Below are 72,089 nucleotides of genomic sequence, written 5' to 3'. Positions count from 1 at the left end.
CTTGAACTATTGAAGGATGCCAGCCTAGTGACGCATGTTTAACGAGGTTTAGTTAAGGGTCGCCTGCGTACATAAGTGATCGTACCTGAGTGATTTGCCACATCGTCCTTTTTAAGTCATTTTATGCATGGTCAGTATCACTATTGGTCTCGGTGTACTTTATTTTGCCTGAGAGGACGTTCCTCCCACTTGGATGGTATGTATTACAGGTTAGTTCTAGTCCTACTCGATTTGAATTATCCCAATTCGTAATGAGGCTTTTTTATTCATCTTTTGAGCATAGTCTCATCCTGGGTGGGAGATTAAAAAAAAATGAAGAGATTCTCACTTTGATTGATCGAGATCATACTTATCCAACTAGAGTTACCTTTAGTTCAGTTGCAACTCCCTTTTAAGGAAATTTGTTATCTTATTTATTAGGAGATCTTTGCCCTGATTGCAGGTCGGTAGCCTTGAGGCTGTATCTTTGATTCTATAATAGAAACTAAAGACACATATTTTTGCATCAATAGTAAGACACATATTTTTTCATCAATAGTTTATTTTTACTTATTTGCCTATTCATTAGTTGTGGAAGCGGTCACACTGTCTCCCTCGTTATTTGAAACGTTACCTTTGGAAATGACAAAAAGGCACTTGATACTTTGGCAACTACATCTTATCATATCTTCTACAGACAGTCGTCCATGTATTGTCATCTTGGACCCCTTTTCAGGAATTACTAGCCTGTATTCCATGTTCTCCTGACTCTTTTTTTATGCCTTTTCAAACTATCTTAAATTAGAAAAATGATAAGTTATCCCGAGTGCAAGGCATTTACACTTAGTTCTTTTATCTTTCCTGTCTTTGACCTTGGTGAACCATTTGTAGGGCCCTTTTTTGGGCTTACAACGAGAGTGAGATAAGGACTATGAAAAAAAACTCAGATTAAGGTGGTAGGTAATTCTCCAACCACCTTTTTCTCCACTGTCATGGCTTTTTCATTTGATGTCAAGGCACATGAGTTGAATCAAAGGTACCTAATCAGTGAGGGGAATCTATGCTCTGAGGGGCTCTCACTAGCCTTTGAGAAGAGAATCTGAGGCTAGGAGAAAACTGGTCCCCCACATTGGCGAGGATACTTTGTTACAAGGGGCCTGCCTTGGGTGTCCACTTTCTTCAGTGGCTCTATTTTTTTTTTGAGGGTGTGTCAGGATCCAATTGATCTTGAGTGGTACCCATCCTAACTCTTACAGTAGAAAAAACAAGCTAACCTAGCCCTTAACCAACTACTAATGGACCCACACAAGTCACCTTCATCAATTAACTACTGCATAACTCATTAGACACAATCTTAACTAAATAAGTTCATTACTAACTTATTAAATATTTCAAAAAAAAATGAGAGTGTAGAACTATCTATATTTATTACAACCTCCAAGAACCAAAACACACCATACAAGTATATCTAAGAATATCTTAAACAAAGTTTAAAATTTTATCCAAAAATAATAAATAAAATATGTTTCAATGTCCAAAATAAAGGACAAGAACACGTTAGGATGATCTAATGACTGTCTGGATATGGTGCTCACCCTTGATTCAATGCTAGAGACGTGAGCTAGAGTTGACGTCTCATCTAAAATATCAAAACACTCTCTACATCCAATTAAAAGAAGAGAATAAGTAGCATTAGTACAATAACTAAGAACCAAGTAGGCATCATCAACCAACTCAAATCAACAACCCAAATATAAGCAAGTGAAATTTAGGTAAAAGACATCAAGAAACAACTCGCATTTAGCTGACAAGCAAATGTACATACATAACACTTTATCTCATAAGATATATAGGTATAGAAGTACATCAATTACACTTACGCAAATTCTTTCAACTATGGTCAGCACAATATATATTCAAATGTAATGGTGATTGTATTAATGCTATGACCTATAGGGGACGTTCTTAGTTCATATACCAATATTGGTGTGGTATCCAATTGAATAATTATGATGGCATAACACCTAATAGAAATAACAATTTCAACATGACAACTGATCGGACCACATCTTAATATTTTCCCAAATTCAAATGCTTAATGCATGGTATAATCAATAGTCACAAGTAATGCACGAAAGCAAATCACAAATATCAAACGCACATATAAGCATCGAGTCAATCAAGTCTATACTACTTTTAAATAATAGCCTACCTTAATTTTTTTCTTGAAAATAATATTACACCATAATCTTTCCCTTTCTTTTGATTTTTACCCATTATTTACCAATAAACAACAACAATACATAAGTTTCAACATAATAATTCACCCTTCTTTGTATTATAACTCATATCCATCAAATTCAACCTATGACTTTGACCTAGTTCATAATTCTAGGATTTTCTACCCTTTAATCTCTTTGAACTCTTCATATTTTATGATTACAAGAAGAATTCTCCCTAGGAAGTGTTTCCTAACACCCTAGGACCAATAACAACTAAAAACAAGTCATTTCCTAGCAATTTCCACATGTTCATAAACTTAGGGCTGATTCTTAATTCAACTAAGAATCTAGCGGAGTAAATTTAAGTTTGAAGAGTAAATTAGCCTTACCTCAAAGACGAAACCCCCTAAATTGGTTACAAATCACCTTAGCTTAGAACTTGAACTAGTTTTAGAAAAATGAGAATGAAAAATGATGTTTTTGACTTAAAATGGAATTTTTTGTTTTTTCATTGCGGCAGTGGAAATTTTGTTGCTACACTATCATTGCTGTAATGGAGGATCTGCTGTTGTAGCGACACCTGGGCAAAAAGATCTATTGTTACGCGATACTTCTACCATTGTAGTGACACTTTTATCACTACTACAACATTAAACCAGCAGATCATCTATATTCTCAGCTCTGGACTTTTTATAACACACTTCATGATTTTTGACATTATGGAGCAACCTTTTCACGCTAGTTGTTATAACCGGAGTTCTACTCATCAGAAGTTTTTATAATTTTTTAAACTTTTCTTCTAAGACAAAAACCATTCAAAATAACCAACCAATACTATAATACCACCAGTCACTCAAAATATGCCAAAAAACTAAGCCAGCTTACATTTGAAAATTTTATTTGATGGGAAAACTAGGCAAAGGTTTTACTATCTTTTCCATTATAAAAATATTTTGCATTGTTACATTAAATTTCAATATACCCTTCGTTCATCCCTAATTAGTAACTACTCAAAATAATGTAAAAGATAAGGAAAGAATTACGTGAATAATGAAAAAGTGTGGATAGCAACTATACATATCCGCCTCCATATCCCATGTGGCTTCCTCCACCAAATGGTTTCTCCACTATACTTTAATGGATAGTATGAATTTAGCCCTTAGATTTCTCATATATCCATATAATATAACAATTGGCTCCTATTCATAAGTGATTTCCCTATCTAAAAATTTTAAATCCCAATGAATGATGTAATCTCTATCTCTGTGGTACTTTTTTGAGCATTGACACATGGAATACTAGATGAACTCCTGAAAAGTTAGGAGGTAAAGCCAACATATATGCTACTAAACTTACTTCTTTCAAAACCTTAAAGGGTCCTATGTACCTCAGGCTCAGCTTTTTTTTATTTATGAACCGTATTACACCCTTCATGGGTGACACTTTTTACAACACTTTCTCAAATTACATATCCCTTACCTTATTGGATGCATACTCTTTATGTTGACTCTAAGCCATTAGTAATTTCTCTTAGATGAACATCACTTTATCTATCAAATCCTTTAGCATATCTGTGCCCCAAGGTCTCACTTTAAAGGCATGAAACCACCTAATTGGCAATCTGCATCTTTCCCATATAAAGTTTCAAAAGGAGCTTTGTCAATGATAGAGTGGTGGCTCTTGTTGTATGAAAATTCACACAAAGTTAGGTATTGGCCACTGACCACCAAAGTTCATCACATAAGCACAAAGCATATCCTCAAGTACCTAGATCATTCATTCTAATTGTCCGTTAATTTGTGGATGAAAGATATACTTAGGTCCAATTTAGTTCCCAATTTCGATTGGGATTTCTCCTAAAAGTTAAAGATAAATTGCTTACCTCTATTTGAGACTAATAAAAAATCCACCTTATGAAGTATCACAATCTGTTTTACATATATATTACCAACTTGGCTACATTATAGTCCCCCCTTACCAAAATAAAGAAGGTGTACTTGGTCAATTGATTGATGATCACCCTAATGGAGTCTTGTTTCCTTAGAATCTTGGGAAGACCTACGACAAAATCCAATGGTTATTCTCTCCCACTTTTATTTTTAATGGGTATCCTCTGATAAGTGTCACTAGGTTTCCAATGATAATACTTAACTTGTTGACAGTTTTGCGCATGATCACAAAATACACAATGTTCCTTTTTATTCAACACCACCAATAGTGCTTCTTTAGTTTCTATACATTTAGTTACACCGAATGTATAAAGTATTTAGAATTATGAGCCACTACAAGGATGATGGAATCAAGTTTTTGACATGAGGCACACATATATGCCCCTAAATACTCAACACTCCATCTTCACGAAGAATAGTCTCCTTAGCCTCACCTTGTAACTCTCTTTTCCTAAGGTTGTTCAACTTCTTGCGTTCAAACTCTCTATCATTAATCTTCTCAAAGAAGGTAGATTTAGCCTCTACATACTCTAACACCCCTTCCTTAATAGTCACATACAACCTTATAAAACCATTAGTTAAAGTTTGCACCTCTCTAGCCAATGGGCATCTTGGTACCTCTAACCATGCCAAACTTTCCATGTGTGCCAACTTTCAGCTCAATGCATATAGCCTTGCCCGAATAATACACAATTAAGGTGTCATAATTTTTGATCACCTCCTTCTATGCCTCAAATTCAAATCTCGCTGGGTAAATACATGCTGCAAACTTTTATAGTCTGTAAATACCTCACACTTTACCCTATAGAGGTGTTGCTTCCAAGCGCTCACGCAAGTGTACGTGGTTTCACCAAGTAGTAAAGTGTCCCTTTAAAAGCCAGGTATCGTTCCCACAGGGACTAGTTTTAACAACTATATAATTTTAATTCATAATTAATATTAAATTGATGTAGAAGTAACCAAAAGAGTTTGTCAGTTGTAAACTGAAATTAAAGTAAACAATGAAATAATGTAAATTTCTTGACAATCAATGAGGAGAAGCCCTGGTTTAAGTCTTTGCGAACAATCATACTAAGCTATTGAAATTCATTTGTTACATTACTTATCTTGGTTTTTGATTCACGAGGTTGATATTATGATTATGGTCTATCGAGCCTCTAATCACTGATCTAACTTAGCCTCACAATTTCATCGTTGAATGAGGATGTGATAACAAAGCTAAACACATTATATTTCATCCCATAGTGAACCAAATAGGTCACATAGGTATATATCTATCCTACATGCAAAATACAATCTTCATTCTATAGAAACTTATAATCCTACTCTATTTACCCCCACGTTCTATCCTCTTATTCCCGCTCTCGAGTTCACAAAGATGATAATAAATGTATTCTAAGGGTTGCAAATCCTTAAAATAGTTATAACAAGGGTAAATAGACAACCAAATATGATCATCAACCAAGACCTAATCAATTCAAAGCAATAGTAATCATGTTCTTGGCCTTAACCCCGGAAAGGGGGCGTTTAGCCACTCATGGACATAGTCACAATCACCATAGATGAATACAAGATAAAATCCATAAATAAACTAAATTAAGAGAAGAAAAACCCTATTTGAAGTGTTTTCCAGACCCTCTCCAATTTTCAAATCCGTCCAAGGTCCTTAGCATTATGTTTAAGTATTGTATTTATAGGAGGACAAAACTGCTAAAATTAATCTAGGGTCCGCGTCGCGGAGCTCATAGAGGGAAATAGGGTGTGTGGCATGCCATAATCATGGATAAACATGTAACGCCCCATATTTTGGGCTAAAATATAGACCATGATTCCGATGTGTTGATAAATCCCGAAGCCATAAAATCCTATGCCAATACGGCATGTTAATTATTTGTGTAGAATGTGAATCCATTCAAGCTTGAACTTAGACCATAGAGGTCCTTCAAATCAAGGACGAGTTAAAACTATTTTGATCGACTAAGTTTTAGTGAATGTTGTAAACTATGTCAGCTTCCATTGATCATAAATCTTTGTATGTATCGAATTAGGGATTCTACTATATGTCAAAGGATGGTATTAGAGTTAGCTTTCCAACAATAACAATTTTGCTAAAATCCGACACCTGAGCAAGAAGTTATGGCCTTTCAAAGTGATATGCGTTGCCTAACCAATCGCCCATGGCCACTGGAAAGCATAGGCGATAGCCTAGGTGGCGCCTATGTGAACATAGGTGATGGAATGGGCGGTGCCTAAGTAAAGAATTCAAGTGACTTAAACACTCTATTTTTGGGGCAAAGTGGTCTTTTTCCACCTTTACTTAGCCCTAAAACACGAAATTCAGTTCCAAGGACCCCAAAATACACCTTCATTCATCAAAAGTGCGCAAAGATTCTCCTTAGGGTTTCAAAATAAAAACCTAAGCAACTCGAGATTCAATCGGGATTTTTAGGAACAAATTGCATATTTGGAATCCTCTCAATGTAGGCTTCGAAAAGCATCTAATATTCGTAGTGATCTACGTACGTGGGGTTATCCAAAAATCTCATGGGTGTAGTTTTTTATGAACATGCATGCTTTTAAATGGGGGTTTTCAATAAAATGCTAGTAACTTGCTTTCAATATGATTCCTAAGTCATTTTTCTTTATGTCATGGGAATTGTTTTCCTATATAGTTCAATAGTTGAAACCATACATATGTGATTTGAGATTTTTCATGGAAGTTTGATAAATATGAATGATAAATTGCTTTCAAATTCCCATGATAATGTATTGATTACCCATATCATATTGTGACCAATAAAAGAGAGCATGAATTTTGAAATAATTATTGTTTACCACTTGTAAATGATGAAGCACCTTGGTTTTTACATGATTATGCATATGTGGAAGTGATATTGATGACTTGCAAGTTGGGTATGACGATGCCCTATAGAATATGATATGTTATTGAATCATATGAAATTTGAATGCATTGATTTTACATAAGATAGATGGATGCCCGAAGAAGACATTTGAGTGTAAGGGCTCATCGCTGGAAACCGTGTTTGCTGACATGGAAATTTGGTACCAGGCTAAGTGATCTTGTGTACTTGACTTTATGTCATTCCCAAATTGGGACTATAGGTAGGAGCCCGGGCTAAGTGATCTTAGACACTACCATTGGTTCGAGACACCATGCTTCGTGGTCTTATGTGTCTCTCCCTCACTTATACTCTAATCTCGGCGGCAACCGAGGTTTGACAGTTGGTGTAAATTATGTAGGGTATTCCACTTAGCTCAGTTGCATTTCATTGTTGATTGAGAAACTATTGCATTACACCCATGTGTTTTCAAATGATTTGATATGAAATTGCTTTATAATGGCTCTCTACTATATTTTGTAAAAAAAATATTATGTTTTGTTTTGATATCTCTGTGTGCCAGTACTTTTGTGCTAACACCCTCCCCTCTCCAACCTCTCAGGTTCAGAGGCCCAGTCTAGGGGTCAAGAGAATCAGTAGATCATTCAAATAGAGTTGCAGAGACAAGTGATGAGCCTTTTATGTTTCGGAAGGTCTTATGTCCTGCAGTCCTTTAACCTTATATTTAGTTTTGAGGTCTACTGGGGGCCTTATCCCAGTTTATATACAGTTACTTGACTCAGTCATTTGTTAGAAATTTTTGTAGACAGTTGTTTAGAGGTTGAATGATGTTGGGGGAAACTTATTTCCCCATTATTGTTTCTTTTCATATTTATGACCATGTTTCTGAGTTATTGTGTTTCTTCCGCATTACTTTGATCATATGAATTAGGTGCATGATTACCAGACAGATAGGGGTATTTCGGGCCTCCATGGTTCGAAATGCTTGTCACGGCCAGGCCTTGGTTCAGGTCATGACAAAACACTATTTTGGGTCCCTTAGGAATCTTTCTATGTGAAAAAAGTACCCCATAGAGGTGTCTAAGACCTGCGACGAGCCATGGACTTCCTAGAGGTCTATTTTACATTAAATCTTGTCTCGTGCTTTTGTCCATCCATTTCAAGCCTTGTGGTGTTATTTCCACTTGATTTACACCTTGTGTATCATCCATATATAATCATAATAAAATCACCAAGCATCATATAGAATCAAAAACCATGAATTATAGCTCAAAACAATACAATCATCCAAGATGACGAACTAGAAACTTAAGCTAAGAATACTATTTTTGCCCTTTTGATCTTAAACTTGGTTTTGACTCTTGGCTTATTTCAATTGAACCTCAAACACTATAAACAAGTTTTACTCACATAATTACACAATAAAACCACCAAGAACTCATCCACACTCTATGATTCATCGAGATCAAGTAGAATAACACCTAACTAAAGCTAGTAACACTAGTTTTCTCGTTTTCACGCTGAGTGACCAATTTAAGTACAAAGTTGTTTGGAAAAAACCTTAAACATTGTAATCAAGTAATTAAACACATATATGCTCAATTATATCATTATTAACACTTAAAGCACATGAAGAGTCCTCAAAGCAAGGCTAAATAATCCCGGATAACAACACTGAGGTGCATAAATCCACCTTAGATCATTACCCCACACTTAAATCCTTGTTCATACTTGAACATATCTTTAATATAAGCATCATAATCCGAGGTGACTCCATATTTATACTACAAGAAATACTCAAGCTAGTACTACAATGAATACACAAAACGCAAGTCCTTACACTAAGCATGCTACATACACAATTGAAAGTTCAAGAATACTACTTCAAAACATCCTAGACTCCATAATTGAGTTACCAAGTTGGAAAACTCATGCATATTGCTTAATCAAATACATCATATAAATCACCCAACTATTATCAAATATGTTCCCTTACAACAAGAAAGTTACCTAAAATTACTCACATACATAGAGGTAGTTTATCACAGAATGGGTACAAGAATCAAGTTACACTCACTCTCACAAGGAATTCACAAGTTACACAAGATGAACCATTGGCTTGCCCTTACTGTAGTAATCCACTAATATCAAAATGTTAAGGCTTAAGATCAGATAGGTCTTTATGGGTTGTAATGTGGCTAACGAACGGTTAGAAACTATTCTATCCAATAATAATGACTAACTTCCCTAAGCACTTTAAAACATCAAACTATTCATTCAATTCACCTCTAACAATCCATTTACACCACTTCTATCTACCTGTATGTTTTGTTTTGCCCCATCTTATTAAGCTCATCTATATATGCTATGGTGGGAGTATTTTCTATTCACATCTTATTCAATTTGAAATTTTTTTATTCTTTTCATTACACAACTTCCAACCACAACACAACATTATTACACATCAATAACTATTACTTTGGGGCTTCAATTTCACCCTTTTCCTACTTGAATTTCAAACTCCTTACTCAATTAAATTTCAACTAAAGTACTTAAGAGATTTGGATCAAATTATGTACAATAAAAGAAGGGATATGGGCTATATATAAGGCTACCAAAGAACAAGCTAAAGGCTCAATGGAGTTAACTATTATTATGCACAATGGTAGGTTTGAAAAAGGGTATAAAACATGGCTATAAAAGAAATGCCTATATCATCTCCTAAAACCACAATCTTTATTTTGATTTACACACACACCAGGCAAGATCTATCATCAAATGCAACAAGGAATATACAAATACCTCACACGCATACGACACATGCTCAACTCAACCAGGATCATCATAGACTCTCAACCAAATAATAGCCTTCACCGCATTATGGTGGTCATCACGAGGACTAAAGTCCATGCCGTGGGGCTATAATAGAACCTCACTAGAATTTGACATTGATTCTAAAAAATAGCATGAATTCAACATTAAGCCAATAAGTACAAAAGTCATAATCATGAGCCTTGGAGTCTAAAAAGTAGTAATTCACACAATCAACATGCTTTTACAACCAAAATACTTGCATCATGCAGTCACACATAGCACCAATAAGAATATCTTATTTATTGTAACACAAAATTTTAAATTTACTCTTAAAAATGGGAACTCCCCCACCCCATTCTTAAAAATCTACTTTGAAACTAAAGCATATTTAAAATTAGAGATAGAAATACTCCCTGAGGCCTCTAGGCCTAGCTAGTAGCATCTTTATACATGAAGGAGGTCCTAGGTCCCCACACTTAATCTTTTCCATGCTTCTTAGCTCAGATTTTCTGGTACTCAGACTTCCCATCAACTTGTGACTCAAAAAAAATAAAAAATAGTAAAGTAAAAGCTAAAAATACTTAAACTAATACCTACCTTAACCTGGTTTACCTCCCAAGCAGCGTCTGATTTAGTGTCGTGGCATGACCCACATCAACTTTTTCTTTCACCTTGAGGATATGAATTTTACCCCCAACTGGGCATCTATCTTTTTGTTTCTCTCATAGGGTGGTGGTAAAAAGATGAAGGAACCGAGTAATGTTGGTGCATGGTAAAACACTCGGCCTTATAGTGAGGCATGTTTTTATGTTGCTTTTCTAGTGCAAAATTAAGAATAGAGGATTCTTGTTCCTCATCTTTACACTCTTCCACTATTTTAGATGACTCCACAAATATGTCATCATCTAAATATAAAAGTGATTTGAATGAGGCCTAAGAAATACCACTTCAAAATTTACACCATCCATAACACACTACTCTTATTCACCTTCTCAATTTCAGTCTCAATAGAAAGATGATAGTTGAATGGCTGAAATTCTTGTATTTTCTCCACAAATTGCTAGTATCCTCCTTTGATTTACCCAACCCCTGTGGAAATAGTGGTGGTAGTGGTATCTCTTTAACCTGTTCAATAACTTTATTTTCAAGTACTCAGAATTTCTCAAATTATTAAAAACTTTATATACAACCAGTTGGAGAGCTAACTCTGCATCTACCTCTTTAGTTGTCTTTGGACGCCTTTCATTTAGCTCTTTACCATTCCTTAAAGTGATTTAATTCATTTGTTTAAAAGGTTTATTGTCACTTCGCAAATCACCTTGAGTCCTAGTGTTTTGGGTTTGCTGTAATTTCCCCAACTGACGCTCAAAATTTTTCTGAAGTACTTGCTAATTTTTTAGCTCAACAACTATCTGTTCTTGGGTGGCCATGATCTTCTTTAACATATCCTTTATGTTACTGGACTATGTATTTTGTTGCTACTATTGAAATTGCTGCTGTTGGTTGTTGTTCTAGGATTGATTCAGTGTTTAAGTCTGCCACTTTTGACTGTAAGTGTTCCCATAATTCACCCTTTACGCAGTGCCTACAAACATCACCGACTCAGGATTTGCACCATACATAGCTGTAGAATAACCACTATTTCCAGAAACCTCACACCAACTTGTGGTTTTCTCTACAGATAGGATAGTATCCACCTTATGTTGTAAAGTTCCCATCCATGTGCTTTCATTAAAATCTGGATAAAAAGCCTCTCGATGGGGTCCTCCACAAAAATAACAAGAATCATCATTACTCGAAAACCATCTATCTCAAGCTGACATATCAAGAAGTGTGACAAAATAAAAAGTAAAAAAAACTAAAAAACTAAAAAATAAACTATGTACAACACAATATAGCAATAAAAACAAGACAACTGCCTATTTACAAGTCTCAGACAACGGTGCCAAAAACTTATTGCACCAAAGCACACACGCAACTGTATGTGGTCTCACTAAGTAGTAAAGTGTCTCTTTATAAGCAAAGTATCGATCCCACAGGGACTTGTTTTAACAACTATCTAATTTTAGTTCACAATTGACATTAAATTAATGTGGAAATAACCAAAAGAGTTTGTGAGTTGTAAACTAAAATTAAAATAAACAATGCAATAAAGTAAATTTCTTGGACAATCAATAAGGAAAATCCCATTGCGAACAATCATACTAATATATTGAGCTTCATTAGTTAGATTACTTATCTTGGTTGTTGATTCATAGGGTTGATATTATGATCATGATCTCTCGAGTCTCTAATCATCTATCTAACTTGGCCCCACAACTACATTGTTGAGCGGGGATGTAAGAACTAAGATAAACACATTTATATTTTATTTGGTAGTGAACCAAATAGGTCATGTAGGTATCTCTCTATCCTACATGAAAATTACAATCTTCATTCTATAGAATCTTATAATCCTACTCTATTTACCCCAACGTTCTATTCTCTTATTCCCCCTCTCGAGTTCATAAAGACGATAATGAATGTATTCTAAGGGATGTGAATCCTTAAAATAGTTATAAAAAGGTTAAATAAATAACAAAATACTATAAGAAATGAAAACCTAATCAATTCAAAGCAATAGTAATCATGTTCTTGGCCTTAACCTCGGAAATAAGGCGTTTAGCCACTCATGGACATAGTTATAATCACCATAGATGAATATAAGATAAAATCCATAAATTAACTTAAGTAAAAGAAGAAAAAACCTATTTAAAGTGTTTTCCTACTCCTCCCCAAGTTTCAAAGAAGTCCAAGGTCCTTAGCATTATGTTTAAGTGTCGTATTTATAGGAGGACAAAACTGCCAAAATTGACCTAGGGTCCGCGTCGCAGAGCTCATATCACAAAATAGGGTGTGTGTCGCACACTAATCATGGATAAAAACTGTTTTGGGTCCCTTATAAATCTTCCTATGTGAAGCACGTGACCCATAGTGGTGGCTAAGCCCTGCGATACGCCATGGACTTCCTAGAGGTCCATTTTACATCAAATCTTGTCCCGTGCTTTTGTCCATCCATTCCAAGCCTTGTAGTGTCGTTTACACTTGATTTAAAGATTGTGTACAATCTATATATCATCACCATAAACTCACAAAGAATACTATAGCATAAAAAACCATGAATTAGATCTCAAAACATCACAATCATCTAAGACGACAAACTAGAAACTTAACCTAAGAATACTAGTTTTGCCCCTTTTGATCTTAAACTTAGTTTTGACTCTTGGTTTATATAAATTGAACCTCAAACATATAAACATTTTTATTCACATAATTAAATAATCAAAACATTAGGAACTCATCAAACACTCTAGAATTCATCGAGATCAACTAGAACAACACATAACTCAAGTTAGTAGCACTAGTTTTCTCGTTTTCACTCTAAGTGACTAATTTAAGTACAAACTTATTTGGAAAACACCTTAAACATTGTAATCAAGTAATTAAACACTTATATTCTGAATTATATCATTATTAACACATTAATCACATGAAAATTCCTCAAAACAAGGCTAAATAAGCCCGGATAACAACACTGAGTTGCATAAATCCACCTCAGATCAAGAGATAGTGTCTCCAAATCTTTAAAGCAAAGAATATCGCTATTCCAAATTATGGGTGGGATATTTATTTTACTATGACTTGATCTACATTAAATAATAAACAATAAAATTCTGATCCTACATTAAAACTATTGCTAAACCAAACTGTGATATCTTCAATAGACAAGGTAAAAATAGGAGTTAAAGATAGATAAGTCTTGAGCTTTTTAAATCTCTCCTCATACTTATAATCCCATGAAATGGTACCTCTTTATGATATAGGAGTGTCATAATCATAGAAATGGAGGAGGATCCCTTATCAAACATGATAGTAATTGGCAAACCCCACAAAATTATAAACCTCTATAAAATTGGCCATCCTAGATCCATTCTTAACAGCTTCAACCTTCTATGGGTATACCATAACCCCCTCTTTTGATACCATATTATCAAAAAATAATAATGAAGGTAACAAGAATTTACACTTCGAAACTATAGCATAAAGTTGCTTCTTTGCAAGAAACCCATATACTGTATGCAAGTGAGCTTCATGCTCCTATTTGCTCTTAGAGTAAACCAAAATATCACCAATAAAAACAATAATGAATGAATTTAAATAAGGCTTGAATATTTTTCTTATCAAGCTCATAAAATCAGTTGGGGCATTAGTTAAACCAAAATACATAACCAAGAACTTGTTATGTCCATAACAAGATTAGAAGGCATACTTTGAGATGTCCTCAACCCAAATCTTAAGCTAATGGTAACCTAAACTCGAATCAATCTTTGAGAATACTATAGCTTTCTACAATTCGTCGAATAGATCATTTATCCTTGGTAAATAATACTTATTATGAATAGCCACCTTATTCAACTGTCGGCAGTCTATACACATTTGCATGCTACAATCCTTTCTTTTCACAAAAAGCATAGGATCACCCTATGGCAAAGTGTTAGGACGAATAAAACCCTTCCCCAAATTCTCTTACAATTGGAATTTAAATTCTCTTAACTTTTTAGTGCCATCCTATAAGGAGGGATAGATATAAGTTGGGTTCCTAGCCAATGGAAAATGAGGGACTATCAAAGCTATCATCCCGAGGGTGACCTAGGAATGCCTACACCCCATTTGATTAACATTTAGGTATGAATAGATAACACAGTTATCACAGGAGTAGGCCTAAGAGTACCTTCCTACTTTAAATTTTCCATCCCAAGAACATTTATAATTATAGTCTTAATGTAGAGATTAAGAATAGCATGATGAGGATACAACTAACTCATTCTAAAAATAATATCAAACTCCCTCATATATAAGATTATTAAGTCTACCAAAGTTTTATACTCCATAAACATCATAGGGAATGCCCAATAAACCCAATCAATAGGTACAAAACCCCAACTATAGTAGGTACATACATGGGTGTAGTATGAAATTCATATTTTAAGTCCCAACCCAAGGAAAATTACATAGACACAAAAATGAAAGTAGACTTAGGATCAAATAACATAGAAGACATACAATTACGAACAAGAATAGTACCTAGGATCATAGCTTTAGAAGCTTCTACTTTAGAACAGGTCAGAACAACATAAAGATGAGCCGTATCACAACCCGATCACCACCTCTACCAGCTTGGGTGCCACTTTGACTAATCTATCATCCACTACGGTTTCTTGGTAGCCACCCTTCTCTAAAATAATACCATATTCTTACCACGTGGATGACCCTAACTATATCCTTCACTACTCTGACCTACTGGTACTAAGGACCTATAGATAAGTAGTTAGGACAAACCTTTGAATAATCCCCCACACTCATGTCATCTGATAACTAGAGCAGGATGTTGGACTGATGATGCCGAAGGTGTATAACTATCTATTTGGGAGGGCTAATAACTAATCCCTAATGGGCCTCCTTTGGACATAAACATAACTTAATAGAAGGGCCGAGAAAAGTAACCCCATGAAATATGTCCCCTCTGATAAGTACTACTAAGATAACCCAATTTTAAAGATTATTTTTCCCTACCTTCGCCTTTCCTTGCTTCTTAAACCATTCCACTTTCTTCATATATTCCACTACTTCTTGGAAAGTATTTTTGAACATATCCACTTATAGGGAATCTACTTGGAGACCTATGTTTAAGCCTTTCACAAAGTACCTAATCCTTTTCTCCTCAAAGGTAATCAACTGTAATGGATAGTGACACAAGGTATGAAATTTGGCCTCATAGTCCACCACTGATATATCAGCCATCCCCAATCTCAACAACTCATCCTTCTTTATATCCCAATAAGTAAGAAGAGAATACTTCTCAAGGAATATATTTTGAAATTGAGTCTAAGTAAGTAGAGGTAAGGCAACTCTAAGGACCTCCACCGTTGCTTGGCCTCTCCCTGTAATGAAAATATCATATAATCCATACCATACCTCTCCACAATTCCCATCTTATGTTGACGCCTATGCTATTCAATTAAGAATTCAAATGTGTAATTTGATTCAGTACTCTAAAACTCGATAGGTTTCATTTTTATGAACTTACAATCCACGCTTATCTTCAATCATAACTGATCGTAATATTTTTTATGGAGAAACTCTTATCTCAGAGCCCTCATCTATTTGAGGTGCTACAATAACGATGTGCTGTAAAGTTGGGGAAGAAAATACAGGATATGTTAGAGTAGTATCACTGCTAGCCTAACTACTCAAAACCCCCAACACATGCTAAATTAACTCTATGGACATAGGTAACTGAGCTGCACAATTTTACACCGATACCATATTTTTTGCAACCAACAGTTCTTTCTACTAAACTACCACCATTTTATCCAGAACCAAATCTGGAGTATTCTGATATGGTGGAGGGGATGGTGATCTCTGCCTAGTTGGTCCTTCGATTTCCATGTTCCACCCCTGATAGGTGTTGCCCCTCATTCTCTTCTACTTTTCCTTCTCCTAGATAGAGACATGTCTCAAACTATGACCTATGCTACTGATGCTAGTGTTGCTGATGATGTTGTTGCTTCATTTTCTTTTGATCTAGTAGAATAAGCGTTCACCATCTATAAAAGCAAGAGTGAAAGAGATTAGATACCAATTTGAATTACCAGATACTAATTGGAATGAAAAACTAGTACGAAAGGAATAAAGAAGTGAACATTATTTCCTAAAGTCGTATATCCTCTTAAAGAAAACTACACTACAAACATCTTTGTACCTTTCTGCAAAACCCTACTAGAACGTTCTTATAGGATGAGATCGACGAACCTAGTCTCTAATAGAATTTTTTTAAGACCCAATTAGCAATGAGTGGCACCCACCTAAATCTACTGTGGTAGGATCATCTAACCCAACCCTTAACAAGCTACTAAAGGACCTTCACAAGTCATCTTCATCAATTTACTACTTATTAAATCATCAAACATAATCTTATAAAAATGAGTTTATTATTAATTTATTTCATTTTCTAATAATGAATAAGTGTATGAAAGTATCCCTATTTATTACAACCCCCAGGACCTAAAAGTCACCATTTAAGAACATCTAAGAGTATCCAAAACAAAGTTTAAAATGTTATCTAGAAATACTAAATAAAATAAGTATCAATATCCCAAAATAACAGACATGAACAAGTCAGGATGATCCAATGGATACCCAGATATGATGCTCACCCTTGAGTCGATGATGGAGTCATGAGCTAGAATAGATTTCTTATGTCAAATGCTTGAACACGCCTTGTACTTAACCAAAAGAAGAGTATTTGTAGCATCAGTACAAAAACTAAGTATTGGTAGGCATCATCGATTGAATTAGCTAAACCCCATACAAATAAGAAACAAAATGTAGGTAAAAACAATCAATCAATCAATATATATATATAAATTCAAATGTTATAATGATTGCATACATGCAAGATATACGCATATGGTAGAGTCAGTAAGGACTCTCAACTATGACTTGCAGATGAAAAACTCAGTCTATATACTAGTATTATTGTGGTATCTAATCTAATAATAGTGTCAGAATGACACCTAATCCAACTATATCTCTTATCTCAAAATCCAATGCTCAAGGTATGATATAGTCAATAATCACAAGTAATGTCCGAAAGCAATACATGTACATCTAACTCATATATAGGAAAAGAGTAAAACAAGTCTAATCAACTAATAAACCATAACCTACCTCAATTTCTTGCCCAAAAATAATATTAAATTACAATATTACCCTTTCTTTTGATTTCATCCCGTTCTTAATCTATAATCAACAATAATACAAAGGTTTCAACACAATAATTCACCCTTCTACGCATTATAACTCATATCGATCAAATTCAACCTATGAACTCGACTTAGTTTATTATTCTAGGGAGTTTCTATCATTTAGTTTCTTTGAATTCTTAATATCTTATGATTACAAGAAAAATTCTACCCTAGGAAGTTCTTTCTAACACCCTAGGATCAGTAACAACGAAAATCAAGTCATTCCCTATAAATTCCCACCAATTCACAAACTTAGGGAAAATTTCTAACCCAACCAAGGCTATAATTCTAATAATCCTAAGAATATAGAGTAAATTAAAGTTAAATAATAAAGGAAACTTACCTCAAATATGAAACCCCCAAAATTGGTGAATAATCATCTTCTGAAGCCCTTGAGCAAATTTTAGAAAAATGGAAATGAAAAGTTATGTTTCAGACTTAAAGTTAATTTTTCTACATTTTTGTCACAACAATGGAGAATCTACCATTGAAGGCTATAGTGACACTCGAGCTAGAAGGGTCTATCACTGCAGTGACATATTTTTCACTACAGCCAAATTTGTAGCAATACCAAACTGTAGATCAGGATTTATTCCCAACTCCATCTATTTCACAACATATTTTATGATTTTTAACATTATGAACTGACTCTTTCATGGTAATTACTATAACCAGAGTTCTACTAACTCGTTGGACTCACAGAATTATTTACGACTTTCTAAACTTGTCTTCCAATATAAAAATCATTTAATATCACCAATCAATACTCTAATAACTATCAGATTTCTCTACACCAATACATACACAAAATACACCTAAAACTAGGCCAACCCAAAATATCAAAATTTTGGTCTAAGGGAAAACTAAGTGAGGTTTTACTCTCTATATAAATGTAATGAAATTTTGGGTCATTATAGCCTCAACGTGTTCCTTGCAACCATCTAGAGGTGTAGATAAATATCACTCTCGAAGGTTCCTTGGCATGGACGCATACTTTGTTTGAGAGGTGTGGAGGGTGCCCACACACTTTGATCTGAGGCGCTCCTATTTGCTTCCATGGAGTGGAAATAAATTTAAAAAACTTCTCTATCCAGACTTGTTCCAAATGCATGTTTCATCATTTTTTTCTTAATCTTGTATTTTTTGCTTTATTGTAAATTAAATCATGAAGCTTTTGTATTCTACAATATACCTTCTATTTAAAGGGCTTTAGCATAATTATAACATTCCTATTTCCATAATTTTTCATGGTACTTCTTTGATTTGGCTTACTGCCTTTTGCTTGTAAAACTTTTGAAATGGTGAAGCTATTCCTAGAGAAATAACTGTGCCCAAACCATAATGTTGAGATAGTAATTTTATTTTTGTAACAATGTCCTTGTATCCCTTGCCCTTTTGGTATTTATTTCAAACATCCTTCCTTCTGATGGAAAAGTGTTTAGCGCATACAAAGTCTTTAGTGGAAACATTTCTTTTAAGTAATGGGAAAATACTCACATTGTAGTCTTTTCCTTCTTAGAAATTCTTTGACTGCATCATAATATTTGATCCTGTGTGTAGGCTGTCTATCTTATTTTCCTAGATGCTATATGGGGGCCTTTTCGATATTCCTACATGGGATAATTGAGACTTTGGGATTTCCTAGCCCAAAGCCAGTCTCATAGAATGTTATTTCCCTAGGAGGTGCATTATTTTTTGTTTGCCTTACCTCAAGCTATTTAAGAATCAGGATAACCAGGGAACACAAGATGTCAACACGACTGGTCCTACCCATTGTGATTCATATATTCATATTGAGCCTTGTCCTTGATATCTTGAGGGAAAATCCTCATGGAGAGTCCTATATTTATTGATTAAACTTGCTTGACTTCCTCCTTCTTTGATTTTTTGGTTAAGGCAGGGGATTACAAAAGGGTTCCTCTATCCCCAATATTTAAACTATTAAATTTTAGATGGGACAATTCTGATGCCTTAATTTTTAAGTACAGGCTCTTTTAGTTTTGTTCTAATTTATTAAGATAGACATGTGGAAATCATTTATGGCCCTTTGTCTTCAGTGCATTTAATAAGGGTTTGGCTATAAATGGATATTTTTTTGGATCTAATACCATATTGTCACAACCCGATTTATGAGTCATGATGAAACCTACTTTATCCAACCTGTAGATAAGCCAAACCATAGACCATATCTATAAACAATGGGCTAATTTAGTGATAAATGTCACCAATGTTAGACATATGCAAGTAAAAGACTTATGAGAAATAAATTTGAGAATAATAATAAGAATGGAAGATAAGTAAGAGAAATAACAATATCCCATGACCTAGTAGTGTTAGTACTTAAGACACTAAACTAAAAAAATATGAGTACTATCATAGTCAAATATACATCAATCTCGAAAATAGAAAAACTAAGTAAAACAAAAGAAGAAGAAAAGGTGAACTCTGGCTCTAAGAGCTCACCTTATATCCAAACTCTGACCAACATAAATCTAAGTGTCAACAACGACTACTAATACTCAGATCTGCACCAAAAAGGTACAGAAGTATAGTATAATTACCATTACCATTGCCATGGGCTGAATGGGTTAATCATAATATAAATATAATAAAATTCAAGATGAATAATGCTAAGTCAAGGTAAGAGGAAAACCTAGAATAAAGCTCCAAATACTGTAAATAAATAAATAAACTAGAATAATAACATAAAGGAAACATAACAATCATTACAAAATTGCCCCCCATAAGACAGTAAGTGCAATAATGTAAATAACCTAACACAGGACCCCATAAGCCTGGAGGGTGAAATCAATGACAAGTAACAACCAGAATTATACTAATTAACCATATCTCAAATAGTCTTCGTAGAATATTTTCATACCATAAATATCGAACTCAAACCGATTTCATAGATGTCATAATTAACCTCTCAATGTTGGACTTGAACCAAAATTCATGTCATTATTTTCCAAACTTGAACCAAAACTCATATCATGAATAAAGTCAGAATTGAATTGGTCTTAAGATCATAAATTGCTAGACTTAAACCAAAACTAGTATCATCTCCCAAATATCAATCTAGCATAAAGCACCATATATCTAACCTTCTCAATTCTCAAACATATATTTAGATGATATACATGTCTATTAAGTTTACAAGGAGATAGTAATAGTCTTGTCCTAAGGAGGGCTGGTGTAACGCCCTAAGTTTGGTACCTGGAATACTACAAGGTGCTCATGACCTCGAAGGACCACAAGCTAACCCATGACTTATAACTGTAACTGAGCACTGCATAATATGATGTAAAAATATGGAATTAAAGGCTGAAAGGCCATAAGGTTCAAATATATGATAAAACATAACATCTGGAAATATGGTACATCACTACCAAAACAACTGAAATAACTATGAACATACTATAGTCTGAAAGCCTCTACACTATCTAAATAAGAAGTTGATGGGACATGTCCCTAACTAACTCCAACTACTGAAATAACTAAGTACTAAAGATATGAAATAGTCAAATAATAACATCCTTGAATGATAAGGAGTCACTGCTGACTCTGACTACTAAAATTAGAATGCTACTGATGCTCTGGAGCTCGTGCTTCTAAACCTATGGTATAAAAATAACATAGCGCAAATGCGTCAGTATGATTGAATGTATTGGTATGCAAGTGAGGTAGGCTGAATGCAAAGGGTTCATATGCATGAACAATGCTAACTGACTATATAAAATGATCATGAGAATACATACACGAGTGTGTAACTGTAACTGGATTCATGAGTAATTCTCACTACTGAGTCTAAATACTGATAACATGAGTTACTTATAACTGATATAACTAATATTGGGTGACTGTGTCTGGCAGTTTAGGTTCTGATGGAACTAGCTGAGTTCCGTACTGAGCTGAGTGACTGTATCTGACAGTCTTAGGTTCTGTAGAACTATCTAAGTTCTATTACTAAAACTGGGTGACTATATCTGACAGTTTTGATTCCAAATAAATTTGGGGTCCAACCTGTAACCCCAGTTGGAAGGGTGTCAATACCTTGCCACTGGTAAGGACAAGCAATGAGAAATCCCTTGTCTAATAGGTACTCTAAGGAGAATGATGGGACCCTCATATAACAGGTTAATCCACCTCATCTACCCTAAACTAGAAGGTTTGACGTCTCAACCTACACAAGCTATGTAGTTCTAGAGTGCAAGGATTGTTTCTAAGAATCACACCCTCTACTAATAGGTGGGTTCCCATCTTTGGGCCCACTATATGCTGAATCTTACTCCCATTTGAATAGACACTAAACATGATTAACTGAACTGAACTAGGATGAGTTTATTGAGTTTCATTAACAGACGGAATACTATTGAGATCTGATAATTGACTAAGATTACTGAGATTACTGAGTTTTCTTGAGTTATGTAACTGACTGCATTCTATCTGAGTTTTGAAACTGACTGAGAATACTACTAATCATGGCGTGACTGAGATTTATCATGAAATCGATGCTGGATCTAGGTATACAGCTAAGTTTTTGGGTACAAGTACCCTTAGGACTCGATAGCATGAAACTGACAAGACATGACACTTCTTGAGCACATAACCATGGTCAATAATTCATAGCACTATCATTGGGGATTTTCATGAAGTATTTATATACCACAAACTTTCACATGAATAAGAATGCATATAAACATGTCATAATTCCCTAAGCCTAATCTCACGAGCATTACGTCAATTTACTACAAGGCATAACAATAGCATGGGAGTCATTTGAACATAATGGTACCATGTATTCATCATTTAGGTTCTGTTGAGTCGTAATGCACAAGTATTATTCTCTTAGGAATTTTATCAAGCACCTAGTATTTATAACTTAGGGCTTAGGCATTATATCAAATTAATACCACATGATTCCCTAATTCAACTCAATTTCACAAATTTCAACCCACATACTAGCATAGTTTCATGAATAACACATAAAGATTCCAACTTGGAAATCCTATTACAATAACTACATGAACATAATCAATCCACAACATAAACATCATAATTCATAATTTAAAATTGGATTCTTGGGCTTCATGGATGAAAGAAATCCATGAATGAACACTTGACATAGATTGGATGAAAAATTCTTGAAAATTAATGGTAGAATCTCTTGAATTTGAAGATCCTGTGAAAACTCTAGACTTGTTCTTGAGAGTATTTTAGAGTAACAACCATATTTTGGTGAACTAAGGGTTTAATATCGTGTTATAGGCTTATATAGGGGTGGGAAATTGACCCCTTTTCCCTTAAAATCACGGACATTTAATGACTAAAAACTGGACATCGACGCGATACCCGATGCATCGTGCCATGAACGTGCCAAGCCTTGGTAGTTTTTCTGGCAGTCCCCACAACAATGTTAACCAATGCGATAGGCGATGCGGCGCACCAAAATTGCGTTGGTCCACTATTTTGGGAAACCAAATGTGGTATAAATGAGGTTTAAAAAATTCAAAGCCTGTCCGGGAACACCTATTGACCTCTTTGATCATGAATTAATAAAAATACAGACCATTAAAGGACATTAAGGTGTCGAAATGAGATTACCAACTTTTGAAGGCAAAAAATAAACTAAGTCTAAGAACTTAGCTAGAATTTTTCAAGTATGGGACCCCTAGACAAACTTAAAGGATTGATTTAAGCTTATAAATTGTAACACCCCAAGATCCCATCCCGAGACGTCACACGGTGCTTAAGGCCATACGCGTCCTCAAGCTAACCCTCTAAACCTGCCACCACTTCTAGAACTCACTTTGACAATAGTCGTGCTAATATAATAGAGAATGAAATATCATAAACATACTGGAATAACATAAGAAATTAGCATGTACAATCCAAAATACTGAAATTCTGTACATACCAACCCTCTAGTCTGACAAAGCCTCTATACATCAAAATCAAGGAGACATTGGGGGATAAACCCTCAACTGACTCAAACAGTACTGAAAGCCATAACAAAAAAATGGTATCACAAAATATAAACATGGTCCTCGAACCATGAGGACTCACCACTGAGTAGATGAAAAGAGGCACTCGAATATCGCTAATGCGGTTGAGTACCTGAACCTACACTATGAGAAAATGTAGCCCATAGGAAAATATGTGGGTCAAAACTTTGGAATGTATTGAGTATGTGGGGGTGCATGTAACAATGTAAGTATCATCATCAATTTCATAAAAATATGCATATGTACAATAATGGCTCACTTGGCTTGAGTTAGATTGAAACATACTTTTCAAGGTCTCATCATAAATAAATCATATGATGAAACCTCATAAATCATCATAAATAACTCAACTCTTCAAATCAAGACTCGGAGTGACTCTGTAATTCAAGAAACTTGACTCTTATGGACATGGGAGGTTCTTATAACCGACATAAATCATGTGAGCTATATGGAGTCCAACATTTTGCCCTCATAAGGAGAGAACCCCACATTGACGGGAGCATTGTACTCTTGCCAGGGAGTACAACCTAAATTTAGTGATCACAATCTCATACTCGGTCTATGGCCCACTATTATCAACATCAATTCTACGGTGGCACATAGTTTGAGGGAAATACCACATTTTCCACTTGGTGCTAAATACTACTCCTAGATACAAGCTCAGAACGCGTTAGGAAATCCACCACAAATATCACAAGGGTCTATCATGAAGAACAAATCAAATCTCTTTCTCATTTATTAAATCATAATCAATTTGTTGATTCCTAACTTGACTTAAATCAAATCAATCTTTCTCAATATCAAAATGCATCAATTCATTAAGTCATGGCAACATCAATTACTTTGAGGAAATATCAAGACTCATTGTAACAACTCAATTCTCATAAATCAATATACTCAATAATCCAATTTGTCATAAGGAAGCTTAAAGCTTGACACATATCTTGAAAGCACTTGAAATACCAACTCACGGTAGAAACTTGAAATTCACAATATTAAATATCAAGTCATAACTTGGAAATTGTAAAATAATCATGTATAACAAAGCTTGAACAATTTATATTCTCATAATCTCATGATGAAGTAATTTAGGTATAAACCCACTTGCAAAATCATATAAATCCATAATAAAATCAAAGCTTTGAGCACAAGAACGAAAGAATTGATCTTGTTGAAAACCCCACATACCTTGGATTATGATTTTTAAGATGAACAAACTTGATTGAAAACTCTTCTTTACACTTTTGAGCTAAGTTTCTTGATGCCTTTGGCTTGGAGAACTTAATTCTTGAACAACTTGGAGAAATCTTTGGAAGATTCTTGAATTTCTTGGAGATAATTTGATTTAGGATTTTAGAAGAAACCTTAGTTTCTAGAGAATTTTGGAGGAGAAATGAGAGAAAAATGATCTTTTTTCCTACACTTAGATATATATATAAAATCAAAATGGCCAAAAAATACCAAAATACCCTTTTAAAAAGAGTTGAAAATTGTTGATCGAGGTCTGTGATGGTCGAACTAACAGTCTGTCAGAAGAACTGATGGTCAGATCATCTATCACTCGAGTGCCAATATTGGGACATTATACCTCGACGTAATGCTCAAAGTGATGATCTGTTAGGAAACTGACAGTCCATCAGATCGTCTGTCACTTAGGGGCTAGAAATGGGACATTCTACCCCGACTTGACGGTCCTCTTGACGGTCCGTCAAATTTTTGGCGGCCCACTATTTTGGCCGTCACACGATTGCCAGAAAAAGGGGTTGCTGCCTTGTATGGATGGGACAATTGACGGTCCACCAAGGACTTAGCGGTCCTTCAGGTCTACCGTCAGGCCTGGGCGATTCCGACATCGCTTAGTAAAATGGCCATAACTTTCCCGTCCGATGTCAGATTTCGATGAAATTGGTATCGATGGAAAGCTTATTCAATGTTCTACATGAAAAAAATTAGAAATTAGAGAAATAAAACACAATATAAACATCAATAATTTTGGAATCCACCCCTATCCACTTAAAAAATAGATTTAGGCTTAAGGAACAATTGAGGTATTACATAAATTTTGTAGGATCTTACAATATCTCCCCTTTAAGAACATTCATCCTTAAATGAGACTGACTGCGATGAAAAAAATACAACCTGAAGTATATATAGGACATGAATAAGTGAAAAATGATTTCATAACTGACATGATTGATAAACTGAATAGATCATACTAAACATGCATATCTGATGTATGCGTAACTGATTCATGAATGTATGACTGATATTTCTAATAAGCTGAGTTTCTCATAATAAGGATGTATATCTGATACATAAATATGTGACTGACATGATGCATGGACATATAATTGAATATACAATAGTTTTTGATACCAAGTTTATAGTAAAATTCTAAGCATGAACTGAATACAAAGTTGGTAATGAAATTGAACATGATAACTGAGAAAGCTTAAGAAAAACTATTACCTTGGGCTGAGTCTGAGTTAGCGAAAAAGAGGTGAGGATACTTGGTCCGTATATTTGCTTCTGCTTCCCAAGTAGCTCCCTCAACGGACTGATTCTGCCAAAGAACTTTGACTAGAGGGACTTCTTTGTTCCTCAGTCTACGAGTCTGGTAGTTAAGAATTTTGACTGGAATCTCTCCATAAGAAAGGCTATTCTGAACATCAATGTCCTTTATAGGGACTACAACTGATGGGTCACCTATGCACTTCTTGAGAAAAGAGACATAGAACACTGGATGGTCTGAGGCTAGATATGAAGGTAATTTGAGCTCGTAAGCTACCTTGCTAAAATGACTAAGAATATTAAAGAGACCGACATATCGGGGGACTGAGCTATCCCTTCTTGCCGAATCTCTTCACTCCCTTCATGGGAGAGATCTTTAGGTAAATATAGTCACCAATCTCAAACTTGAGATCCTTTCTACGTGCATCTGCATAAGACTTCTATCGGCTCTAAGTAGCCTAGAGTCTTTCTCTAATCAACTAGACTTTTTCTAAGGCATTGATACCAACCAATTAGAGATCTGCATTTCCTACCGTAGAGAGCTTTGAACGGAGCCATCCAAATGCTGGAATGATAGCTGTTGTTTTATGTAAACTCAATCAAAGGCAAATGATCATCCCAACTACCCTTGAAATCAATTTGCTTGACCATCTGTCTGGGGATGAGAGGCTGTACTAAGATGAACTTGGGTACCAAGACCCTTTTAGAATGATTTCTAGAAGTGAGAGGTGGATTGGGTACCTCTGTCTGAAATAATGGATAATGGAACACCGTGCAATCTGACCAACTCCCTTATATAGAGTTTAGCATAATCCTCGGCTGAATAAGAGGTATGGATTGGAAGAAAATGAGCTGATTTGGTCATCCTATCTACAATGACCCATATTGAATCATGCTAGCAACTAGTATAAGTCAAACCTATCATGAAGTCCATGTTTACTTCTTCCCACTTCCAAGTAGGATACTGAACTCCTGCATGGACCCACTAAGCTTCTGATGCTCTATCTTAATCTACTAATATGTAGAATACTTATCCATAAACTCTTCAATATCTTTATTTATCCCACTCTACCAATAGATCTCCCGCAAGTTACGGTACATCTTAGTGGCCCCTGGATGAATAGAGTAGCGCGCGGTAGTACCCCAAACTTTCCTTAAGCCTTATTTTATTTCTATAAGATTGAGAAATGACTTACAAATTGCACCTTATTTTATTTCTATAAGATTGAGAAATGACTTCCAAAGTGAGTAACATTTAAATCATATATAATTATCCTAATTTTGACTTGTTATCATATGGGAAGATAAATTATCTTTCCAACGATATAAAATCTACCTAAATTCGATAACCGGGCAAGAAGTTATGGCTAATTGAGGTTCCTGTCATAAAGCACTGTCATTCAGACCCTTAGCATATCACGGAGAGGATTAATATCCCAATTGTTAGTTTCTAGTAGCCTAGCGCGATTGTGGTGCATTGTGATGAAGTTTCAAGTCCCAACCAGTGGGACAATGTGATAACTCCGCATCACGGTGACCCTCAGATTCCAATTCATCAATTTCCAGTGAGCTATCATGATAGTGGCATGTCGTGGTGGCTCATAAAATTGGGCTTCCAGTTAATTTTTTTTTTCAAGTTTTGTCAAGGGTCAAAAGGGGGGGGGGTATTTTGAACAATTATCCTACCCTCAATCCATCCTAAACATAAAATCTAGCATATTACAAAGCTCTTTATGCCCTAAATCCTCTTTCTCTTTAAAACAAAAACCCTAAGCATCCAAATCCTCTTTCAAGAAACTCAAGAGTTCACCATAGTTTTTACAAATTAAGTCAAGATTCAAGACCCCCTAGTCAAAAGCTTCAAGAACCCTTATTCAAGAGTTCCAATAATATCTCAAAAGCAAGTTATTCATCCAAGTTTATCAATCTAAGGTATGTGGGGTTTTGAACAAGGGTAATCCTTTTACCCGTGTGCCCAAAGGCTTATTTAAACTACAGTTACTCTGCAATTTATGAGACTTTACATGTAATTGAATTGGGGTTTTTCACCCGTTGTTATTGGTTGCAAGCTTTTGATGTTTCCCAGAATTGAGAGTCTAATGGCATGATTTTTACATGTTTTATTGAGAAATTGTAGCTGGGTATATACCCCATGATTTTAATCCTTGAGAAGTTAATAGTTGAAATGTTTAAGATATTGAAGTATATAAGTATGTTGAGATTTTGAGACAAATTGCTGAAATTTCCAGATTTCTACATGGGTTATGAATCTATATGCTATCTATTATGCTTTTGATGAGTTTTAACTTAAGATTAAATTATGGGTTATTAAAACCTACTTGAGACTTGCAATTTTATGAACTATTATTCTATAAGCATCCATGATTTGAGTATTCTGAGAATGTTGAGAAATGTTTTGACCTAATGGTCATTGAGCTTTGAAATCCACTTTCCTACATGAGAGTACAAACTTGATTATTGGGTTTGTGGTGAACCATGGGATTATTTCTAAAAGTGGATTTTTATGAGATGAGCGTAGATAATCTAAAGGGAGTAGTATTTATCACTGAGCGGGTAAGTTACTACAATTTCTTACCCCAAAACTATGATTGAGTGTCCAATCTTATTTCAGTATTTTCAGTGGTCCCAATACCTACTCATGCTTTACATATTAATTCTATGATCTTAATTCATGTTCACGCATATGATAGAGAATTATGTACTCTCCTAGTTCCCAAAAGAAGGAGTTCTAGTTCTTTCAGCAGTTGGGATCACATTCTATAAGTTATGAACTCCAAATCTGGGTCATGTTGCTCAAAACTCATGTTCAGCTTAAGTGCTCGAGCAATACTTTTGATGAGCAGCAAAATTCATATTTATATCATGCATATCCTTAGGCTAGACCTCTTTGATAATTTCATGATGTTAAATGCTCTATTCCTCAGGCCTCAGATGAGTGCCCAAGTTACGCATGATATCCCTTCATGCTACAGGTCTTCATGTTCTAACCTTTCAGTGACCTTTTCATTAGGTCAAAAATTATGATGAGGAGTAGTTACATAGATATGAGAAAGTAAATAGGTCATGTTGGGGAAGATGGTTGCATGCTTGCTATATGTAATTCTATGAGTCTGAAGAAGTATTGAGTAAAGTTTTTGTATATGACTTGGTCAGTTCAAAATGTATTATGTATGTTTTCTTAAGAGTGGTGCATGGAAGTTATTCTTGGTAGAAGTTTATAGGTTATGACAAGGGAGTTTTATGGGAGTGTGTTTAGAAGTGAAAGAGTGGTTATAGAAGTAAGCTTGAACATCATGTTTGTATATATCTGGATGAATAAACTACACGTTAGTAAATGTCTAGTATGAGTTTGAATGTGGTTGTTGGAGTGGTAATGAGAATTTTGCATGAGATGAGAAGTTGTGAAGTGCAGGGTGTGTTGAATTACAGTTCAGACTAGTATTATAGTGTTATGTGGTGTATCCTATGATGGTGGGTCAGGCTTGAAGATGGTGAGGGAATTTAGTTTAGTTTAGATATGAGTAGATGGAAATATCAACGACCATGTGAGAATTAGAAGATGAATCAATGAGTATGGTCTTTAAGAGAAAAAATAGTTGAGAGAACATTTTAGAAGTATGTCTAAGCTTGCTTGTAAGGTGTTGCGTTGCCTAAGACCCAAAATTTCTATCCCAGTCTCTGATTCAAAAGAGGTCTATGTTCCAAGATATAGAGTCATAGAAATATTGTAATCTCTTATTCAGATGCCTTTTTTAGATCATGTCCAAAGTTCTTTGCTCCCTCATATCATTAGAACTCCCTAGGAGGGTGTTGATGAAATCCTCCACTTGAGTATGACTATTTAGTATGATTTAGTTTGGATAGCCAGCAATCCAGTTAACAATCGGAGGAATAGATTTCTATAGTTTTCCATTTTTTGAACTAATCTGATCTTAATACGTAAAGTTTCATAAGTATGGTCATTCCAGTAAATACTTGTTCTCACCCATGAAAATTTGCGAATTTAGCTAAGTATATGTATCAGGCATCAGTTTCCGAATTTGGATATCTAGTCATGATTCAGTGAGTAAGTATTCACGGAACGATCTTCGTTTTCCAAGTGTTCCAGCTCAGACAGTGTATTACCCATTGTGTAATCTTAGCCTCATTTTCTCATGATTTATGCCTACATAAACTATCACTTCGCAATCTATAAGTACGATCGCACTATGAGAACATCAAGAAAGTTCTAAACTCTCAGTATGAATCAACTTCATATGATAAGTAAAGACAAGTTCAGTCGAAGGTAATAGTCTTCCTTCTTTCAGATCCTTTCTAATCAAAGATTAAGCTATATAGTTATTCTTATTATAAGTTCGTGCACTCTCAGAAGTACTCAAAGTTTTAGAATCAGTTTAGGAAGTTATTTCAGCTGTGCAACCTCAGCTTTCCTCTGTATTCTTAGCCTATCTAGCCACATTCGAGGACGAATGTTCCCAACGGGGAGATATTGTAATACCGTGAACTTTTCTTAAGCCTAATTTCATCTCTATAAGATTGAGAAATTATTTCCAAAGTGAGTAACATTTAAATCATATAGAATTCTCATAATTTTGACTTTTTAACATGTGGAAAATTGAATTATCTTTCCAACGATATAAGATTTGCCCAAATCTGATAACCGAGCAAGAAGTTATGGCTAATTGAAGTTCCTGTCACAAAGCACCCTCATTCAGACCCTTAGCGCATCGCGGAGAGGAGTAATATCCCAATTGTTAGTTTTCACTAGCCTGGCACGATTGTGGTGCATCGCGTTGAAGTTTTAGGTCCCAACCAGTGGGACAACGCGATGACTCCGTGTCGTGATGACCCTCAGATTCCAATTCATCAATTTCTAGTGAGCCATGATGATAGTGGCACGTCTCTGTGTCCCAAAAAATTGAGCTTCCAGTTAATTTTTTTTTCCAGTTTTGTCAAGGGTTAAAAGGGGGAGGTGGTATTTTGGACAATTATCCTACCCCCAATCCATCCAAAACATAAAATCTAGCATATTACAAATCTCTTTATGCCCTAAATCCTCTTTCTCTTCAAAACAAAAACCCTAAGCATCCAAATCCTCTTCCAAGAAACTCAAGAGTTCACCATAGTTTTTACAAATTGAGTCAAGATTCAATACCCCTAAGTCAAAAGCTTCAAGAACCCTCATTCAAGAGTTCTAATAACATCTCAAAAGCAAGTTGTTCACCCAAGTTTATCAATCTAAGGTATATGGGGTTTTGAACAAGGGTAATACTTTCACCCTTGTGCCCAAAGGCTTATTTAAATTATAATTTCTCTGCAATTTATGAGACTTTACATGAAATTGAATTGGGGTTTTTTCACCCGTTGTTATTGGTTGCAAGCTTTTGATGTTTCCCATGAATTGAGAGTCTACTGGCATGATTTTTACAAGTTTTCTTGAGATATTGCAGCTGGGTTTGTACCCCATGATTTTAATCCTTGAGAAGTTAATAGTTAAAATATTTGAGATATTGAAGTATATAAGTATGTTGAGATTTTGAGACAAATTGCTGAAATTTCCAAATTTCTACATGGGTTATGAATCTATATGCTATCTATTATGCTTTTGATGAGTTTTAACTTGAGATTGAATTATGAGTTATTAAACCCTACTTGAGATTTGCAATTTTATGAACTATTGTGCTATAAGCACCATGATTTGAGTATTCTGAGATTGTTAAGAAATGTTTTGACCTAATGGTCATTGAGCTTTGAAATCCACTTTCCTACATGAGAGTACAAATTTGATTATTGAGTTCGTGGTGAACCATGGGATTATTTCTAAAAGTGGATTCTTATGAGATGAGCGCAGATAATCTAAAGGGAGTAGTATTTAGAATTGAGTAGGTAAGTTACTAGGGTTTCTTACCCCAAAACTACGTGCCACCGTAGGTTGGGCCTGAGACCGAGTTTATGATTATCATTGGGTCTAAGACCGAGTTGATATTGGGCCCTAGGCTGAGTTTGTTTAGTGATCACTGGACCTAGGTTATACTCCCTGGCAAGAGTATGACCCCTCTCCCCAACGTGAGGTCTCTTCCTTAAGAGGACAAAACGTTGGACTCTATGTAGCTCGCATGGTTTATGTCGATTAAGAGAACCTCCCTAAACTAAAGTATTTTCTATTGAGATAGATATTTTCTTTTGAAACTAAAGCTTTGAGATAAGATATTTTTCTTTAAAACTAAAATAGTTTCCCTTGATACGAGCATTTTTCCCTAAAGCTTAAAATGAGATATTTTCCTAACGTGAATGAAATACCTTTAAGTATGTTCCAAAGTTATATGATTCTAAATTCCAAGTATTTTAATTCAAGAGAGTTATGAGTTCTTGAGCATTGAAGAAGTTTTACTCTCCATGAGATATATGCCTGAGTTGAAAGTATTGTTTAAAGTTTCCTCCAACCTATGAGTAATGAGAATAAGAGAAGAGTATAGATTTTAAAGCCAAAGTAGAATGACTCATGAGATTTGTACTATATGCTTCATTATACATGATTTATGAGATTCAGATTTCAGCCTTTACTCAAGCTTTGTGAGTCATTTATATCAGCATGCAGATTTTCTATAAAGATTGATGATAATGTTTATTTAAATGCATACAACCCCATATACTCAGTACATTCTAAATTGCTGATCCACATATATGTCTATGTGCTACATTGTCTCATAATGTAGGTACAAGTTGTAGTATGTGCAGTCAAAATCCAACAGTTATGCTTCCAGCCAGCCGATGATAAGTCCTCCTCTTTTGGGGACTTCAGTTAGATTCACTATTGTTCTTTACTTTCTTATTCTTGAGTATTGATTAGTGATAGTTGGGGTCGCGTCCTTGCTATCTATAGTCAGTATTGGTAGAGACTTCATAGACAGGCAGTAGATTTAATGTATTCAGTTTCAGTTTTCATTGTAAATGTAGAGTTATAATCCTGTGTATTCAGTTTTGTATTGATTAGATTCAGAAAAGAGTTATCTTCCATTGATATTATACAAATTTATGCATTTTATTCAGTTGCTTATGAGTTTGCCAGTAGAAGGGTTAGCTTGGGGTAACTGGTGACCCTAAGCGCTGTGTGACGTCTCGGGACGGACCCTTCTTTGGGGCGTTACACCAGCACCATGAACTTCTGCGAGAATTCAATGCCTCAAGTCATCTACACCTGGCACACAAAGATGACCCTAAGAACGCAAAAAACCATCTCCCCCTTGGGAGAAAACCTCTACTTTCTGAACTTTGACTGATTCTTTCAACTTGATTAGAATGGGATCTCTATCCTATTTTTCTTTCACCTCAGAAACTAGAGATGATTCTGAACTATTCTGAAACCCATATACTACCTTCTTCTAAATCTACTAGGCGGACACCTAGTCTGGTAAGATGATGGACTTCCTGAGATAACTTCTTCTTACCGTCCCTAGCATGAGCAACACTACCCATAGATAGTCTACTAAGGGCGTCAACCACTAAATTGGCCTTGCCCGGATGATAAAATAAACTCATGCCATAATCTTTCAAGATCTCTAACCACCTTTTCTGATGGAGGTTAAAATCTTTATGATAAAAAACATACTAAAGGCTCTTATGATCTGTGAACACATCTACATGAACATCGTACAAGTAATGCCTCTAAATCTTTAAGGAAAAAACTACGGCTGCTAACTCAATATCATGAGTATGATAATTCTTCTCATAGGGTTTAAGATGTTTGGAGGCGTAGGCTATGACTTTACTATGCTGCATGAGGACACAACCCAAACCTACTCTGGATGGATCACAATACACTACGAACCTATCTGTACCATCTGGAAGAGCCAAAATTGAAGCTGAGGTGAGTCGAGTCTTCAATCTGGACATAGGGGATGCAATAGAAGAAAATCTCTCAACAAACCGTCTGTAATAGCCAACCAAACCCAAGAAGCTCCTGATATCTGATAGAGATACATGGTGAGGCCAGTTTCTTACTGCTTTGGTCTTTTGAGGATCAACTTTATCACCGAAAATGATATGACCAAAGAATGCTATTGACCTTAGCCAAAATTCGCACTTACTAAATTTGGCGAATAACTAATGATTTCTAAGAGTCTGTAATATTATTCTGAGATGGTCTGCATAATGACGCTCATTGCAGGAGTAAACAAGGATGTCATCTATGAAGACTATAACGAACATGTCCAGGTACTGCATGAACACATGATTCATCAAGTCCATGAAAGCTGCTGGGGAATTGGTAAGACCAAAGGACATAACTAAGAATTCAAAGTGACCATACCGAGTATGAAAGGCTAATTTTAGAATGTCACAGTATCTGACTCTAAGCTGATGATAGCCTGATCTAAGATCTATCTTGGAGAAATAGCTGGTACCCTGAAGTTGGTCAAACAAGTCATTCATTTTGGGAAGTGTATACTTGTTCTTGACCGTAACTTTATTGAGTTGATGGTAATTAATGCACATTCTGAGAGAACTATTTTTCTTTCGCATGAATAATACTGGTGTTCCCCATGGGGACATCCTGGGTCTGATGAATCCTTTATCTAGGAGATCCTTCAACTGTTCTTTCAATTCTTTGAGTTCTGCTTATGCCATTTGGTATGGTAAAATAGATATAGGCTGAGTATCTGGAAGAAGATCAATACCAAAGTCTATTTCCCTTTTGGGAGAAATTCCTGAAAGATCTTTGGGAAAGACATCTGAATATTCATTCACTACTGGGACTAATTCAAAATTGGGAGTTTCAAAACTAGAGTCCTTAATTCAAACAAGATGATAGACATATCCATTAGATATCATTTTTCGTGCCCGAAGGTAGGAAACAAGCTGACCGCTAAAAACTGAAGCGCTACCTCTCTACTCTAGGACAGGTTCATTCGAAAACTGAAATTAGACAATTTTATTTTTGCAGTCGACTGTGGCATAGCAAGAATAAAGATAATCCATGCTGAAAATGACATCAAAATCAATCATCTCTAATTCAACTAAGTCTGCTAAAGTGACCGTCTGAGATACCATAATCGAACAGTTCCTATATACCCCTCGGGCTATGATGGTTTTACCCACTGGGGTGGAGACTGAGACAGGCTCTACTAGAATTTTGGGACTGACTTCGAAATCAAGTGCTATATAAGGAGTATCAAAAGACAAAGAAGCTCTTGGATCTAATTAAGCGTAAACATGCAAATAAAAGATCTATAATGTACCAGAAACCACATAAGGAGAATTTTCCTGATCCTGTCAGAACTAAAGAGCATAGAGTTTGTTTTGGCGGTTCCCACTAGTAGCACTAGAAGTGGCACCCTACTGATTCAGGTGACCGAACTGAGCTGAGAAACGGTTATGCTGACATTGAGGACCTGGCTGAGGACAATCTCTGACTCTGTGGCCTGGCTTGCCACATCCAAAGCAAACATCACTGCCAGCTCTGCAAGTATCCTGATGGTGCTTGCCATATGTCTGACAATGAGTATAGGTTTGGGTACTGCTAACACTGCCCTGAGAATTAAAGCCTGGTACCCTATCTCTGTTGCTGTTTCTAAATTTCTACACTAGAGCACTGGCTGAGGAAGGATCTAGAATGAATGAGTTTAGGCAAAACTGAGAATGACTTTCACCCTCAGACTTAGGCTGAGCAAAGTTGAAACTACCTATCCTTCCTCTCTTATTCTGATTCTCTTTCATCTTAATCATCTACCCCTCTATCTGTTGAGCATGGATCATAAACCTTGCTAACATTGCAGATCTGCACTCATTGACTATACTATTATTCACCCTAGAAACAAACTTACTCATCTTAACCCTACTGTTTGCCACTACATGAGGAACGTATCTAGCTAGTTGAGTAAACTTTAGAGAATACTCTTTCACTGTCATGTTTCCTTACCTGAGGTTAATAAATTCTATCACCTTAGCTTCCCTCAGCTCTAGGGGAAAAAATCTATCAAGAAAAGCAGTGGTAAACTACTCCCACTCTATAGGCCCTGCGTCACCAGCCCTCTCTACTTTTCACTATTTGAACCATGTGTGATCCACATACTGCAACTAATATCATCTAGCTCAGCACTCTCAATAGATGACACTCTTATGATATCTGTAACCTTTTGAACCTAATCAAGGAATTCCTGAGGGTCCTTATCTGACTTAGACCCAAAAAAGAATGTTGGATTCTTTTGGGTGAAGTCCCGAATCCTAGCTGCTGCAATGTTGGCCACTGGGTTGGCTGGAATGATAGCTGGTCATTCATTCTGGGCAGCAACTGAGTTAGTAAGAGTAGTGAATGCAACTTTGAACTTTGTATGAGAAACATATTCATCCAAGGGATCTGCTTGGACGGGCTGACTGATTTTTGTTTCTTCTCTTGGGAGGCATGTTCTATAGAAGAAAGGGAGAAACAAATTAGTTTGAGAGTTAACCTTGAGCTCATGCTCACTGGCACAACATGAATACTGAAATAAAGGAAATTGATACTAAAACATCTTATAGCCTCCTGTACAGAAATGTGGTGTGCAATACACCCATGCACAAGACTCTACTAAATGTGTCTTTCAGACTTCCTAGGACACTATTGAACCTTAGGCTCTAATACTAAATTTGTAATGCCCCAAATCTGGTACTTGGAATGCTACATGGTGCTCATAACCCTGAATGACCACAAGCTAACCTATCACTGATATCTGTAACTGAGCACGGCATAATATGATGTAAAAATAAGAAATTAAAGGCTAAAAAGCCATAAGGTTCAAATATATGATAAAACATAACATCTGGAAATATGATACATCATTACCAAAACAACTAAAATAACTGTGAGCATGCTATAGTATGAAAGCCTTTAGACTGTCTGAATAAAGAGTTGATGGGACATGTCCCCAACTAACTCCAACTGCTGAAATAACTAAGTACTAAAGATATGAAATAATTAAATCATAACATCCTCGAATGAGGAGGACTCACTGCTAACTCTGACTGCTGAAACTGGAATACTACTGATGCTCTGGAGTTTGTACTTCTGAACCTATGGTATAAAAACACCATTGTGTAAATGCATCAGTATGATTGAATATACTGGTATGCAAGTGAGGTAGGCTAAATACAAAGGGTTCATATGCATAAACAATGCTAACTGATTATATAACATGATCGTGAGAATACATACATGAGTGTGTAACTATAATTGGATTCATGAGTAATACTGACTAATGAGTATGAATACTGATAACATGAGTACTGATAACTGATTTAATTGATACTGGGAAACTGTTTCTGACAGTCTAGGTTGTGATGGAACTAGATTAGTTTTATACTGAGCTGAGTGACTGTATTTGACAGTCTTGGGTTCTGTAGAACTATCTGAGTTCTATTATTAAAACTGGGTGACTATATCTGACAGTCCTGATTCTGTAATTGAAACTGTGGGAGAATTCATCTAACTGACGTGGCCCTTTTTCTAAATAGATTTGGGGTCCAACCTATAACCCTAGTTGGAAGGGTGTCAATACCGCGCCACTGGTAAGGACAAGATGTGAGAAATCCCTCGTCTAACAGGTACTCTAAGGAGAACGGTAGGACCTTTATATAACAGATTAAGCCACCTCATCTACCCTCAACTAGCAGGTTTAATGTCTCAACCTATGCTGTCTATGTAGTTCTGGAGTGCAAGAATTGCTTCTAAGAATCACACCCTCTACTAACAGGTGAGTTCCCATCCTTGGGCTCACTCAATGTTGAATCCTACTCTCATCTGAATAGACACTAAACATGATTAACTGAATTGAACTGGACTAATTTCATTGAGTTCCGTTAACTGATAGAATACTATTGAGATCTGATAACTGACTGAGATTATTGATATTACTAATTTTTTCTGAGTCATGTAACTGACTAAATTCTACTGAGTTCTAAAACTGACTAAGAATACTACTAATCATGGTGTGACTGAGATATATCATGAAACCGACACTGGCTCTAGGCACACAGCTAAGTGGTCGGGTACAAGTACCCCCAGGACTCGATAGCATGAAACTGACAAGACATGACACTTCTTGAACACATAACCATGGTCAATAATTCATATTACTATCATTCGGGATTTTCATGAAGTATTTGCATACCACAAGCTTTCACATGAATAAAAATGCATATAAACATGTCATAATTCCTTAAGCCTAATCTCATGAGCATTACGTCAATAGCATGGGAGTTATTTGAACATAATGGTAACATATATTCATCATTTAGGTTCTGTTGAGTCATAATGCACAAGTATTATTTTCTTAGGCATTTTATCAAGCACCCGGTATGCATAACATAGGGCTTAGGCATGATATCAAATTAATACCACATGATTCCCCAATTCAACTCAATTTCACAAATTTCAACCCACATACTAGCGTAGTTTCATGAACAACTCATAAAGATTCCAACTTGGAAATCCTACAATAATAACTACATGAACATAATTAATCCACAACATGAACATCACAATTCATAATTTAAAATTGGATTCTTGGGCTTCATGCATAAAAGGAATCCATGAATGAACACTTGACATACCTTGGATGGAAAATTCTTGAAAACTAACGGTAGAATATCTTGAATTTGAAGCTCCTATGAAAACCCAAAACTTGTTCTTGATTGTATTTGAGAGTAACAACAATATTTTGGTGAAATAAGGGCTGAATCTCGTATTATAGGCTTATATAGAGGTGGTAAATTGACCCTTTTTCTTTAAAAACACGAACATGTAATGACTGAAAACTAGACATCGATGTGATTGGTGACGCGGTGCATCGATGCATCAACAGGATACCCGACACGTCGCACCATGATCTCTCCAAGCCTCGAAAGTTTTTTTGGCAATCCCTGCAACAATTTTAACCAATGCAATAGGCGATGCGGCGCGCCAAGATCACATTGGTCCACAGTTATGGGACACCAAACGTGGTCTAAACGAGGTCCAAAAAATCCAAAACTTGTTCAGGAACACCTATTGACCTCTCTGATCATGAATTAACAAAAATACAGACCATTAAAATAAATTAAGGTGGCGAAATGAGAAGCCAGCTTTTGAAGGCCAAAAATAAACTAAGTCTAAGAACTTAGCTAGAATTTTCTATGTATGGGATCCCCTAGACAAGCTTAAAGGACTAATTTAAGTTTAGAAATTTTGCGGGGTCTTACAGTTGGAGGGGCCCACTTGTAATCTCCGAATTCCATTCTAAGGTAAATTCCACCTTGAACTAGGATATGCATCTAATTCACTACTAGATATTAAATAAGCCACATTTTAGTCCTAAGGTAGCAATTTTACCTAAATAATGAGCAACTAAGTCAATTATGCCCATTTTATGATTTCTTAATCAGCTAAAAGATTCAAATTATATTTAATATACCTTCAAGACCTAATTTCTAACCAACATCTAGCACATTATCATAAATCTACTACAATTTAGCCCAATCTATGAGAAAGATAAACCTAGCCAACCTGCACGTCGAAGAATGCCCAGTGAAATTTGTTAAATCAGTGATTTCCTCTTCCGAGAAGCTTCCACACAATGCCACACTATAAAAATGGTAATCGACCCATCAATACAAGAACAACGGTACCCATATTGAATTTCTATGCTTCGAATTTAAAAATTACATTAAAATAACATGTGTGGCCTACTTGTAAAATAGCACTTTCAAAATTGTCAACACATCCCTCTATGCTCAAGGAGCATTTATCCTCAAGAATGTGTAAATTTTGAGCTAAAAAAATGCTAAAATCAACCTAACAATAATCTAGGGATTTTTGAAATAGATTGAGAAATTAACCATGAATTTAATGGAAACTTACCAAGAATTCTAGGAAGAATCGAGTAATCTAAGCTCACAAACACCTCTAAATCTCCTAATAAATGCTCCCCCAATTTTCCATACTCTCTAGGGCTCCAAGCTCTTGAACTTGTAAAAACAAGGAGAAAATCAGGTCGGTGGGGGATATAATTCCACCAGTGTCGCTTAAGCGACCACTTAGCTGCTTAAGCAATAATCGATAGAGCAGTCAAGTACCGCCTAAGCAGTACCAGTGAAATCTGCACCTTCCACTTAAGTAGACTGAGCTTCACTTTAGCCCATTAGCTAGAAAACATGGTCACTTAAGTGACCGACTTACAACTTAAGTAGCTTCTGCTAAAGAGAACCAAGTTCCACTTTAGCAGATGAACCAACTACTAAAATAAGGTAGACCATGCCTAAACACTAGCAAGAATCTTCCTAAGGTCAGAAATATCAAGTTGCACCTTTATGTTGGCTAAGGACTAGATGTCCCATGCCAACGACCTCTGAGAAACTGAAATAGAAGCCAAGCTACCCATTCTCACTGCCTTTCAGCTCAAGACATCCGTTACCTCGTTCTTCTTGCCCAAATGGTATAAAATAGAGAATCTATACTCCTTAAGTAACTCTATCCATCTATGTTTCCTAGAATTAAGCTCTCTTAGGGTCATAAGATTCTGAAGAATACTATGATTCATGTAGATCTTAATATGCACTCCAATGCCTCTGAATCTTAAGCATGAAAACTACCGCCGCCAACTCTAAATCATGAGTGGGGTAGTTTTTCTCATGCACCTTCTGCTGCTCAACACATATGTAACAACTTGACCCTAATGCATAAAAATACAACCCAAACCAACATGAAAAGCATTATGATATATGGTGAATCCCTCACTCTCAATAGGAAGAGACAATATGGATCAAAAGTGAGAAATCCCTTGAGCTTCCAAAATCTCAATTCACAATCCTCGGACTACTGGAAAGGAACCTCCTTCTAGGTTAATCTGGTCATCGCCTCTCAATAGTAGCAAAACCCTCAATAAACTACCTGTAGCAATCGGCTAAAATAATGAAGTTACGAACCTTAGAGGGAGATGTAAACTTGACCTAACACAAATAAAATCAATCTTTGCTGGGTCCATCATAATCCTGTACTTATACACCACATGTCCTAGAAATTTCACTAACGCAAGACAAAACTCACACTCTGAGAATTTGGATAAAAACCTATGATCTCTCAAAGTTTGAGCATAATATTGAAATACTGTATATGGTCCTCTTTACTGCTCGAATACGCAAGAACGTCATAGATGAAAACAATCATAAAGGAATCCAAATATGTCATGAATATATAGTTCATCAAATCCATAAATACGGTTGAAGCATCGGACAACTCTAAAGACATCACTAGGAACTCATAATTCCCTAACGAGTCTTCAAGACTGTGTTTAGGATGTCCTCAGTTCAAATCCTCAACTGAATGTAATCGGACTTTAAGTCAATATTAGAGAACACCAATGCTCCCTGAAGCTTGTCAAATAAATAATCAATACGAGGCATAGGATACCTATTATTCACTCCCACCTTATCAATATATAGTTAAGACACATATGTAAGGAACTATCATTCTACTTCACAAATTATATAGGAGCACCCCAAAGTGAAAAACTCGGTCTAATGAAACCCTGACACAAAAGATCCTAAAGTTGAGAATTGAGCTCCTTAAGCTTGACAAGAGATATATGGTAAGGTGCTATAGAAATAGGTTGGGTGACCTACTCATGATCAATAATAAACTCAATATCACACTCAGGAGGAAGACTAGGTAAATTCATAAAAAAGTATCAGAAAACTTACGACCTATAGGAATAGAGTCAAGCGATAGACTATTCAGACTAACATTATGAATATAAGTGAGATAAGACTTATAACCCCTTGGTATAAGTCTTCAAACCCTAACATAGAAATAATCCCCGTCAGCTCATGGCTAATAGATCCCTTCCACACAACTGGGGGTATGCTCATGGATAAGGTAACGATCTTGGCAAAAAAAAAAGCCAAGATGGCATGATAGGGGGATAACCAATCCATGCCCAAAATCATATTAAAATACACCATGTTTAATACAATAAGATTAGTAAACTCTCAAACAATCATAATACATGATCTATACACCCGATCCACTACTAATGAATCACCCACGGGAGTAGATACACATAAATACAAATATAAAAAAAATCATAAAATATATCTAACCGCGGGGTATAATAAATAAATACATAAGAGTAAGTAGATCCCGAATCAAACAATGTAAAATCTGACTGATGTCTTGCTGAAATTGTATGTGTAATAACAACATTTGAAGACTCTACCTTGGATATAATACGCACTGAATATAACCAACCATGTCTACCATATGCATGAGATTTTGATCGATCTCCTACCCTACTTGTCTAAGGACCTCTACGAGAATCCTGGGAACTAACCCAACAACCATTCATACCACCTCTAGCTGGGGCATTACTTCCCTAATTAGTGGAATGCTTTGAACTGCTGGAATAACTATCTCACGAATAGGACATTCTCTCGAGAAGCAGTTAAAGAACCCATAACCCTAACACTGTAAGACCTTTAAAAATTTCCATTATTTTATTTTTGACCTTCCCATGTTCAAAATATCAACTTTTACTTGAATTGTGTTTAAGGATGTTAAGCGGGTGTTCAAGAAGATTTCAAATTTTTTGAAAAGGGTTCGGTGACATTTTAGGACCTCGAGGTAGTAGGGGTCTGTGATATCAATGTACCTCAGAGGTTAACCTCTATGTTTTTGCTTTTTCATAGAGGCTACCCTCCATAATATTGGCATGGCACAGAGGATAGCTCTGTGGTATTGGCGTGCCATGCTAAGGCCTAATTTTCGTGTAGTTTTGTTTTTATTCACTTACAGTGAGGGAATTTTGGGTATTTTCACTCTTGTATGACCCTTAAACATATAATAAGATTATTTCCTTTAGTTTTCAAGAATCAAATTACTCTCTTTCACTCTCAAACTCAAAACCCAAGAAAACTCAAGGGTTTCATGGAGAATTCATCATACGAGCTCCAAGTTTTAAATTAACTTTGAATTCTTGTATGTTTAAGGCTTGTATCTATTTCCTAAATTATTTTACATAAAATATATATTTAATTGTTATCCACATGATTTAAATTATTAGATTTTGAATATGAGTTTAGGGGTTTGGAATGGTTATTACATGAATTGAATTTACATGGTTTAGGATTGATTGTTTATGCTATAATTTCATGATTTTGAACTAATTAAATGCATGGGTATGGGAATTGGAATGGGAAACATAGGTTTCCCCAAAATTTTATGGTTTAATAGTGTGAAATTGAAATTAACCTCAACCCAACTTGTGAAATTGGTTTTAAACTTAGTTATATACACAATTATTTCACTTTGGTAACCTTGCATTGCACAAAAGGTTAATTGAACATTAATTTTTTTTGGAATGACACTGGTGGCCATGGATTGGTTTTAAATTGAAAACTTTGGGGTCAATTTGGATAATGGTTTTGGAATGACATAATAGAATTGGTTTGCAAGAATAATCTTTATTTGGTATGACGATACCAATGGTAAAAATGCCTACTTGAAAGACCCCTTATACTTGCCTTGTTCTGAGGAGATTTGGTTTTGGTGAGACAATTATTGACATTATATGGAGGAATTTATCAAATAAATGGTACTCAGTGCTTGTGCATGGTACCAAAAATGGCTTCTTTCACTCTACCAGGGGATTAAAGCAAGTTGACCCTTTCTCCCCTGCTTTGTTTATTCTTAGGGCTGAAGTTTTGTCAAGAGCTCTGAACAGTTTACATCAACATCCTCAATACTATAGTTTTTACATGGCATGGCAAGGCCCTCAAAGTATTATCTTAGCTTTGCTGATAACATAATCATATTCACTACTGGAAGGAGGCAAACTCTGAGATTGCTAATGAAGACTCTGGAATCTTATGAAGAACTATCTGGCCAACTAATCAACAAAGACAAGAGTCACTTTATGCTACCATATCAAGATTTTCCCTCTACAGTCTCAAGGGTTAAAGATGAAATTGGATTTTAGCAGAAACATAACCCTATCACATACCTTGGATGCCCAATCTATATTGGCAGACAAAGTATCCCAATCTATATTGGCAGACAAAGTATCAGTCATTATGCTAGGTTGGTCAGTAAATTTTCTTCCAAGATAACAAATTGGCATTCCAGATTACTTAGTTATGGTGGTAAAGTTGTCTTGGTGAAACATGTTCTGCAATCAATTCCTATTTATATCCTTTTTGCATGTATTCCTCGCAAGATTATTCTAAAACACCTTGTGTACCTATTTGCTGATTTCTTCTGGGGATAAAAAGACACAAAGAGAAAATATCACTGGGCATCTTGGAGAAATCTTTGTTTTCCTACTAATGAGGGAGGAATTGGTATCAGGTACATTGCTGATATATGTAAAACTATGTAGTTAAAATAGTGGTGGATCTTCAGAACTAGGAACACTCTATGGGGCAATTTCTTGCTTGCTAAATACTATTAAAGGATTAATGTCTCTAGGAAAGGTTTCAGTGGGCAATCACTGATATGGAAGGCCATGATGAAAAATAAGAAGGAAGCTGAACAATATATATTATGGAGAATCAAATCTAGTACATGCCTTTTTTGGTAGGATAATTGATTAGGACTGGGACCTTTACACAAGTACCGAGTTGATTGAGTTAGATCAAACAATGCTAAGATTGTAGCTTTTATAACTGAGGGAACATGGAATTTATAGAAAATAATTACAACCCTTCCACCACAGCTATTACAAATTGTTCTCAAAGTTGAATTCTATTTCCAAGAAGGGGTTGCAAACTCCCCAATCTGGACTCTAACTACAAGTGGAGAATTTAGTTGCGCCTCTACCTAGGGGATTAGTAGAGAGCACAGAGACAAAACCATGATAAATAATCACACCTGGCATAGATTGATCCTATTCAAATGCTCATTTATGCTTTAGAGAGTCCTAAGAATGGATGGACCATTTTCTAAACATATCTTGCACTATTTCTCTACATCTTTGGGAATAATGCATGACACAAGTTCTCTCAAAAACTTATTATTGAAGTGGTAGAATTCTAAGGCTACTAATAATGCTTATAAGTTGGTCATGTAGGCTCTTTCCATTATTATCTGCTAGAACTTATGGAAAAATAGATGTGCTGTCAAGTATGGTGGAAAACAACCTTAACTGGCTAGAGTTAAATTTCTCATTTACAAAGACATATATCACTTATTACATACTGCTTTTCCATACATCCCTTGGCCTACTGGATGGTTTAACCTGATAATATATATTGAGAAATATAGATAAGAGATAAAAGTAACACCTGTGTACTGGTCCAAACCACCATCTAATATGGTTAAACTAAATTTTGATGGTAGTGCTCTCACTAATCTTAGGAAGATTGGAGTAGTTTGGATCATTAGAGATCATAATAGAGATCTCATCTATACCTTTGGGCCAGGAGACCAATAATCAAGCAGAAGTAGAGGTTGCTATCTGGGGACTTTCTTAGTATCTGAGGAATGACATACAATAGGTTATATTGGAGGTGGATTTTGAGATCTTGATCAAATGGATTAGATAGCAATACCAGTTCCATGGTAGCTGCAAACTCTTGTTGAATCTTTGCTGAGGCTCATATCATAGTTCTCTTTGTGTATTTGCAGATATGTTTACATGGAAGCTAATTTTATAGCTGATGCCTTATCCAAAATCAGTCATCAGTCAGACCAACTTCATCATTATTTCCATTGCTATCAACTTCCCCCAGAAGTAGCAGGATATTTTCAGCTAAACAAAGTGGGCATGCCAAACTTTTGAAAAAAAAATTTGAACAAGATACATGAGCCATCTTAGAGATAGCTTACCACTTCATAGATTTAGAGTACATTTTTTTTATTTCCATTGCAGTAGTTGTATTTTCTCTGTAAACACAGATTAGAGGTCAGGTTTATACCCCCCTCTATGTATAGATTTTGTAATGATAAGGCTTGGGGGTGATGCTCATCCTCTAAAATTATCTCTAAAAAAGACCCCTTGGTTAATGGATAGGAATGTGTGTAAATGGTTTTAATTAGGTTTAAAGAGGGTTGTATTTCTTATCGTGGATGGTAGAGGTTCTAGAGAGATCGATACTAGAAACCATATTTTCTGGTGTGGGGTCTATATGATCATGTGCGTAGTTCACACATTATATATATTTTTTGAATAGTTGGAGCCTTAGTGGCTTTGTCCCTTCCTTAATTTTCTCTGGTTTATGCGGCTAACATGCGTTGGGGCCCTTCTAGTGAGAGGAGCCAAACCCATATAAACTGTTGGTGTTCTTAGGATGGTTAGAGCTACACAGTCTAGGTTAATGATTTTAAAATCTCATGCTTAAACCCTGTTCCCTTCCCGACATCCTATATATATGTATATAAATGTGTCTATTGTTGTTTTGCTTGATTTTTGGGCATAGAATTATGTTATCATATCCCCTGAGTTACATGCTAGTGCTCACCGCACTAACTGTCCAAGGATACTACATTATTTCATAATGTAGGGTCCGAAGACATTTTTTTACCTATGTGCAACATTAGGTAGATTAGCTCATTCATCGAGTAGTTGTGAAGTGATGAGTTTCCATCCTTCAAAAGGCCTTATCATTTCTAATTTTTTTATTTTGACTCAGTATTTTTGGGTTCTTTTGGTCCTGGTCAGGGACATTTCCTGATCTATTTGGTATTCTAGTTTTAGAGACTATTGTGGATAGATGTGGGTTGGATAGTTATTGTTTTGTCTCTTAGTTTCATTAAGTGATTGATTCATCTTTTTATTTCTATTTAGTTGGCTTTTGTATTATTTTTGATATTATTCTTATTATGCTCTAGAGGTTCGGTTAAGGGGGTGGTCTCCAGTCCATTTAATATTATTCTTATTGTGCTCTAGAGGTTCGATTAAGGGGTGGTCTCCAGTCCATGGTGGAATTAAGATACCTGTCACGACCAGGCCCTGGTTTGGGTTGTGAAAAGTTTGGTATTGGAGGATGATTTAGAGACATTACATATCCGTAAAGTTGTGTTAAGTAGAATCTTTTGTATGGGTATGTAGAGCACCACACTTATAATAAGGGGACTACATGGCATTTATGAATGTTTTCCTTTATTGGGTTCTATTTTTGGGCTATAGAGTCTAGTGTTATGAAACTTCTCTAACGTCTGGCTTCCCCATATTTTAGATGATGCCTCCTTGAAGATCTAATATTCATAAAAATTCTGCTGAGAACTCTATCCTACCTGAGCGCCTAATGAATGGAGCGCAAACCCAGTCTAGGGTCCCTTCTCCTGATTATGCTACTCCATACAGAGTTCCACCTATCTCCACTAGTCCTTCATATGCTTCTCGAGGTGGTGATACTTATAACCCACTACCTCAGGGGACATCTCTAATGTGGACTTTTGCTAGTCTAGTCATTTTCTCACTCAGTTAGTGATATCTCAATCATAACAATCAGATTGTATTAGTACTATTGCTCCTTTGTCTGAGGTTACTCGAGTTGGCCAGTTTATAAGGTTGAATTCCTTAACCTTTATAAGCTCAAAGGTTGAGAAACATCCTTAAGGGTTTGTTGATGAGATAGAAAAGATATTCAGGGTGATGTATACTACCAATTCTAAGGGTGTAGAGTTTGTTTCATATCAACTTAAATATGTCGCCTAATAGTGCTATAAGGAGTGGGAGTAGTTGAGGGGTGATAATGCAGAACCAATATTATTAGATGAGTTTTTGCATGCCTTTTTTGATAATTTCTTTTCGTAGGAGTTGAGTAAAGCTAAGACGGAGGATTTTGTTAATCTGAAGTAGAGAATGATGAGTTTGAAAGAGTATTTATTGAAATTTTAGTAGTGGTCTCATTATGCTCTAGCATTGATGTTTAGCCAGAGATCTTAGATAAAGAAGTTTGCTTTTGGGTTATCCTATGACTTATTATTGAAATGTAAGACTGCAATATTGAATAATGATATGGATATCTCCATACTTATGGTTTATATCCAATAGGTTGAGGATAAGCAGAAGAAACATACATAGATTAGGGAGAGACAGAGTAAGAAGTTTAGGTATTCAAAGTAGGGTGGGGGTCACTAGAATAGTGGGATAGATGGTAGATAGTGGACCAAGAAGAACAACTAGGGCAATTCTTATTTGTCTAATAGTTCTCCTTATCTTAAGCATTCGGGCGATCATCATTCTCATGCTAGTGGTGGTTCTAACGCAGAGGGTGCCTAGTCTCAGGCTAGTAGAGTCAGTTTACCCCACCTTATCCTTCTTGTCATTTTTATAGGCAAATTTATCATGGTTATTATGAGGAGGGTAGGAATAAGTGTTATCATTATTGTTAGTTAGGTCAAATAGAGCGGGATTATCCTTCATCCAAGGTTGTTACTGGGGCTAATAAAGTTTTGGTTACCACATCTTAGGCTCCTGTACCAAAGGCCACTACTTCTGCTATCGACACTGGCTAGAATTGCCTCTATGTATTTTTTACTCGCCAAGAATTTAAGGTATCTCTAGATATTATTACTGGTATGTTAAAACTTTTCTCTCGTGATGTGTATTATTTGCTCAACCTGGGGTCTAACCTTTTTATGTGACCCTTAACGTGGCTGTGCATTTTGGATTAGGTCCCATGAGTATTTTTGACCCCTTTTCTATGTCTACCCCAATGGGTGATTCTATTGTGGATAGAAAATCTATAGGGCTTGTTTGGTGTCTATCTTTACTAGGGAGACATTGCTGGATTTGATAAAGTTGGATATGGTAGATTTTGATGTTATCTTGGGGATGGATTGGCTCTATTCGTGTTATGCTTCACTTGATTGTAGGACCCAAAAGGTCAGTTTTTACTTTTCTAATGAGTGGGTAATTGAATAGGAGGGAGTACTTCAGTGCTTAAAAAGAGGTTTATCTCTTATCTTAGAACTCAAAAATTAATTTCAAAAGGGTGTCTATATCATTTAGTTTGGGTTAAGGATTCTAACTCTGAAAGTCTTTTATTTTAAATAGCTCTCATAGTTAGTGAGTTTCCTGAAGTGTTTTCTAATGATCTTCCTGGAATTTCTCCCGATAGGAAAATATACATTGGGATTGATCTTCTATCGGATACCCATCCTATTTCTATTCCTCCTTATAGAATAGCTCTTGCTAAGTTGAAGGAGCTAAAAGAGTAGTTAAAAGATCTTTGAGATAAGTGTTTCATTCATCCTAGTGTTTTTTTGTAGGGTGTTCCTATGCTATTCATATGTAAGAAAGATGGGTTTCTTCAAATATGTATAGATTACCGTCAGTTGAATAAGGTGACATTGAAGAATAAGTACCCTCTTCCTAGGATTAATGACCTTTTTAATCATCTTCAGAGTTCTATATGCTTCTCTAAGATTGACCTTTATTTGGGGTATCATCAGTAGAAAATTCAGGTGGTTGATATACCCAAGACTAATTTCAAAAACTAGTATGGTCACTATGAATTTTTGGTTATGTCATTTGGGTTGACTAATGCTCCAGCTGCGTCCATGGATCTTATAAATTGAGTTTTCAAATAGTTTTAGACTTGTTTGTGATAGTTTTCATTGATGACATCTTGGTGTATTCTAAAAATGATGAGGATTATGCCAATCACCTCTTAATTATGTTGAAGTCTCTTAAGGATTAGAAGTTGTATCCTAAGTATTCTAAGTGTGAGATTTAGTTGAATGCTATGACTTTTCTCAAGCATATGGTGTCTAGTGAGGGGATCACGATGGATCTATAGAAGGTTAAGGCAGTAAGAAAATGGCCTAGTCCCATGACTTTGACTAATATTAGGAGCTTCTTGGGATTGGCCAGTTATTATAGGAGGTTTGTAGAGAGTTTCCCTTCTATTGCTGCTTCGCTAAAAAGATTGAATCGAAATAAGGTTAAGTGTTTGTTGGCCGATGCTTGTGAGGGTATTTTTGCAAAGTTGAAGAATAAGCTAACTTCTATGCCAGTTTTGACCCTGCTCGAGGGTACTGATGGTTTTGTTTTCTTTTGTGATACATTCTCGTGTGGGACTGGATTGTATATTGATGCATCATGGTATTTTGTGGCCTATGCTTCTAGGAAGCTTAGGTTTCATAAAAGGAACTATCCGACTCATGATCTAGAGTTGGAAATTATGGGTTTTTCTTTGAAGATTTGTTGCCATGATCTATATGGGGTGCATGCAGATATCTATTCAGATAATAAGAGCTTGCATTATGTGTTTTCTCAAAAAGAGTTGAATCTCAGGCAAAGAAGGTGATTGAATTGCTCAAGGCTTATGATATTAGTTTTCACTATCACCTAGGTAAAGCTAATGTTGTTGGTAATACTCTTAGCAAGTTATCTATAGGTAGATTATCACATGTTGATAAGGAGAAAAGAGGATTAGTGAAGGACATTTATAGATTAGTTAACTTAGGAGTTTGTTTTTAAGATTCCAAAGATGGAGAAGCTATTGTTCAGGAAGTGGTCAAGTCATCTCTTGGGCTGAAGTGAAAGAAAAATAGGTTTTAGACCCCACTCTTATGTAGATAAGGATGATGTGGTTCAATAAAAGATTATGGCATTTGAGATTGTGTGAGATAGTATCCTGAGGTACCAAGGTAGGTTGTGTATTCCAGATATTGATGTTCTTGGGAAAGGATTTTGACTAAGAAGCAAGAGTTCCAATATACAATTCATCCTAGGTCTACTAAGATGTACCATAACTTAAAGGAGATATATTGGTGGGACAATATGAAGAGGGATTCAGTAAATTTTAGTGCTAAGTGTATGGTTTGTTAGCAAGTTAATGTTGAGCACTTAAGGCCTGGTGGCATGTCTTTAGAGATAGAGATACCTATGTGGATGTGGGAGATGATAAACATGGACTTCATTATGGGTCTTTTGTGGTCTCACAATCAGTATTATTCAATTTGGGTCATTCTAAATAGAATGACTAAATTCGCTCATTTTTTGCCTGTGAGGACTAACTATTCAAGAGAGGATTATTCCAAATTATTCAGTTAGGAGATTATGAAGCTTCATGGTGAGCCAGTGTCCATTTTTTAGACCGAGGTATGCAGTTTTCATCTCACTTTTGGTGTTCATTTTAGGAATGCTTGGGTACACAGATGAACGTTTGCACTGCTTTCCACCTCCAAACGGTTGGGCAAGCAGAATATACTATTCATACCTTGGAAAATATACTAAGGGCCTATGTGATTGATTTTAAGGGTAGCTAGGTTGATTATTTTCCACTTATTTAGTTTGTGTACAATAATAGTTATCATTCAAGTATTCAGATGACTCCTTTCGAGGCTCTATATGGTAGGAGGTGTAGGTCTCCTATATGGTAGTTTGAGGTTGGTGAGACTATTTTGTTTGGTCTTGACTTGTTTCACCAAGCCATGGAAAAGAAAAAAGTGATTAGAGAAAGACTTAAGACTATTTAAAGTCACCAAAAGTCTTATGTTGATGTGAGGCGATGAGAGTTGGGGTTTGAAGTGAATGATTGGGTATTCCTTAAGCTGTCTCCTATGAAAGGAATTATGAGATTTGGGAAGAAAGGGAAGATTAGTCCTCATTACATTGGTCTATATCAGATTTTAAGGAGAACTAGGAATGTGGCTTGTGAGTTGAACTTGCCTGCGGGTTTTGATTCTACCCATCCTGTGTTTCATGTCTCCATGTTGAAAAAGTGTGTGGGTGATCCTTTCTTGATAGTGACTATTGATGAAGTTGGTGTGACAAATTTCTTATCATATGATGAAGTCCCCATTAAGATATTGGACAGGAAGGTTTTTAGGTTAAGGACCAAGGATGTAGCTTTAGTGCAGGTCCTTTGGAAAAACCAAAAGGCAGAAGATGCTGCATGGGAAACTGAGGAAGATATGAAGGTTAAATATTCATTCTTGTTCCCCAGGTTGGATATAAAAGCACTTAAGGTATGAGTTTTATTTTCCTCTTGTCATTTCCCGAGTTTGTTATTCGATTCTAGTGCATTCTTGCTGTTCTCGTGCTAAAAGTATCCTAACTCATCATTTGGGGATGAATGATCCTAGGGGGGATAATGTAAGACCCTTAAAAATTTCCATCCTTTTATTTTTGACCTTCCCGTGTTTGAAATATCAATTTTTCACTTGAATTGGATCTAGGGATGTTAAAAGGTGTTTGGGGAAGGTTTCAAAATTTTTGAAAAGGATTTGGGGATATTTTGGGACATTGAGGAAAAAGGGGTCCGTCATATCAATGTGCCATGGAGGTTTTGGCTGTGTCACGGAGGCTACCCTCTATGATATTGGCATGGCACGGAGGATGCCTCCGCGATATTAGAGAGCTATGACAAGGCCTAATTTTCATACAATTTTGTTTTTATTCACTGGGTGTGAGGGGATTACGGGTCTTTTTACCCTTGTACGACCCTTCAACATAAATAAGTTTATTTTCTTCAGTTTTTAGGGATCAAATTACTCTCTTTCACTCTCAAACTCAAAACCCAAGAAAACTAAAGAGTTCCATAGAGAATTCATCATCCGGGCTCTAAGTTTCAAATTGACTTTGAATTTTTGTGTGTTTAAGGCATGCATCTTCTTTAAATTGATTTTATGTTAAAGCATGTATTTGATTATTATCCATGTGATATTGTTGGATTTTGAATATGGATTGAGGGGTTTTGAATGGTTATTACATGAGTTGTATTTCCATGGTTTTGAATTGATTGTTTATTCTTTAATTTCATGATTTTGAACTAATTAAATGCATGGGTGTGGGAATTGGAATGGGGAACATGTATTTCCTCAAAATTTTATAGTTTAATGGCTTGGAATTGGCATTAACCTCAATCCAACTTGTGAAATTGGTTTGAAACATGGTTATATACATAAATTACTTCACTTTTGAAGCCTCGCATTGCATAAAAGGTTAATGGAACATAAATTGGTTTTTGGAAAGGTCTTGGTGTCCATGGATTGGTTTTTAATTGAAAACTTTGGAGTCAATTTGGCTAATTTATTTTGGAATGGCATAATGGAATTGTCTTGCAAGCATAATCTTTATTTGGTATGACGATTCCAACGGTAAAAAAATGCCTAATTTAAAGACTCCTTGGTTAATGGATGGGAATGTGTGTAAATGGTTTTAATTGGTCTTAAAGAGTGTTGTGTAGCTCATCGTTGAAGGTGGAGGTCCCGGAGGGATCGATACTAAAAATCATATTTGCCGGTATGGGGGTCTATATGACCGTATTCATAGTTCACACATTATATATATATATATATATATATATATATATATTTGGAATGGTTGGAGCCTTAGTGTCTTTGTCCCTTCCATGATTTTCTTTGGTTCATAAGGCTAACATTCACTGGGGCTCTTTTGGTGGGGAGAGCCGAACCCATATAGACCTTGGGTGTTTTTAGGATGGTTAGAGTTACACAATCTAGTTTAATAATTTTAAAATCTTATGCCTAAACCTTGTTCCCTATCCCAACATCCTATATATATGTATATAAATGTGTGCATTGTGGTTTTGACTGATTTTTGGACATGGCATTATGTATCATATTTCCTGAGTTACATGCTAGCACTTACCCCGCTAACTGTCTAAGGATGCTATATTATCTCATAATGTTGGGTCCGAAGATGTTTCTTTTACCCTTGTGTAGTGTTAGGTGGATTAGATTATTTGTTGAGTAGCTGTGTAGTCTTGAGCATCCATCCTTCGAAAGGCCTTATCATTCTCGAATTCTTTTATTTTGACTCAGTACTATTGGATTCTTTTGGTCATGGTCGGGGGTATGTCTTGACCTGTTTGATATTATGGTTTTGAGGCTATTATGGATAGATGTGGGATGGTTGTTTATTGTTTTGACTCTTAGTTTTATTGAGTTATTCATTTATCTTCTTATTTCTGTTTAGTTGGTTTTTGCATTGTTTTAATTACTTTATTATTCTTATTACTCTTGAGGTTGGGTTAAGGGGGTGGTCTCCAGTCCATGGTGGACTTGAGATACCTGTCACAGTCAGGACGTAGTTTGGGTCGTAACAAAACGCCCCTACTGATGTACTAACCCGAAGATCCAGCTGATTAAAAATAACCCCCTCAGCTTGAATGCCTAAGAGATGAAGCTCTCAAAGGCTGACCACTACTCTAACCTGGATGGTCACTGTAGCTAGATTGGCCTCCATCAGTGATTTGAATTATGACATGAATGGGCCTACTAGACCGACCCTTATACTAATAAGGCTAACGTGGAGGGTAACTGCCCTAGGAACCACTACCTCTGAATTGTGAGCCACTATGGCTACCACTAAAACTGCTCTAGTATCGCGACCTCTTATCGATACCCTCTCTGTCCTCACGGTGCATTCCATTTTCTCAGCATGATCAGAAACCTTAGTAAAATATCTGCCAATAGCAACCAAACTCTGTGTAGCCATATGGAGAGGAAATCTCAATCCCCGAATAGTGCACCAACCCATTCATACTCGACCGGTAAGATAGATGTATCATGCCTAGCCAACTTATGAAATCAAACCTTATACTCTACAACAGTCAGGAGCCCTGATCCAAACTCAATAAATGATCCCTCAAATGATCTCTAAGGCTACAAGGCATATGCATCTCCAACAAAACCTTAAAGAACAGAGTCCATGTTGAAGAGAAAGATCCAACTGGCCTGGAATCAAGATAACCTCTCCACCAATGTTGAGCTGCCAAATCCAAATGGAGAGTAGTGTAGTCTACCCCACAAGCCTCAACTATGCCTAAATTACAGAGCCTATTAAAGTCACCTACATTACACCTCCAAGAAAGTATAGTTGCTTGTCAAATATAGAACCCATCTAGGTTGGAGTCGATCCCATGAGAAATAGGTTGGAAATATATCATGAACTTGATGATGTAATTGGAAATTGTGGAAAGTGAAAAGGGGGATTTCTTAAAAGTAGGGTTGTTATTAATATGAAATAATCACTGGGATTGTGCTACCCCTGACTTCATAAATCCACAGACTGCTTGTTCTTGTCAAACTATTTTGAGTCCTTGCATGCAAAATCTAACATGTTATGTATCATTTAACCGTCTCTCGACCTTGGTTTGGGTGAATTTCACCCATCTTCTTTTGGTCTCAGAGTGTTGCATTACTAACCCTTATTTTTATGATATCAGATTAATTTTTCTTCTCGGTCTCAAGTTAGTTTGATGAAGGTTGATAGCTTTAAGTTACTATTGTGATCACTTTTTCCTAATCTCTCTTTCTCTCTCAAGAAATTATTGAATATAGGTGAGTTCTTAATGTTTGAAACCGTTAAGAAAGTAATCAACATAAAGAAAATGCTAATATATGCATGAACACCAACTTAGAATGACTTTGAACTTAGACTGCTTTGTTAATTTCCCACAACCCTAGTTATGGGGTTTAGCTACTCATGGTTATATAAACAAGCGAAAAATTCATAGATGAAAGCATAATGATAAACGTACGAAGAATAAGAATGAAAACCCAAAAATGTCCAATCAATTGTAAACCCTAAAAACCAAGAACAATAATTCAAAGATCAATATTGTATCCAGAACTCAAAATAATGTCAAAAGTGTATAAAGCGCATAAACTAATAATAAAACATCCAAAGGGTATTTATAGATACAAAAGAAAACCTATCCTAAACTGTCTAGGAAACCATAGCCGGGATCAACTAATGATTTGTGGGCTGAGTCATGGGTTCAACCCACGAATTATCTGTCCTTAGGACTTTAAATCATAGCTGGTACTCACAGCTCGTCGGTACTACCCACGAGTCGTAGGTTGACTCTTGGGTAGCTTTTCAACTACTCTTCATCCCTTTTTCTCATTCTTTTCTCCAAACCCCATTTTACTATAAAATCAACACAAGTGCATATCACATCTAACATGAATACCTAAGTAGTTTCACTATTTCCTGGTTTTAAGCATGGAAAGTGCCATGAAACCATGGTACATCAACACCCTTAATTTAAAACATTTGCATATCTTTAAGAAAATAACACATACCAAACAAACACAATGCTTAGCTAATAGAAACCTAAGGCAGCTACGATAGTCAGTTTATTCATGTTATCTCAAATTTCTTACCCTTCTTATTCACAACTTTTAAAACCATTGTGTGTATCCATATAGCACAAAAACAACAACAAAAACAACATACCCAATGTATTCCAACATAGTGGGGTTTGAGGAGGTTAGAATATACACAGACCATACCACTACCTCAGGTGAAGAAAGGCTATTTCTGATAGACCCCCGGCTTAGGACCAATAACAGTATACCAAACACAAAAGATAAGTGCATATAAACTAGAACAATACACAAAATAAACTAATAGTATAACAAACACCATATATGACATGCAAAATAGCCACATAATAATACCACAACCACAACACCATGAACAAGAAACTCCAGATACAGAAGAACGTTCCCCTACTATTACCAATGCACTCCCACCTCCATATAGCACAACAACATGACACAAAAGTAATCAAGTGATTGCATTAGATTAGTAATAAACAACCAAGTATGTATATAAAATGGCATTACCCAAACAAATAAGTAGTTAACAATACAACCTATTTACCATCATAGAAAGGAAGTCCTAACTCTCACAATATTATATTGTATATCAATACAAGGAACATATCAAAACACTCACACTCACAATGAATTTAAAAATATATGCATGAAATACCATAGACTTGCCCTTATTTTCTATACCTTAGTTTTTCAGACAGTTGGATTTGGGATCACTACAGAACTTTTCTCGGCTTGTAATATAGTCTTAGGGGGTAGGTATGGTACATATGGGAAATAGTTACTCACCTTCCTTGATAATAAACTTACATTATTGGATCCACTGCTTAACTACATTTCTTTTATTCTCATTTTTTCTCCTTTACTGTTATTCAAATTGGGTGTAGTTTTCTTTAGTCTATTTTACTTTATTGATGTGTTTCTTTTTCTCTTCTTTTTCTCTCCTTTTTGATTTTTGGTCATATTTCTCTACCACACTCAACCTTATTTTCTTTTCTGTTATCCAACATCTTTCTACTTACCCATTTCAACTATACACCCCTATGATAGCCATCCTCAACTTAGGCAATTTGCCTGAGTTGAGGTACATATTGTCCAAGGAGGGACCAGGGCTAAAACAGATTCATTATAATTAAATGGGAAGTTGAAAAGGTTAAAACAAGAAAATAAGTCACTTTAGGCTTAAATTACGGATCAAGAGATACTTATTTTCATTATTTGGTCTTTTCAGCTAAGAGTGGACTTATTAAAATGTGGACTATGATTATGTCCTAACTAACTACCCTACAACCTAGGCAAGAATAATCGGTCAAGTTCTGGATTACACACTCAAAGTAAACTAGGAGAACATCTCACACACATGGTAAAATATTATATCATCTACTACTACCTCTCCGGTTTATGCAATGACAAGTTGTGATTATTTTGTCCATAATACTAATACCCTAACAAGGTTCAACAATGGTCACAACATATATACACAACACACAGCTCACAAAAATTTTAGGAGGCGTATTATTTTTTCAAACACATGTAAACTCATATAACATAAAAATTTAACTGCAACAAAGTTCCTTATTTTTCTCCTAGTTAAACAACATAACACTTAACATATATTATGAATACAACACACTAACTGAAATATGTTAGCTCTACTATGATAGCACACCTGGGTAAAAGAGACAAAACAACAAAAACCCCATGTGGTTGGTATAACCCTACCCCTAATTAAAACTTGATGGATTTACCCAGTGAATACTAGAAAATAAAGAACATATGGGTATAGGGACATACCTTAGATGCTCTAGGTTTTGAATGTGGGATCGGTCCTAGTTGAGGCATCAGGAGGCACATCGGGTATGGCACCAGGAGGTTATGGTGGTGCTCGACTAGAGGAAGCACCCAACTGGTGATAAGCATACTCACTCCCATCTATTTGGTACTGGATAATAGACTCTATGGTGGACTTATTTAAGGCACGCCTAAACTCCTCTAAGCTATCACTCTGCCCGACATGCTCCTGTCCTTTCTTGGCTAATAGTCTGGGCCTTATTCTTTTCAGTAAACAAATCAAATATCAACGGTGGTGGTATAGGTATCGACCATATAAATAATGGTATGACTAGAGGGATTATAGAAATGTGGCTTTTAGATAATGTACGAACCTTCGATTTCACTATGGACACCTTCTCATGCAGGCTCAATAAGTCATGAACTTGAACCTCATAGAGCTAATCTCCCATCCAAACCTTAAAATTGTCTATCTATTTGTGCTGTTCTCTAGGAGACTCTATATAGCAGAAATAATCCTCGACTCAACTTGTGCCTTAGATGTCTCTAATATAGTCTGCACCCAAGGCCAGATCTAACCAAATATCTTGGCCAACTGGTCGTCAGTGTGTGTATGGTACTCTATCAACTCTTGTTTCCTATCTACCAACTATTTTAAAAACTCTTATGACACTTTTACCATACCTAGAACTAGCGGGTGAGGGGGAATTATACAATTAGAAGTTGGAGCTAAAGTGCATGCAGCTCCCTCACTGCCCGCTGTAGAAGAAGGTTTTATCTGCTGTCTAGCTAAATCAACATTTCCACACATTGTCAGCCTATCAACCTGCTCAACTAATACTAAATTCCCTTCAAAGAGGGATGCTCTTAAAGACGTAGAAGGTTGTGCCTTATATAATGCAACAGGGTTGGCAGCGTCATGAATTAACCCATTATTATTCGTGTGGGTGCCTTGACCCTATGATTAATATCGAGCAATACCGTTACTCCTACCACTTCACAAATTCACTATGGCAACTTGTAATGACCCAAGACTACCGCCTAGTTATCACACAGTGTTTAGGACCACAAGTGACCCCAAGCTAACCCTTGCTACTAGCATAACTCATAATCAACTGAAATAAATCCATAAGTCTGAAAGAATAATGTGGATGATAAATCTTTTCTAAATATTATCAATACAAAACTATATTGAAATGATTACACCTCTGATTATATAAAACAAGACGGGTATCAAATACATCAACTTCTACTGAATGTCTATGAAGCCTCTACTAGTATTGACTATAGGTAGTCGGGACATGACCCCCAACTATCCCAAATTAATACGGCTGACTAAATAAATTAAAATGCTACTCGAACTATGACTGAATCGAACCCTTGAATCAAAAAGGCTCATCACCTACTGGTTGGAAGCTGTAACTATAGGATTATGATGTATGGACTACAACTAAACTGGTACCTAAATTATTAAATAATGTAGCACATAGAAGTATATGTAGATCAGTACTTTTGGAATGTACTGACCATGTAGGGATGAATGCATAAAAAAAACAATAACTCATTGTTCATATAACTTGTAAAGAATGCATGCTAAGTGTAAATGACATATATTGGCTTGAATAACTGAAAGCTGAAAGTCATAAATCATGAGAAATAAAGCATACTATAAATATCTTATAATTCATAACACATAGTTCTAAAAGCTGTAATTTTACTCTTTCTATTAGTGGAATAAGTAGTGCTGAAGGTAAGTTAGTTTTCAAACCATGCAGGCTAAGTATATAAAGGACTCTACTTTATATTTGTAAACTAAAAGCTCATAACTAATGTCTTATATAAAGCAATATCTAAAATAAATGGTGAGACTTTACACTTAGTTTCTAAAAGCTTTTTTGTTATTTTTTTTATGTTAGGAAGGTTCTTCTAACCGATATAAACCATGTGAGCTATCATGGAGTCCAACATCTTGTTCCCCTAAGGGGAAAATCTCACATTAGTGAGAGGTTTCATACTCTTGCCGAGGATTATAAATTGAGTTGAGTGATCACATTCTGTATTTGCATCCATATAAATGGGAATAATCTAAATATGTACCTACGTTTGCTCGTAGTTCTGGGAAAGTAGGATGCACTAAACCCACACTTCCTGCTTCATGCTAAATACTACTCCCTTACTTATATGCTCATTCTATAGGAAATCCACTTTAAAACTAGCAGAAGGGTTTACAATGAAAACCAATTATGCATCTATTTCTGTAAATCTCAAACTATATGAACAATATGGATTCCTTATCTTAGCTTAGGATCAAAAAAATCAAATTTCACTCTTAAATCTTGGTAAACAATTTATAGAAGAGGCTCAAAATCATAATCTTGTTGATATATCAATACTTACACTTAGGGCTTTAAAATCTATGCTTTTAACTCATGAAAATTAATAGCAAATCGTTATGCTCAATATACTTCTTGAAATACTTCAACAGTATCAAGATATTAAAATCAAGACTCATAATATCATACTTAAAACTCAATTGGAAATTTGTAAAATCATATCACATGCATAAATATGTGAAAATAGACATGCAATTCAATATTTAAATCATTTTTAACATCATAATATTAAAATAATGATAATTGGGTATGAACCCTAGTTGGAAGTCATATGAATTCAACATTAAAAATCTAGTTTTGGGCATAAGGACGAAAGAAGTATCCTTGTTCATAAACCCAAATACCTTAATGATGATGAAACTTTTAATCTTGAATTCCTTGATTTCTTGTGAAAATCACTTGAATCTTGTTCTTAGGAATGGAAGATGACTTTTGAGTTAGTTACTTATTACTTAGGGTTAAGAGAGAGAGGAGTTTATGTATTTAATATCGCATAAAAATATTTTGAGGTGATTAGGGACGGTTTAGGGGCGTGAAATGATTTTAACACCCTTGATCTAAGTCAAAACAAAGTGTTTTGGGCACTTGGAAATGTCTTAGGTGGTGCCCAATAGATCTCCCAAGTCAAGGTGGGTGACACCTTGTTAATCGCCTAAGTTTGGTTGGGAGGCGCCTAACCAATCGCATACCTGTACTGCCTCTCATGATAATGGGCATAAATTTTTGCTTGAGTATTGTATTAAGGAAAAATTGGTATCGTTGGAAAGCTAATTAAATCATCTACAATTTTATGTGTCTTGATATGAAAAATTCTCATACATCATAAGTTATATACTTTCAAAGTTGACCCTTGTAGAATCAAACACCAAAGTTTGGACGAATCTAAGGTTCTTAGTTCAACTTGGATCTAAGTGATTTATATGAACATTCTTCACCTACTAGACACTTCACACACTAGGATAATTATCATGAAACTTATATTCACATGGTAATCATTTGTATTAGGGCTTATACGCATAAGAACAACAGTTAGAATTTTAGCACAAAATAGGGGGTGTTACACAACTAGAAGAAATGAATACTTTTAATCTCACGAAAAGCCCTCTCGTGAATCTCATCTTGAACAACCCTGTTAAAATCTATGTCATAGTAATCCATAAGGATGGAAACTTATACAACCCTTTCCTATGTGAGCATATTACCTATAACTGTTGGACTCAACATATGCCTCACAATGGTCCACCAAAACTTTGCTGTGAAATATAATAATGAATTCTTTATCTCCGCCTTCTCCTCAACCCAAGGAGCGTCAATACTAAGCTCAATGATCTATTGATCTACCTTATCATGAAATCTTTCCTCTGCTTTAAGCTTTGTTGTAGTAGTCTACCCCACAGACTCCAACCCAAACAATAATCTATGAATAGTCTCCTCGGACAAATAAACTCTGACCCCTCTAACCAGAATATGAGTTAGTGGAGGCTGGTCCTGAGATTGTATCCCCTCTAATGTGATCAAGTCAATAGATGTGACATAGCATATATAAGAATCTCATACCACCTCGGGGATGTTGGATCCTAATGGCTCGCCCATATATACGAGCCTATATCTTTCAAAAGTGGCCTTTAGTTCTGGAATCCCTGCCAAAGTGGTGAGCCTAATACAAGGATTCTCAACTATACTCCTATATGGTATACCCTGATCAATAATAACAATGTACTTGTCATAGATGATCAATATGTCCTCATACGCCATCTCTAAATGGCCCGAGCTATTGGTAAGACAGAGATGTGTATGGTCTCCTGAGATGCTGGAACTAAAGTAGAAGCATTCTTAGTACCATGTAATGTCTCAGCAGCCTCATTAGACAGGGGTGTATTTGTCTCAAAATAATTGGTACCTGATACAAATACCACCCTCCACAGATTGAGGGACAACTGACTTATCCTCACTGATACTGGAACTAGACTTATCCTCTTTCTCTTTAGACTAAGGAGTGACAAAAGACTGTGGCAGTGATATTCATACAGCCTTCACCCTGGGACTAGTCCAGATAACCTAAGCTTTGAGGGCTTGGGGTCCAGGACTGTAACACCCCGATACTACCCCCTGGATATCACAAGGTGCTTAGGACCACAAGTGATCCCAAGCTAACCCATGAACAGGCATTCTGTTAAGCAACTGATTTAAATAGATATAAAATAACTGAGTTTACTAGGAAAAAATATAATCATGATGAAATATGGGTAAAAATATAATACTAATACAATTTTATATTCTGATAAAACTGAAAAGAGGAACTAAAATTATATGACTAACTCTGACTAACATCAAGCCTATACTATACTGACTATAGAAAGAGAGGAAGCGACTCCAACTACCACTAATCAATACAAATGATTAAGAAAGTAAAGTACATGAATAACATCTAATTGAAGTCCCCTAAAGTAGGAAGACTCATCACCTGCTGACTGAAATCTTCAACTGTCTGATCGTGATATATGGACTACAACTGAACTGGTACCTACATTAATAAAAAATGTAGCACATAGATGTGTATGTGGATCAGTACCTTTGGAATGTACTGAGCCTGTGGGGGTGAATGCATAAATAAAACAGTAACTCAATTGTTCATATAAATTATAAATAATGCATGCAAAGTGTAAATGACTAACATTGGCTTGAATGACTGAAAGCTAAAAATCAAAAATCGTGAATGATAAAGCATACTGTATAAATTTTATTAGTAATAACACTTAGTTCTAAAAGCTGTACTTTTATTTTTTCCACTAGTGGAATAAGTTGAACTGAAGATAAGTCTGTTTTAAAATCATACAGGCTAAGTGTAAAGGACTCACCATAGTATCTGTAAACTAAAAGTAAAAATCTCATAGCTAATGACTTATGTAAAACAATATCTGAATAAAATCGTGAACCTTTACACTTAGTTTCTAAAAGCTGTTTTGTTATTCTGTTTTAAAGATTAGGTTTTAGGGAGGTTTTTCTAACCAATATAAATCATGTGAGCTATCATGGAGTAGAAGTCTTATTCCCCTAAGGAAAAACCTTACATTTGGGAGAGGTGTCATCTCCTGCCAAGGAGTATAACCTGAGCTAACTGATCATAATCTGTATCTGTCCTCCATATAAATAGGAAAAATCTAAATTTGTATCTATGTTGGCTCATAGTTCTAGGGCATGCAAACTAGGACACATACCCAACTCGGTGATAAATACTACTCCCTTTAATTTGTATGCATATTCAGTAGGAAATCCACCATAAAAATTAGCGTAAGAGATTATAATGAAAACCTATTATGCATTTGTTTGTTTTAAACTGTAATCAAAACTAATTTGTTTTCTATAAACTATAATAAAACTATAATGTGAATTTCGTATCTAAGCTGAGGATCAAAAGATCAAATCTTTCTCAAAATCTGAATATATGCTAGTCATAGGGTGGTTAAAAATAAAATCTTCTTGAAATTTCAAAACTCAAACGAGGGGATTAAAACCCATGCTTTAAACTCATGTAAATTCATAAAAAAACATCATTATCAATATGCTTCTAGAAATACGTCCGAATATCAATAAAATGAGATGAACAGTACAATATCATGGTTAAACTCAAATTGGAAATTTGTAACCAATGTCTCAAATCATACACATGGTATTCAAATCATAAAAGAGAGTTATTTAAATCAAGAAAAATATGGAATTTCATACTTCAATCATTTTATAAATCCATAACTCAAAACATGATACTTTTGGTATGAATCCTAATTGCAATTCACGTAAATTCATGTTAATTCATCTTTAAAAACTAGTTTTGGATACAAGGATGAAATGAGTAGCCTTATTCATAACCCCACATACCTTATTTAATTAATTGAGTGTAGAAGCTTGAACTTTGAATTTCTAACGATGTTCTTGAAGCTTATTCTTGAAGTTTTAGAATCTGGAAGCTTGGATTATTGACTTTCTTGAAGAAGGGGTAATAGAATTGTTCTTGATTTATTAGGGCTAGTTTTTTTTCTTTTGAGAGAACTTTTGAGAGAAAAGATGAATAATAGTGTGCACAATGCTTTTGAGGGCTGAAGTTATCTGTTATAGACGAGTTAGGGTGGAGAAAAAGACTTATTTTTCCTTAAAAATTCGGAAACAAAAATTGAAAAATAGGTGCGGGCGACGGAGCCCTGGTCGCGGGCTAATCACGCGATCTCATTGCCTTCCTTCATGAAAATGGCTATAACTTTTTGCTCAGGTATCGGATTAAGGAGAAATTGGTATCTTTGGAAAGCTGGCTCAATTATCTACAATTTGGTGAGTCTCGAGCTAAAAAATTCTCCATATATCAAAATCAAAGGATCATAGCCCCACTTTGTTTTAAGTGATTTCTATGAACATCTTTCACCTCAAAACACTCCATAAAATTGGATAATAATTATGAAACTTATATTCATATGGGAATTATTTGGATTCAAGGTTACACACGTAGGAACGATGGTTAGAATTTTTGCATGAAAATATGGGATGTTACATTATCTCCCCCTTAGGATATCTCCCCCTTAGGAACATTCGTCCTCAAATAAGACTAATTAGACTAATAGTACGATACTAAGGTAACTGAGATCATATTCTGAACATGCATGATTGGGAATGTGATTGCATAACTGAGTTTGAAACATGATTCATGAACTGAATATCATAAACTGAACTGATTTCTTGAATACATGCAGCGATATGAGAATGATCATAAGGCTGAGATAGAAATGAGAGTGTCAACTTATGAGTAACCATTAGTTTTGGCTCGATCTAGTTTTGAGAAGAAAGGATGAGAGGTTTAGGATATGAAAACTCAGGGGTATCTCAACACCCCCCCTTAGGAGTTCATCCCCCGAATGATAGTGACTTGGCTGAAATATTGAGGAAAGACTGAGATGATACACAGAGAACATACGAGCTGAATCACGACTTAATATCTGAATTTGAAACTGATGCATGATGAATGAAGTAAGATGAATTCATAATTTGCATGAATGCGAACATTTCACCTCTTGAAATGGCCTTACTCGTGAAACTTTGGGTAGTAAGGCTAATTGGAAAGTTGGAAATCTGTAGGAGCTTATCTGTTTGATTGCTAAACTGGATAGCAGGCTCTATGGACTGGACTATACTGACTGCCCACACTCAAATGGAGTATTTCTCCAACACTCTTCTAAGAAATTCTAATAATATTATAAAGAAAAACATTTTTTAGGCATGATCTGTGCAAGACATCTGACTAAGGAATCACAACATTGATACAACTCTATAGCATGGAACATAGAAATGTAAATCATAAGTTAGGATAGAATTACTAGGCCTTAGGCAACGCAACTTCTTACTTTCAAGATTAACAACACTTCTCAAATACTTCCTCAACTATACCATTCCCCTTAGATACCATACTTATGATTCAACTTACAATTCTCACATGACGTTGATAAATCCATCTACTAAAGTCTAAACTAAACTAAATACGCTCACCATGATCAAGCCTAACTCAAAATCACAACATACAAAACGCTACACCATTATACTAGTCTAAACCACATGATTCAATCTTCTATGTCTCTTTTGGAGCTCACACCCTAATTGTAACATGTCTTACCACTTCAATGACTAACTCAAAACTCTTACTATAAATCCACTAGCGCATATTGCATTCATCCACTTACATCCCAACATGGCATTCAAGCCTATCACTATAGCCACATATGAACTTCAAGGAAAACACTCATAAAGGCATACTTCTCATATTCTCTGAACTTCTATCAATAACAACTTTCTTGCACTATTCTCGAGAAGACAAACTCAGAATTCTTAACTAACTATGACATATGCCACAGATTTACCTCCATATCCCTTCATTCTTTAGCCTTAGAAAATGCGTAAATAATCATTCTTAATGAGGGTCATCAACTCCTTTTCATCTAAACCATTGCTTATCCATTATCATTATCACTATCTTAACATAAGGATAGGTCACTGAAGGGCTAACGCATAAGGACCTGAAGCAGAAAAGAATACTACACATAACTTTGACTCTTAACTGAGGCCTCAGGAATAGAATGTAAAAGGTATGGATTCATTAAAGAGATTAAAACTGAGAACATACCTGATATATTGCGAATTTCACTAGTAGCATGAGTTCTGAGAACTGATCACACTCTGAAATATGAGTTCATACTTATTATATGCTATTCAACCTAAGACTAAAGTTCATAGATTTATGAGGGATGACTTGAAGCACAGTGTGAAGCTGTTACTTAGTTACTGGAAGCTAAGAATAAACTTAAATATGCATGAAATATATAAGCATTGGCCCTTAAATATGCTAGAATAGGGCCTGGAAAAATAAAAGGGAACGCGATAGGGAGCATGCCGCGGGCTATATTGTGGGATCCCTTAGAGCGCTCGCCATGGGAATATAACTGGATGCTACTATTTTGGTGATCTAGATACGCTTTTATGCACGTCCAAAAATTTCAAAACTTACCCAGGGTGTACTATCATCAACCTTAATCGTAAATCAACTTAAACATAAATGTTCTGAGGTCGGGAAGGTTGAAAATAAAATCATCAAAGTCTAGGAACTTTAGAAATGGAGATGTCCCAAAACATAGTGGAATTTTCTAAGCATTGGACCCTTTTTACTGCAATAGGGAACTGAAATGAGCTAGGGTCTTACAATATCTCCCCCTTATGTTAAAGTCATCCTTCTAAACTTATGGATCTATTTCATATTCCTAGAACTAAGCAAAAATTCCTTTGCTCTAACGGTCTATACATAAATACTAAACTCACATGAATAAACTATTTGAACTTACAGACTTCGTTCTTGGAAATCCCTTTCATATATCATCCTTAACTTTCTCTAGCTTCAATAATCATTATCAAAGACTTACACTCTCCTTTGCAAACACACCTAACTCACAAAACAAATATTCATAGTCAACCCAGATCACACTTCTATACTTATATTTTCCCCAAACCATAAGCATCAAAATCATACTTAAAGGGTTTAACACCATATATACATAACTCCTTAACTTATATACTAAGAAAACCATGTGATATATAACTAGCCTTCTTCCACTTAGAAACTCAAAGGAAATATTAACCACACACAACACTTAATGACCTTATAAAGATAATGCAACCCCATATCAACTTGGTCACACATCTACTTCATACCTACAACCTCTTACTTAATCTCAAATCAGTAAACTTAAATTCTTACATTCAGTATTTAAAGCGTATTGGTTCACCTCCATGTAACTAGCATCACAAACCAAGCAATCATTATATCCACCTTGATGACTATCCACTATTTAAACTTTCTGTCTAGTGCTAGGCATGATTAACAACACAACCTCATACACTATTCTCACTTGGAAGCTATAAAATAAAATATCAAGAAACACTAGTACACTAAAGCATATTAACAATAATTGATCATGATCACATGGTCTATCTTATTATATTACATTATTACTTCCTCCTTCTACATATTGCGACTATTTTCCCATCTATACACCTGAATTACTTTCATAGCTCTATAAGTTTCAACTAAATTCTTTTTGCAACTTCAATGAAATCCTAAATTAATAATACTAAACCACCCAATACTTTCATTAACAACCTATAATTTTCTAACAAAATAAATATCATCAATAACTCCTTTCAAACTTCAAGCAAACCACAAACCACCTTAACTAATAACTCTTTCTCTAACTTCCACAAAGCTAACACACAAGGTCTTATCATCTTAACACAAACTTGATAGCATTCAGATGTTCATCTATATACTTTTAATCAATTGCCATCACTACCTTTCTTGTCACTACACTTCTATAACCATACTTCAAACTATAAAAAGGTTGTACTACTCATGAATCATAAGACTCCGATTGTAAACTTTATTTAACAATCAAGATTCATACTATCTCCTTTCATGAGAACTATCTAAATTGAAGGGTTAATAAGGAATCTGAATACATATCTTAATCTGTCTTAATTGAACAACTCATATGGTTGGGGACACAACTTTTTATTTAAGGAAGTTATAACACACTAGCGATCTCCTCTCAAGCCCCTTGTGTGACTTCTAAAATTACTAATAGTAAATCTGGGACCAACATTTTGGGAGGAATTTGGAACTTACTATTTATGTTATCTATAGAGGAAGTCACGGATTGAGAGTTTTGGAATAACACATGAATCGATAGATGTTTTTGAAGGAAAAACTTTACAACATGATCTAGAGTATAAAAGAAAGTAAACTATTCTTAAATGCCCTATAGCCTCTCGAGATGTCTCTACACTATTCCATAAGACTATAATAGACATGGCTTCATAGACAACATAGGAAACTTGAACTCTGTTCTCTGATACCAAGTTTATAACACCTCGAGACTACCCTCTGGACGTCACATGGTGCTTAGGACCACAAGTAATCCTAAGCGAACCCATGAACTGGCATACTGTTATGCAACTGATTTAAATATGTATAAAATAACTTAGTTTATTATGCAAAAACATAATCATGATGAAATCTTGGAAAAAAATACAATACTGATACAATTTTACATTCTAATAAAACTAAAAAGAGGAACTAAAATTATATGACTGACTCTAACTAACATCTATAAAGCCTCTACTATACTGACTATAGATAGCTAGGACGTGACTCCAACTACCACTAATCAATACATATGAGTACAAAAGTAAAATACTTGAATAATATCTAACTGAAGTCCCCGAAGTAGGAACACTCATCACCTGCTGACTAAAATCTACAATTGTCTAATGATGATATATGGACTACAACTGAACTGGTACCTACATTATTAGACAATGCAGCACATAAACGTATATATGGATCAATACTTTTGGAATGTACTGAGAATGTGGGGGTGAATACATAAGTAAAACAGTAACTCAATTATTCATAGAGCTTGTACAGAATGCATGCTAAGTATAGTTGACTCACATTGGCTTGAATGACTAAAAGCTGAAACTCATAAATTATGAATGATAAAGCACACTGTATAAATCATGTGAGTCATAACACTTAGCTCTAAAAGCTGTACTTTTACTCTTTCCACTAGTGGAATAAGTAAAACTGAAGTTAAGTCCGTTTTCAAATTATGCAGGCTAAGTATAAAAGGACTGAACTTAGTATCTGTAATTTGAAAGCTGAAATCTCATAGCTAATGACTTATGTAAAATAATATCTGAATAAAATTTTGAGCCTTTACACTTAGTTTCTAAAAGCTATTCTGTTATTCTATTTTAGGACTTAGGTTTTAGGGAGGTTCTACTAACTGACATAAGCCATTCGAGTTATCATGGATTCCAACATAGTATTCCCCTAAGGGGAAAAGCTCACATTGGGGGAGGTGTCATACTCTTGCCAAGTAGTATAACCTAAGCTAAGTGATCACAATCTATGTCTATCATCCTTATAAATAGGAATAATCTGAATCTGTACCTATGTTGGGTCATAGTTCAAGGGCATGCGAACTAGGACACATACCCAACACGGTGCTAAATACTACTCCCTTTAATCTGTGTGCTCATTCTATAGGAAATCTACCTTAGAAACTAGCATAAGATTTTATAATGAAAACTAGTCATGCATCTATTTGTTTTAAACTCTAATCAAAACTAATCTACTTTTTGTAAACTATAATAAAACTATAATGTGGATTTCGTATCTAAGCTGAGGATCAAAAGATCAAATCTTTCTCAAAATCTGAATATATGCTAGTCATAGGGTGCTTAAAAATAAAATCTTCTTGAAATTTTAATCCTCAAACTTGGGGCTTAAAACCCATGCTTTAAACTCATGAAAATTCATAGAGAAACATCATTCTCAATGGAATTGTTCTTTATTTCTTAGGGCTAGTTTTTTTTTCTTTTGAGAGAAAAGATGAATAATAGTGTGTATAATGCCTTTTGGGGATGAAATTATCTATTATGGCTGAGTTAGGGTGGAGGAAAAGACTGATTTTTCCTAAAAAATATGGAAACAGAAACTAAAAAATAGGTGCGGGTGATGAAATGCGTGTCATGGGCAAATCGTGCGACCTAACTGCCTCTCTTCACAAAAATGTCTATAACTTTTAACTCGGGTTGCAGATTAAGGAGAAATTGGAATCATCAAAAAGTTGGCTCAATTATCTACAGTTTGGAGGATCTTAAGTCGTAAAATTCTACGTCTATGAAAAGTTGTACAGGTTCAAAGAGTACCCTTGTAGAATCAAATAATAAACTTTGAAACGAATCAAAGGCTTTTAGCTCCACTTTATTCTAAGTGATTTCTATGAACATCTTTCACCTCAAGACATCCAAATAAGGAATCACAACATTGATACAACTCTATAGCATAGAAAATAGAAATGAATATCATAAGTTAGGATAGAATTTCTAGGCCTTCGACAGCGCAACTTCTTACTTTCAAGCTTAGTAATACTTCTCAAATATTCCCTCAACTATACTATTCCTCTTATATACCATACTCATGATTCAACTTACAATTCTTACATGGCGTTGATAAATCCATCTACTAAAGATTTATCTAAGCATAACATGTCTTAACTCTTCAATGACTGACTCAGAATTCTTGCAATGAATCCACTAGCGCATATTGGATTCATCCACTTACATCCCAACATGGCATTCATCCCTATTACTATTACCATATATGAACTTCAAGGCAAACACCCATAAAGGAATACTTCTCATATTCACTAAACTTCTATCAATAACAACTTTCTTGTGCTATTCTCAAGAAGACACACTCAGAATTCTCAACTAACTATGACATATGCCACAGATTTTACTCTATATTCCTTCATTATTTAGCCTTAGAAAAAGCATAAATAATCATTCATTAGGATGGCCATCAAATTTCTCTCATCTAAACCATTGCTTATCCATTATCATTACGACTATCTTAAAATAAGAAGAGGTCACTAAAGGGCTAACACATAAGGACATACAAAACTTTGACTCTTAAATGAGGCCTGAGGAATAAAATGTCAAAGACATGGATTCATTAAAGAGATATAAACTAAAGACATACCTAATATAATGTGAATTTCACTAGTAGCATGAGTTTTGAGAACTGATTATACTCTAAAACATGAGTTCATACTTATCATAAGCTATTCAGCATAAGAATGGAATTCATAGATTTATGAGGGATGACTCGAATCACATAGTGAAGCTGTTACTTACTTACTGGAAGCTAAGAATGAACTTGAATATGCATGATGTGTATAAGTATTGGACCTTAAATATGCTAGAACAGGAGCTGGAAAAATAAGGGGGCGCGCACCGCGGGCTCTATTGCGAGCTCCCTTAGCGGTGGTGTGGAGAGTGCATTGCAAGAATATCACGAGATGCTACTGTTTTGGTGATCCAAACATACCTCTATGCTCTTCTAAAAATTCTGAAACTTACCTGGGGTGTGCTATCATCAACTCTGATAGTAAATCAACTTAAAATTAAATGTTTCAAGGATGGGAAGGTTGAAAATAAAATCATCAAAGTCTAGAACCTTTAGAAATGGCTAAGTCACAAAACTTAGTGGAATTTT

Source organism: Capsicum annuum, chromosome 12 (genome assembly GCF_002878395.1).
Source record: "Capsicum annuum cultivar UCD-10X-F1 chromosome 12, UCD10Xv1.1, whole genome shotgun sequence".
NCBI classification, from domain to species: domain Eukaryota; kingdom Viridiplantae; phylum Streptophyta; class Magnoliopsida; order Solanales; family Solanaceae; genus Capsicum; species Capsicum annuum.
This window is presented reverse-complemented; position numbering follows the sequence as displayed.